Consider the following 72,089-nt stretch of genomic DNA (forward strand, 5'->3'; position numbering starts at 1 on the left):
GCCAGCTAACACACCGCGAAATGAAAACACGTATACAAATGTGCTCAAATTTCGCACTAGGGAGTATCGTAATCGCCGGTGAACTTTTTGAACTTCGTAATGTGCATAGAATAAAGCGCAAAAGCCTCATAATATACCAACTGCAATTTTAAGCAATAAGTAGACGGAACCTAATAACAGCCGACTTACGTAAACTCAAGTTTTTTTAAGTTTTTTATTCTCTCTCTTTTTTTCAATTTCATACACAGCATCCCAACATACATCGCCACATCAGGAGGGAGGCTAAAGGCTGTGTATGCCTGACGAAGCCTACCCTCCTGCTGGAGACAAACAGTGCGTTTGAGATGACAAGCTTTTTTCTGAGGTATACCATTAAAATCGCACAAGAAAGGAACATCCACAATTCTGTACAGTATATAAATGTTTCGACATAGTAATTTTTGAAATTACAGCTGTGAAAAGAAACAAGAGAGCACACAAAAATCAATACATGAGTAAACCACCGTTATCTAGCAATGTTGTAAATAATCTGCCACGTTAAGACTACAGTAGGTCGAAGTTTGTGCTATACATATGACTTAATAGATCTGTGGTGGTCTTACGGTCGCACAGCAGCAGCCAGACACCCTTTGCCCTTTTTGACTCGGTAATATCTTATCGCGGAGTGTGCGGGAAAGCGAAGTGGTGCGAGGGTGCGCAACCGGGCCGTATAGAGGCTGGACGAACACAAAAATAAAGTCAGTTGTTGCTTGTTCTTCAGGGACGCATTACTCGCTTCTTTCTGCTGATTCCCAGCCGCGCTCGCGTCCCGCACAACAGTTCAATAACTCTTTTTTTGTAAAGTATCTTACTTGGGATCTCGTGTGCTAACGTTTCGATATCTTTGTTGTCATTCAAGAAAGTTATAAGGGTATGTTCAAAAGTATGAAGCCCATAGTTAGTTCTAACCTCAGGAGTTTTGCGATGGATATATCGGAGTTCATTAACAACATCAGGCCGTCAAATTGAACAAAGCTAAGGTTAGGTTTGCTGTGGATCAAGCAATCAGCCTATATTGCCTGTCGAAGTGTTTACATATATATGTCAAGAAGGCCCAGTGGTCGCCGGTATTCTCGTGTACTCGAAGTGTAGGGAACATTAACGATTGCTCTAATTGTTTTGTTCCTATAAGATAAATAAGGAGTTCAGGTTTGTATGTGTTGTTCTACCCCATACAAATAAGCAGTAATGGAGAAGTGACCGGGTAAGGGTAAAATATAGTTTTTTTTTTTGCCATGTTGGTAGAGAAAGCCATAATGAGTCTGACTGAGCGCGATATTTTGGAACGCAAGTAATTAATATGCTCAATCCAGGTTAACTGCTCACTGAAGACCACACCAAGAAAACGTGTAGACCTCACACGTTCAATGTTTTCCCCTCTGAAACTGAGGACAGGCCCGAAGGTTAGAATTTTATTTTAGGTTTAAACACTATATTTTTTCGCATTTAGCTGAAGCTCATTGGCATGTATCCATAATGATAGTTCAGACAAATATTTGTTTGCATTTGCTATAGTGCTCAAGAAGTCATTACCGGAAAAAAAAGTATGTTAGTGTCATCTGCATACATAACTATATCAGCTGAACTAGTTACATTGATAATATTATTAATCTAAAGTATGAAAAGTAAAGACCCTAAAATGGAGCCCTGTGGAAGACCTCTACATATTTGCCGAAAGCAGATGGAACACCGTTTACAGCTGTACACTGTATTCTCGACGACGAACAGCTATTAATAAGCTCGAGAGCAATACCTCTTATTCCAAAAAACGATAATTTATGTAATAATATTTCATGTTTAATAGAATTGAACGCTGTTTTGAAGTCTAGCAATAACCCAAGTGCAATAAACTTATTTTCAATATTATTAATAATTTTGTCTCTTATTTTGATAAGTGCCATTTAAGTGCATTCTCCTTTCTAGAAACCATATACTGATCAATTATTATTGCTGATGTTTTATTGAGGTAACATGTTAATCGGCTCTTGAAAACATATTCTGCAATTTTTGAAAAAGAAACAGATAAAACTGAGATTGGGCGGTAATTATTAAGATCATTATGACTGCCGCCTTTGTGAATGACACACACACTTGCCGTTTTTAACTGCTGCCGAAATATTCCTTTTTCACACATTACGTTACATATGTGGACCAGGACGGGTGTAACTACGTTAGTTATAGTTTTCACTGCTTCCGCTTTAATATTGTCAGTTCCAATAGAAGAATTATTCTTTAGTTGTGACATGTACTTCTGTATCTCATATGGCGTCGTCCGCTCGAGCTAGAGTGAACTTACCGAACAATTGAGCCGATAGTGAGTAGGGTCTGGACCGGTGGAGGTGGCATTGTTATTAGTACATACAGTTAGAAAGTAATCATTCAATTTATTTGACAAAGAGGCGCCGCTATAAACCATTCCGTCGATCGTGATCTCGTTTGGTATTGATGGATTGGCTTTCGAACGTAATTTATTGAAAACTTTCCATATTTGCTCCGTGGTATGTTTCTTGAAAACATCGTGGTATAATATCCTTGCTTAACTTTCTTCAAGTCAGAACTTAGTTTATTTCTCGTTATTTTGAAAGTATGAAGTAAGTTTAAATCTCTACTTTGTAAAAACTTGGCGAAAAGTTTGCTTTTGCGATCAGTTCTTTTGTATAGTTCCTTATTTATCCAAGGCTTTCTCGTCCTTTTGTGTTTCGTACGATGAGTCAGTGGGAAAGCAATTTCGTATATCGCTAGAATTTTTTTCAGTAATCTATCGTAACAAAGGATGGGATTTGTTTCCTTGTATACTTCAGACCAGTTCAACTGAAGGGCTAATTCGTAAAAATGGCTCAATGTTTTCTGATTATATTTTCTGTAACAAGAATGCTGTATTGAATTATTTAACTCATGTTTATGAATAGGTAGGATAACAAAAGAAGGAAGATGGTCACTGAGATCAGAAGCTAGTAACCAGTTATAACACCAGACCATAGAAAATCCGTGAAACACAAGTCAATACTATTTTCGCTATTTTCGGTTATTCTTGTCGGTGCCGTAATTACACTCTCACAATTATAACTTGACGACAAAATATCAGATAGGTCTCTAGACGCCACATTATCTGATTTCATGTCAATTTTAAAATCACCGAGTACAACAAGCGACTTGTTAGTGTTAGCAATGCACTGGAGTGTATCCCCTATATACGACAAAATATTGATCTTTCCGGAGGGAGGCCTGTAAATCAAAACTACAATTATACGATTTGATTTAACACCCAAAACTTCATAGTCAACGTGCACCGTAGAGAACTCTTCAGTAACTCTTTAAAGAAGTTTTATGCATAGAAGCACAAAAGCAAGTGGAACCCCTATGCATTTCGACGGACACTTTGAAAATTAATATCCCGGAACTGGTGCTGTCCAGAGAATTCGTTCCAGGTGGATGCGCCTTGCGAACTCAGCGGCTATAATTTGTAGATTGAAATACGTGGCGTAAAGTAATTCCGAGAGGAAGTTCGGGTTCATTTCTGTGAGATCGAGCCAGCAGGCAATAGCTCGCCGTCGCACCACACCTGACGCAATTAGCGGGTCCCCAGAGGAACACATTATAACCATACGGCCAGTGGAAGGTGCAAATTTCGAGAAAGGTTACCGGCTCTCTCTCTCTCTCTCTCTCTTGTGCGCGTTTCTTCGCGTAGCGCCATATCGGGGAGTCACTCGAAAAAACAATGCCCATAGCCGTGCGCTGCGAGACTTCGTTATCGTGGAAGCCGTTGGTACCAACCCGACCTACACTTATGCACGTCCAATGACAAGTCCATTCATAAGCTTACGCCTGCCTGTGCATACATACGGCGCAGACGCTTTTAATAAATAGAAACGGCCTACAGCGATGAAATTATCACTGGGAACGCCAAACCTGTCTATCGAAATGCGTTCCTACGTCAAGGAATGTCACGGAACTTCCAATTTCACCATAACCATAAGCCCTGTTACGTATAAGTCTTAAAGCATTATTACATATGAGAAGGATTAATGATAATTACACGTTTTACTTTGTTGATTCGCATGATAAACGAAAATACTTTTTGTCCAATATGAGCCAATTTAAGAACACTCTAGACGGCAGCGAGAAAAATGCTTCTGCCACATCGCGAGATGGCGATGCGGCACAAGCCGGGCGAAGGCAGTTTTAGTGCGAACACCGACGGGAGTGTTCTTTGGCTCCAGCTTCACTGTGTAGCCAAGTGCACGGTCGTGTGATGCCGGCGTCAACTCTGCTTCTTGGCTGCCACCTGTGCTGTTTCTGAGCATGCAGTTTTCTCTATAACTCAAATGCGCGATTCTCAAGCGCTGTGAATAGGCTGGCTGCTGCCCGCTTCCACCGGAACACTGCAGTGGTTTCTCACAGCCGCGGCACTGGTCAGGCTTGACTGAACGGCATCCGCAATCGGCCATGACAGCAGGTCCAGCTGGTGTCGCTGTTAGCTCGGAGACCACAAAGTCCAACAGGAAGGTGGCGCGAGCAGCGGCGCTGTCTTGTCGTACACGAGTGCTGTGCGCCATGCCATGTCTGAGAGTAAGGCAGCCTTGAAAAATTTTGTCATCACAAACCAGCGCAGCAGCAGTGAGCCTGGAGGAATTCCTTCGAGCTTACATTCTGCCGACACTTTCGACCTAGATGTTGTGGTCGTGTTGTTCTTGCTTTTCCGCCTGGTGTCACGCAGGAGTAGCAGCCCTCGAGACGGCACGCCGTGCCTGCTTTTCCCCGACGAAAAACGCGTAGGTGGCAATTGCGTCACGGGTAGCAGGTGGTCGAGGACCAGCGGCGTCTGCTGCACCGCGGATGGTGCTGGATGGCGAGTCCAGCAGGCTGGATATTGCCCGGCCGCGCTCTCGCACTGGATGCTCTCTTCCCGTACCAGGCGGCTTGCCAGAAAGGAGAATCATCGCCCCTCCCGCTGATTGTCCCGAAAGGCTCCGTCGCACACCTGACTGGACGAAGAGCACGCGATGGGCAGCGCGACTGTTGCCAACAGCGCGAAGCTTCAGTCGGAATCCGCAACATCTCGCTCCCCTTGAAGCCGATTGCGTGGCTGCGCGATGGGCGACGGCCGTTGCAAAACATCGTGAGAGCGTCTGTACGTCTTGTACGATGTCCCCACCTGGACAACTCGAAAAGGCGCTGGGCGTGCACCGGTGACGGAAACATTCCTCAGTTCTCAGGAAACTCAGTTCGACCTGCCAGCTTTGTCGAACTGAGCCCGGCATCACGCCTCGCAGAAGGCGCGTTCTTGTCGCGGCCCGGGGTAATTCCGGAGGCACCAACTTGGCGGCATCAGCGCCAGCGTAGTCACAGGCCCGGCAGCACCTCGGCTTTGACAACAGGTTGCCTACAAGCACTCGAGATGCAGGGTCGCGTTGTCGTGGCTCGCTGCGAAGCTGGTAAGAATGATGTTCCACTGCGTCGTGGTTGTCAGAAGCGCGGCTCTCGGGAAACGCGCTATGTTTGGCACGGCTGAGGGCGACGTCGCAGTGGCGGAGGTCGGCTGGTGTGAGGTTGCCCCGCCGCCTACCGCGAACTCGACAGGCGCTGGCGCGGCCGGCACCCGTCAGCTGAATCGCTTGCCTCGGTAGTCGGACACGTCGCCACCGAAGCTCGCGCATCCATTGGCGTGGCATTGGTTGGCGCTCTGGATGCGTTGCGAGGCGATGAACAGCCAGGTAGAGGTGGGCAGGATCGTCGGACGTTGTCTTCGGGAGCAGCACCAAGGCGTAGAGCACGTCGGGTACGATGGGTTTCTGCGTGGGCTCTCGTTCGAAAACTACGGGTCCTTGCGGAGAGACCCGTGGAAGCTTCCCGCAGGCACGAGTGCTGACGTGACAAATGGTTGTTGGCTGGCTTACTCGATCCTTAAAGCGGGCAGTGGAACACGAGGCACGCGGAGGAAACGTCATCGCCCCTCCTCGCGCACAGCGCCACGTATATCAGCTGACGTAGAGTTATCACAGTTGGACACCAGAAGAAAGTGGATTAGAAAAGGTACGGGGAACTCGCATTTGATATCACTTTCGGAAATAAGAAAAATATTCACTTGTGAACAGAATAGGCGCCTGGATTTGGGACGAAAGAAAACATTTCCGATAAAGCAAATCGGAGAGGCAAAGACAAGAGCGACGAAAAAAGAGCGGCTATTTATGATGATGATAACGATCCCTTTTAATGGCTCGTACCTACTGAGAGGGATGGGCCCCGAATCGGGCGGCAGGAGATAGCTTAAGAGAATTCTAGTTTGAAGAGAAGAAGAAGAAGGGAGAAGAGAAGGGAAAACAAAAGGGGATGCTGGAATAACTTTACAAGTACGGGAGCGAGCTGTCCGACAAATTAAAGGGAAATTTTTAAAAGACGTTAAAATCAAGGAGAGAATAGAGAAAGTGGTGACAAACGATTCGGGGAAACCAATTTCAGCGATATTAATGCTTATCAGACAGGTAGGATAAAGCTACAATAATTCGGGAGGTTATTGTCTCGTTTCAGGTAAAAAAGCACTGCGCAGCAAACGCATTTGTGACTATAGCCTAGTATCGAGGCTCCAAATGATAATATTACCGGTACTCTTAATCCTAACCAATTTTTGCAAAGTGGAGCTTCGGATAACATAGTTCCATGGTTTGAATACTGTCGGCATGATAGAAAGAAGTAGTCTACTGATTGAATTTCCTTACAATTGTGGCAAAGAGGGGACATCATCAGACCAGCTCTATGTAAATAAAAATTCAATTGCGGGGTGCGATAGCGTAATCTGGTGTATGTAACTTCCAAATACGAAGAAGGACTTTACGAAGAAGGTTCATTTAAGGAAACACCGAGAGGTTGAAAGATTGGAGATGTTATCAGCGATGATTTGTTTAAATCATATTGCAGTAAGAAGATTCTGCATCTCCATGCTGAAGATATATCCAGTAAAATATAATAAATCTGCCATTTCATTTAAGTATAACCCTCGGTGGCTTGCAACCCAAAGTAAATTATATTTTTTTAAAGTGGTAGTTCCTAAATTTTGGCACACACTTCAGATAGCCGTATTCGTTGCGCGCAAAGCGATGAACATACCGACAGAGAACCTGTAACAAGGACAGCTGACGATTGATTCGCAGGAAGTTTGCGCAGCGCTAGAACAATCGCCTATAATTCTGCTATGAAAATAGGCGTCTCCCTCCCATGGTCGCACCCGAAATGAGGCGCGCTAAAGAAGGGTTCAGGATATGGCAGTGGAATTGTAGAAGTTACGAAAACAAAAAGTCAGTTTTGCAGCAGTATTTGAAAGACAAGGATACACCGGACGTCATAATTCTGCAGGAAACACACGGGATTGCGAAGCTAGCAGGATACAGATCTTTTGGCTATGCCGAAGGGGACACCAGGGCATTAACTACGCTGGTAAAAAGAAACATAACTTGCATGCAGCACAACACAGGAATAACGCACATTGAAAATATTCTATTGGAACTCATCCCACAAAAAAAGACAGGACATAGCTTATTTATTCTCAACATTTATAGTAACCCCATGCTACATAAACACAAATTCAAGAATCTATTCCAGAAAACACTCAGACTTGCTGGAGAAAATCCAATGCCTCACACACCACGTGGGGATACTTATATACCAGAGCAAAAGGAAGGGACTTATGGAACGACTCGCAAGAATTAGGCCTCACGCTCGTCACAGACCCCGCCACTCCAACCAGAGTAGGCACGGCGCTAAACAGGGACACAACCCCAGACCTAACCTTTACCAAGAATATTGAAAAGGCGACGTGGCACAACACACTGGAAGATTTGGGTAGTGACCACCGCATATTAGAGTTTCACGTCAGAGAAGCGCCGAATAGACCCAAGGAACGACAGATCAAATTAGTAGACTGGGAACTGTTTCGTAGAACGCGAGAGAAGACACAGCAACGATCAATCGCAGACATAGAACAATGGACTAAGGAGCTCAGTGATGACGTCAAAGCTGCCACAAAAATAGCACCACCTGAATCTAACTTGGATAAATGCGACAGCAGACTTCTCCACATGTGGGAAGCTAAGCAGTCGCTTCAGAATAGACTTAGCGGTCAGAAGCATAACAGAAAGTTAAGAAAGCGCATAGCACTCCTCAACAAAAAAATAGAAGAACATGCTAAGCAATTGACCAAACAACAATGGGACGAGATATGTAATTCCATGGACGGACAATTAAGCACCGGCAAAACGTGGCACATGCTCAGGTTCCTGCTTGACCATGACAATAACAAGAAAAATCACATGCAAGCCATTAATAAGTTAATACACGCATATGAGGGTACAGAAGAGGAATTTCTCAATGAATTACAGCAGAAATACTTAAAACAGGCACCCCCTTGCATCTATCCTATCTACAGCGGGAATACAAACGCAAAATTAGACGAGGAACTCACGGAGGCAGAAATCCGCGCGGCCCTACAAAAGTTAAACACCAAATCCGCCCCAGGCCCGGACGGTATAACCAACAAGACTCTCAGGAACCTGGATGATGAATCGATAGCCAAACTAACAGAATACATAAACGAGTGTTGGGTAAAGGGAGAAGTGCCAGCTCAATGGAAGAAAGCGACGATAACGCTTATTCCAAAACCTGGTAAGAAGCTTGAGATAGACAACCTCAGACCAATCTCCCTAACATCCTGCGTCGGAAAATTAATGGAACATGTCATTTTAAACATAGTAGACAACTTCTTAGAGGATAATAACATATACCCAGATACAATGATAGGATTTCGCAGAAATCTTTCGACACAAGATGCGATGCTCCAACTTAAGCATCAGATAATCGATTATAACACGCGCTCGACAAGGGCCATCTTGGGCCTTGATCTTAAAAAAGCTTTCGATAATGCCAACCACGCAACCATATTGGAAAACATCGAACGAATAGGACTAGGGCAACGGACGTATAACTACGTCAAGAGCTTCCTATCAGACAGGAAAGCAGTCATCTCCGTCGGAGGGCTCAAGTCGGCCGAGAAGGACATAGGGGGGGGGGGGGGGGGGGCCGGCACGCCGCAAGGCGCTGTCATTTCGCCGATGCTGTTTAATCTCGTCTTGATGGGACTCCCCGAAAAATTAAATCACATAGAGTCCCTGAATCACACAATTTACGCGGACGATATTACTATCTGGACCTGTGATGGCAGCGACGGATCAATAGAACAACGACTCCAGACTGCAATTAACACAGTAGAGGAACACCTCATAGGAACAGGCCTCACATGCTCTGCAGAGAAATCTGAACTTCTATTGTACCGCCCCACACTTAGAGGCAGGCCTCCCAAAGGATACGACAGAAACAAGGCTCGTGAGGAAATCAAGCTACACACCAAGAACGGGCGGACTATCCCAATAGTCAAACAGCTCAAAGTGCTGGGTCTGGTAATCGAGAACAAAGGCACAAATAAGGAAACCGTAAAGAAGTTAGACACAAAGGTAACAAACACCATGAGATTAATCAAACGAATTACTAACAAGCACCAAGGTATGAAGGAAGAAAGTATCATACGGCTTATACAATCATTCGTAATCAGTCAGATCACATACATAGCAGCCTTCCACAATTGGTTTGCAGTTGAAAAGCGTAAAATTAACAACATGATAAAAAAGCATACAAACTAGCTCTAGGGATTCCCATCAGTACGAGCACGGATCTCTTGCTAAAGTTAGGACTCCACAACACACTGTACGAACTCATAGAAGCACAACAAACATCTCAAACAGAGAGACTAACCAAAACCAAAACGGGACGGCATATACTAAGCAAACTAGGAATGAATTATCATAATCTATACGGGGAAAAGAGGACGATAATGAGAGAAATTCGTGACAAACTCCTGGTACCAAATATACCCAAGAACATGCATCCAGGTTACAACGACGGCAGACGCAAGAGTAGAGCAGAGAAAATTATCCGAAGCTTTGGGTCAGACGACAGAGCAATCTTCATAGACGCGGCTGAATACCCAGACAGAAATAGCTATGTAGCAGTAATCGTAGATCACACCCAAAAACCCCTTACAAGCGTATCAGTTAATACCAAACATTCCGAGACCGCAGAGGAGGTAGCCATTGCACTAGCATTGGTCTCCACGAATGCTCAGTACATCATAAGCGATTCTCAAGCGGCCATTAGAAATTATGCAAAAGGTAGGATCTCCCCTGAGGCATGGCACATCATCAGAGTCAATGAAGCAAAGTTCTCCGATGCAGAGAAGAACGGCAGGCAATTGCTCTGGTTCCCAGCGCATACGACTCCAGACATTCCCGCAGTCAACCTCAACGAGGTAGCACACCGCGAAGCTCGAGGTCTTACTCGCCGAGCTGAGCAAAGAGTGACTTCCATCGGTCAGGAGAACGCGGAGGAGGAAATCTGGAGAGAAAAAGATATATTAACAAGATTTAGTGATATTACCAAATTCTATCAAAATCGGAGGCGAGTATTACCACCGCCTCACACTAAACTGAACAGAGCTGAGTCCGTTACTTGGAGGCGACTACAAACAGAAACTTATACGAGTCCCGTGCAACTAAAAACTTTCTACACCGATATATACGAGAGCGATATGTGCAAGCTATGCAAGTCTGTTAGAGCCACCCTTCAACACATGTTGTGGGGATGTGAAATATACCAAAATAAAATGGCAGTCTCCCCAGAAAATCTACGGGCGCGGTGGTCGGCCGTGCTGCTCAGCTCAGAACTCCAAGACCAACTTTGGGCCGTCCAGCGAGCCCAGGAAGCCGCACGGTAGCAGCAGCTCCCAGTGGCCATCTAGGCGGCCCCAGGCCCGGGCCTCCCAATCGCCGGATTCCAAATAAAGTTATCACATCACACTTCAGATAGCCGTATTCGTTGCGCGTAAAGCGACGAACATACCGACAGAGAACCTGTAACAACGACAGCTGACGATTGATTCGCAGGAAGTTTGCGCAGCGCTAGAACAATCGCCTATAATTCTGCTATGAAAATAGGCGTGTAGTCCGGAAGGCGAATTGAAAACGGAGCAACTAAGAACAGGAGAGAAGATGCCTACGCCAGCCTTCTCGTCTGACAGTAAGGCATCAGTGGCAAATATATTGCCTGTTTCCGCGTGAGAAATGTAACCTTGTAATTGGCCATTCAAATATATGAATGGCATTAGCGTTCGGGCGAAAAATGTCATAAAATTCAATCCGAAGGCTTATCCTGAATTCACTTGTTGGGTGAGTACCTTGAATTTGCCCATTCATTTGTGTTACCTGTGCCTGTACGAATACGATCGGAAGGCTGTGTAGTCACGACCAATGATTACTAAAAAGAAGCATTTGGTTCTTTAATGAAACATCCACGGATCTTTGAGGATATTCGTAAATTTTTAGCTCCGTTTGGACTGTACAAATCCGAAATCTACTTTTTAAACAACGTATTCGCAATTTTATATAATACAGAGCGATGTTTGCAGCAAATGTAGGCACTCCAAGGCACAACCGCAACGCTCAGAGGTTGATTCAGCGGTTGAGTATTGGAGGTTAATTTTTATAAGTTTGGCTGCCGGAAAGCAAGACGCATCCAAATTCCATGATGGGATGGACATACATTTTATATATCATAATTAATGTATGTTTTCGCAATCAATGTCGTTGGTTGCTGATCTTGTGTAACCATCCCGCGGCACGAGTTGTATTACATGCGACTTTTTCAATGTGGCTTCTCCAGTTTAGCGTCCCATGATACGTGATTCCCACGTATTTGGGAGAATACACCGAGGGGCGGGGGGAGGGGTGAAATCGACGGTACATCAGTGAAATGTAAACATGAAGATCTAGACGAAAGAAAAGAAGTGCACTTTTACTGACATTCGAGGACATAATTATATTCTCAATCCAAGTTTCAAGATACACAAGTAATTTTGTAACTATTGATAAACTGAAGTAAACCATTATTCGATGAGAAAAAAGCGATGCCGCATAAACGCATACACGAATGTCCTGGAGAGGAGGAATGGAGCTTAAATATATATTAAATAAAACAGGAGAGCACACTGTTCCTTGTGGTTCTTCACGTTTCTGCTTACACCTAGACGGTGAGCATCCGCTTTGAAAACAATAGAATTCTTTCTCTTAAAAACTCTGAAACTCATGCCGTGGTGTACTTCGAAACCCTGTAATTCTGTAGTTGCTTTATCAGCATGCCATGCTCCACAGAATCATACGCTTTAGCTAGATGTAGGGTCACTAGTGCTGAATATTCTCTTCGGCAACGAGCATGTTGTGTGCGACTGTCTATGCCTGCGTGGCAACACTATGTCGAGGACCCAGATCTAAAGCCAATTTGACTGTGGCTAAGTATTGAATTTACAGAAAAATAGGTCGTCGTGCGGCAATTTTAAATTATTTCAATTAGTTTAACCAGATTGGATGCGAGAGAAATTGGTGTAACATTATCAAAACTATGCCCCCCTCCCTGTTTTCTAGGGATCGGAATTACTTTAGCAAGCTTCCATTCTGAAGGTATCCATCTATTTTTTGAAGAGTAATTGATCATATTTAGAATTTTTTGCGGGGTAAAATTTATACAGAAGTTTTATCACGGCTGCGGAAACTCCAGCTGCACCTGGTGCTGAGAGAGAGAGAGAGAGATGCAAATGAAAGGAAGGCAGGGAGGTTAACCAGACTTAAAACGTCCGGTTTGCTACCCTGCACTAGGGGAAGGGAAAGGGGAAGTAAAGACGGAAAGAAGAGCGTGACAAAAATGAAAGCATGAGAAAAAAAATATGAGAAGGGACGAAATGGGGTCATTATAGTCTTTCTAATAGGCCACTGTCACGTAGAAAAGTCAACAGAGCCTTGACCGACTTTTGCTGCGACGACGCTTCACGTCGGCATTCCAAAACGGACTGTTCTGAAGGTGGCCTGTCGTCAAGGCGCGCCAACGCGGTCGCTAGTGACAGCCGCTGCGTGCTGTATCGAGGACAGTGGCAAAGCACGTGTTCGATAGTCTCTTCGCCGCCGCAGTGTCTGCAAGCCGCGCTGTCATCCATACCGACTCGGAAGGCGAAGGATCTTGTATAGGCGACACCAAGCCACAGTCGGCAAAGTACTGCTGTTTCGAGTCGAGAGAGTCCAGGTGGGGGTCGAAGTCGAAGGGATGGGTCCAGTCGGTGTAGACGTGTATGCTTTAAGCTGGGTGTGTTCCATAAAGTTTTGATGGCTTCATTTGCAAGCACACGAATTTTCGTTGCAGCGTCTGTTCATGAGAATGGAATGGAGTCTTGCAAGCCCGCCTCGTGTGCAGATCGTGCTGCTGCGTCAGCAAGTTCATTGCCCATTATGCCACAGTGGCTTCGAATCCACTACAACGTGATGTCGTGTCCTTGCTCGACGAGGTGGTGAAGCAGCAGTCTGATTTCCATAACATAACCTGGTGCTGAAAAAGGCAGAGAGCTAACAAAGTACGCCAGTTCTGGCAATGTGACTTCCCTAAATTCCTCAAGCAGTAACGGATTCAGTAGGTACGGTGGAACGATTGAAGTGAACCTGCTTTCTAGTATCTTTACAACATTTATCAATAATTTGGACAATTCACGTTACGAAAGGGCAAATACAAAAACATTTGCTAGAACCCGAATCATCTTTCGGGAGCGCAAAAATCTAAAAAGGGCTCGTTTGTGTTTAGATATAGGACAGATAATTGAACTTGTTCATATACCTTTACATACCGCACGCTTCAAAGATACACTAACAAATTTGTTATAACTCTAATTTTTCGGACATTGATTACAAAGAAGTTGCTTCCAGGCAGCTGTTTTCAACGAGCCGGCGTGCTGTCCAAATTCCACCGCGAACTGAAAGATTCGCCTGTATAGGAGGCTAAATTAAACGCTGGATTCTTCAAGCAACGTTTTGAAACTGCACACACGCTCAAAGCCCCAATATCCTCTTGCATATTCGTGCGCGAAAGAATTGTCGATTTCATGTATCTTTGAAATTTGTCATAATGTACAAATGCGTCAATTTTGCTTCTTTAAAGAAATCAAACAGAAATCAACCTCAAAAATGATAGGAATGCGGTCGCTGTTTGCAGCACAGTATACAGCATTCCATAAGCATATGTTTAAAGACAAGCTGGAAAATGTAAGCTGTATCACTGGTTCAGACTAGCCGCGAACAAATGAACAAACGCACACACACACACAAAAAAAAAACAAAGTGAGGGAAGTAACGCTCAGCAGCAAGAAACCGCCTTCTCTTCTGTGGGCGCAATGTTTTCAACTGTCTTATTGGATAGTGACGTCAGAGTGCATTTTTTGTCCGAGAGGAAGTTCGGGTTCATTTATGTGAGATCGAGACACCATGGGTGCTTTGTCCCTCCGATTAGCCAGTAGGCAAAAGAGAAGTGGCAAAAAATGTAACTGAAGACAGTGGAGTGCGCCACTTGCCACTACAGCTTCATTTGACAAATATAAAGTTCGCTGATGTACAAGCAGTTTGACACGGTAGCTAATTTGAGATTGAATTGAGTTTGGTTCCCCACACTTTTCCTTTCCTTTTTTTTTTTTCAGGCGCCTCCTGGGAGTGCGTCGCCGTTTCCTTTTGGTGCGTGTGCTGTGCACATGCGTGCGTGCGTGCGTGTGTCTAATGAAAATCTGCGTTCTATATTTTTTTGCAGGGATTGGTAGCTCTATACGAATATGTATATATAGCTTATGTATACAATAATTTTGACCTCTTCAATGCGTCGAACAGTACTTTGGGTGCTATGTACGTTAGCATGGAGGTTCTGTTTTCTTTTTTGGGAGTATTGTATAAATATTGTATAATCTTGTTTTGTTTCCTTTTGTACTTGCTCATTATTGTATACCTGTTATTACCATGTGCAATTGTATTTGTTTTAAAAGTCTCGCTGTACAGGCTCTGCCAAGCGAAAGGGGGCTGCGGCTTTGTCAATCTGTATCTGACAGCATTTTCTGCGCCTCCGCGATCTGTACCTTTACAAGGCAGAAATGAATAATTTGAATTTTAATAAATATTTATCGTCAAAGCATCACGTCTATATGTGCACGAAGTTCGATAGGTGCGTGCATGCACACACAGTCAATACGCTTTCCAGGGAGCTTCGCACGGAAATGTCAGATATGCTTCACAGGAGACGGCGCTTGAAAAAACACTCATGATATACCATGAAGTTATTAATTCTTGACTGCTATGATTGTTGAATGCCATTAGTTCATTGAGCAAAAATTTGAAGAATTTGATCTAACTCTAGTTCTTCCCAATCAAATGCACGTCGACAGCGGAAATGCTCCATTTTATGATTTACATTAACTGGCATGCAGCCTTAATCATTCTTAGACGAATCGACAATAGCTACAAAAATTGCAGATTTTGACATCTCTTCACAATTCGGCTTCGTATAATCGCTTCTTCCACCCTCCCCAGTGAAAACATCCAACTGAAATGTTTTCCTAGAACTGTACACTCCACGAATCGCCTGCGCTTAGATCGTTTGACGATTGTTGCTGTGCTGCGATAGGGCCGTTTACAATAACAAGGCGTTCGCGAACAATTTTGCTTTACCCTTTCCGCAGTTCAGATGACTATTACGAGAACTGTCTAATGCAATATCCACTTGAGTAAATTTTGTTCCCAGTTCAATAGTTATTTTCTCGATAGTATACACTTAGACAAAAATTAAAGAAAGCAATAATGAACGATGTAATAGTGTTAGAAACATATCCGTTTTCGAAGTATTGAAATCTCGCGATTTTTCGTAAAGGAAATGTAATACTTCCGCCACGTGTATTCTTCCTATTACTTCCACATTCTCCACTAACTCTTATTCTCATAATAGTGGGCCGACTGTTTTCGGAAGTCGGGTGGCCAAGCTGCCGACTATTTCCTAACAATCGGCCAATCATCGGCAGTCGCCTAGGGTTGCTTGGGTATACGGCCGGGCATGCGGTTTCCGCTACGCTCCCAAGCACTGGCGCTGCTTCGTACACCGCGTACTGCGAACAAGCGGTAGGTCATCGGACGCATTCGATCTTATTACAATAAATTATGGGGTTAAAACCACGATCTCGTCATGAGGCACGCCGCAGTGGAGGACTCCGGAATAATTTGGGCCACCCGGAGTTCTTTAACGTTACGGGTGCTTTCGCATTTCGCCCCCGTCGAAATGCGGCCGCCGTGATCGGGATTCGATCCCGCGAACTCGTGCTCAGCAGCCCAACACCATATGGCCATTAAGCAACCACGGCGGGTAAAACATATAACATGTATCGGCGAGCGAAAGAGAAAGGTGCACTCCAACTCAAGCTAAGCTTTGCTTAATCCTTCACACGAGAACTGACCAGCCTACAAAACAGTTTTTAGCCTCACTTTATATAAGTGAAGGATATGCCGGCTTAGCTTCTGAAACGACAACAGACATCACTACGCAATTTACTGCAACACGAACCGCAGCGCACACTTGTCGCAAAAGCAGTCAGCAGTGTAGCAACGCCGCGCACCTTTCAGAGAAGCCTGCAAGATTTGCCTTGAACTTCCGACACGCTTGAGAGGCACTCTCTCAGATGCGGCTCGCCGAACGGACACGCATAGTGGAACGCCGCGGTTTCATGCTTGAACGCGGCAGAAAGCGAAAGTGCCGCGATGGTAGCCATGTTTTTGTTTGTTTGAAGAGCTTCAAATGGTTTCGAATGTGTATCGAAAAACAACAAAAGTCAACCAGGAGTACTAAAACCTACCGCGCGCTCTGACGCTTTTACACGTGTTGGGCCGCCATAAGGATTCAATCGCGTTGCTGGCGTTGCGGTGTGCTCCCTCCTATTATTTTCATCCTCCATGATAGCAGGTATATTCTAGGCCTTCAAGGCACTCTACTCTAGTGGTGTCGAAGTACACGCTCCCATAACAAAAAAAAATAATAATCTATGGAGGCTCCATAGCGATACGCTTTGAATTTAATATGCCGATCCTAAAGGCTCTACTTGTGGCGAAAGTGATAATGACAGCCGTAAACACGTCACAGACATTAAGTATTTCGTTGTCCAGCAGCGCTGTCATCAGTTCATTATCATCATCATCATCATCATCATCACCGTATTTCATGTGATGTTTCTGTCAGCTCACGTAGCGCCATGGCAGCGCTAGTTACTCCCGTTCGTTGATTGGCAGTCCGGCCAGGCTGGCGGAGTGGCAGCAGTTGTTCGTTATTCTATGGTCACTATGGTGTCAGCATAGAGCAAGTAACTTCTTTCTCTATGGTACAGCGAAGGGCGAGCCACATCCGTCTCGCGTGCTCGTCTTTATTTAGACAGGGGTTCTCGGATGTGGTGCTACGGACAACTCGGGAGAACGCGCCGCACGTGAGTCGAGCGCTCTCGTGATCGCGTTCTAATAATTCCACGTGAGGCTTTCAATGCAGGCTGTTCTGTCTTGCACCGAGTTGGCGGCAGCAGCGCGTCGAAAGGTAAGCTTGGCCTACCCACGTTCGCCGAGTTGTGAAGGTTTGGCCAGCTTGCAGTTTCGTGCCTTGTCGCAGTGTCCATTATCTACAGTGGTTTGTTCTTCCTATTCTAACTCGGGTTTTATTCCCCGTGCCCCGTTTTAGCCTAGGCACTGGCCATTAAATTTTTGTCGCGCATGGCTAGCGCACGGCAAAACTGTAAAGACACGGAAAAAGACGGGAGAAGCGCTGTCCTCTTTTCGTGTATGCATCTTGTCATGCCGTGCACTGCTGTGATAGATATGTACCAACTCGCCCGAGCCGCCATCCTTGTACAATTCAGTCGAGGCCGACTGGTTCCGTACGTGCTGTCGGCAAAAAGAACGATTTTGCATATTTTGCACAGCGCTGGCACTTGAAACATATTGCCGTAACGCACATTCTTTGCGAGAGTTGACAAATTTCGTCTCCGTTGTGGGCTATCGAATGCTCACCATACATGGTGCGTGAGCGCGTGCAGACGGCAGGGTGCAGGCCTCCGCGTGCGTCGTCTGCTGCTGAGCGTTCTAGTGGCCTGGCTGCGCATATACCAAATTTTTCAAATGACAAGTGAAACATCGTGTTATTCGTATCGGATTGAGTCAGAACTTTAAATTAACTACGAATAAACCGAGTCGACTTGTGGCAGAAACTAAAAAAAAAATGAACGAATAGCGATGGAGTTACTGGTGTTAATCACGTACGACGCGTACCCCGCATGGCATTCCCTGAAACATTGCTGAGAAACTGTAGCAGGTCGTCGCACTGCACGCTATAGGCTGGCAAACGCGAGGGCCGCCCGTACGCAGCAGCGTACTCGCATATGCATGCTTGCTGTGAATTGTTCGTTTGTTTTCCGTATCACCGTGGCGAGGAGGCGAATATAGCTGCCCCCAAAACATGTAGGCTGTGAAATCAGCGTTGCGGATCGAGCTCGGGGCCGAACAAGCAATCAGAGTTGTCACGTATACGTGACCACTCACATGACCCGAGTTTGTCGGAGCACGGTCGCGCTCCCAGGTAGAAGGTAGCGGCGCCTCCGAGCGTAGAGTTTCGTACTCTGTGCCTCCGAGTGCTCCGAATAACCCATTCGAATGTGTTCCGAGCGCTCGATTTAAAGCGCACCGCAAGAATTAACGCACTCGAAAGCGTCTTGTCGAACGTATACCTGATGACGCTTTCGCTTGGAGACTTCTAATTGCGTGCGATTAATAAAGAAATCGTTTTTCTCGGCAGCTGCTACGCCGAACTTGAAGTTTTTGTTACATGCAAAAGAAATAAATTCAAGTCTAGTTAGTGACTGTGGGCAACATATCTTCTGTGTAGGCCGCCGATTTTTAAAAATAAAATTAGTTGAAAATCGCAACATTTTGAAAAGGGAATATAATTGTTACAACTCTAACTCGGCAATGAAAAACGATATCAAGTCTGTAAACTACACCCATGAATACATCCAAAGCAGATAGCATTAATGTATTATACTGTACTCAGAAACACTACTAATGTGCGAGTGGGACTTCTGCAGAGCCCTTGTAAACGTATATTGTAATAAATTCACGTAAGCTGTAAATTCATATATAATAAGAGTTGTCCATTTTAGATATTCTAATGGATGCAGTTTACAAAACAGCGATGCTTGTTTTTAATGCAGACTAGCAGATTTGTAAACATTGTTTGTGCGTAGTGTGTGTGTAATACTGATTTCTGGCAATTTCTGTATGATTCAGGCTCTAAACCAAAATTCTGCTTAATGTCATTCGAGTTTAATGTCCTTTCATAAGCAACAAATTTCATTCAGATTGGTCCAGGGGTTTCATAAAAGCGTTTTTGTGTTTTACGTGTATTTGATTAGGCGGCATCCAAGTTGGACAGGAGCTAAAAGTTCCTCTTAAAATTTTTATTTGTCTTTAATTCGACAAACATTTGCTCAGTTTATTCAGTTTGTAAAGAAAACCATGACTCAAATATTAGTGGCTATATTTGAAATCGTATAAAGCGAATCACACCTGTCAGCGGCAGGCGGCAGTTATGCTTTTTCATTATGAATACACAACCCACCATTTCTTGACCCCCTATTTGTTTGGGCTTTTATTTCTTCCCAAATTTCTTTGTCTTGTCCCCATAAGTTCTGTTTCTAACTGGTTCATAAAAAAACCACGCCCACACCCTGCTCTTCTATCATATAGTTTTATCTTTGCATTTGTGTAATATATTACACAAACTGCTCAGCCTTCTTGTTTTCTAAAGGTATATGTGGCTTGCTTAGCAATTGTGTAGATATTGATAAATACTCTAAATTGTTCGTTAAGTTTCTGAAACCTGTATTCAACTTGTATTTAAGAAAGTTGGAAGGAACTCCAAACTGCGGGTAAACGCATTGGTGTGAATATAACTTTCAGTGACATCCTACCGTGGGTGTTACCTAATGTTACTGATAAGCATGGACAGGATTTTCGCACAGGAGACTATAGTTATCCAGGTAAATCTTTGCAAAATGTGAGAAAACCCGGTGCCAATATCGGTAAGATACTGCCTGGCAAAATAGTAAAGCCAGCGAGTAATGACCATATGTTTTGCAATTTTGTTGTAAAGCATTAACTTAAGGACGAGGCTTTACGTAAGGGAAAGGTGTAATGAAATTTCAGGCTACATGGAAAGCCTAGTTTCAGATAGCATAGATGCATACCAGCCTTCATGCAAAATTTTGTTGACATGAGTGGATGTTCCTTGAAACGCTAATAAAAATAATTTCTGATTCAAAAACTGGACAAAATACTACCGTTATCCCTCAGTGGAAGTCACGCAGAATCTGAAATGTTAAGAATTAGTGTGGGTCCTCGCCATGATTTTCAGATGAATTGGCCTGTTACCCCATGACACTTGAGAGATCCTGAATGAACCAGAACTAACAACTGAGCGAATGCAATGCATTCACCGTGGTTGCTTAGTGGTCACATTCCGCTGCAGAGCATAAAATCGGACATTCGGCTGCCCACAGTCAAACTTTGGCGAAGAGCGGAATGCAAAAAGGCTGATCTTGTGTGCTTTGGATGCGTGTTAACGAACCACGGCTGGTCGAAATTCACTAAGAGTGCCCCCGTCTGCTATGGCGTCCCTCATAATTCATTGTGCAGCTTTGCAGCAATGAATTCCATAATTCAATTTCCTAAATACTATGCAGCATGCCCGCCACGTGCCACCAGCTGAAGCTTCAAGTATGGTGGATCCTGTCTGACCGCAGAGAAAGCCACGACAGGTACCTTGACGAGTACCGAGTCTTCTTCAGCGAGCAGGCCCTGTTGCTGGACGTCGACGCAACATTTTCGTTCAGCGAGGTATACCACGAGCCCAGCAGGAACTTCTATGAAGAGCCAATCTACCAGCTGGACTGTACCATCGAGTGGCCCGGCATCACCTGGTTTGGCCCATCTGCGAAGCACCTGCAGGTGAGAGTTCACAGCCTGGAGAGATCAATGGCGATCATCTTTGTGACACAGTTTGTGTGCGACACCATCTAACAGCTGTGCTGAGCATTGTCGTTAAATGTAGTATAGGAAGTCCGTAACGCAAATTGCTGTTTCTGGAACACTGGAATCTTGAGACATAGACGTCGTAAACAGCAAAATTGGTGGTGCCATGTTGGGGCACAAAGCAGTGGCGTAGCCAGAAATTCGTGCGAGGGGGTGGGGGGGGGGTTATCGAGGGATCAAATACATGAATAATAACTGCATTTCTGTTGCCAAAGTTGCTGCAAACAAATTCTTAAACGCTACGCACTTGTCAAGGCAAGTAAAATGTATTTTTTCATAAAAGAATACACTCATATGTGCCAAAAATTGTGTCCGAAATAACTGATATCAATGCTTCCACGCTATTTCAAAATATCGGTAAAAATTGATAGTCTCTCTAAGTTTAGCAAATTTTGTGAGTACGGGCCCCTGACGATAGAAAAAAAAAAAAGTAAACAACATCATTCCGGTAAAAATGACGGCCTTTGCTTTCTTTGGGGCTGGTGAATTCGAATGTTTCCACTGGAAGCTTTGCCATCGTGTTTCAGGCTCGCAGTAGTGGCGCCATGTTTCTTTCCCAGTCACAATTCCAGACACGAAGTCCCATGGAAGTCGTCACCCTTATTGTAATATCGGATCAGATGAGTCAAGGCAGCGCCGAACTTCTCCATCTTTGGGGTGGTTGAAAATATTGGGCATCCGTTGCGCACACAAGAGCCGATAACCGAGATGTTAAGGAATTATGGTGTGAACTGAACCGTGACTGATGTTCACACGCTCTGCGAGCTCAACGATGCTTATCCCCCGTTATTGTACAATCAGCTCATCAACCTGTGCAATTGTGTTGGGGGTGATTGCACGGTGGCTTGGACCCGATTTTGAATCGTCTTTGCAACTTTCACGCTCTTCTTTGAACCGTTTGTTCCAACGCGTCACAGTGGCCAATGAAATGCAATGTTCAACGTACCCGGCAGCCATACGGCATCTAAATTCTTTTTAGGAAAGACCTGCACCTGTCAAAAACGTGACGACACCACGTTGTTCAATTTTCGGAGTGTCCATTATGTCACGCAATTATGTTCAACCCATTGTATGAGAGCATTAAAGAATCTTTATCCTCACAACTGCGTGCCACCTTTGTAAAAGCAAGATGTCTGTGTGCCACGCGCATGCTTCATAGATAATGAACAGAACCATTACTGCCCAGGGTTGGTTGGCTGGCTTTCATTTGACTCGTTCTCGTACATTAGAAATGCAAAGGTACAATGGAATGTACAAATGCGAAGAAACAGCTTGATAAAGCCCAAAAAAGTGTCACCGGCAACAAAATTCACTGCACGTATACACAAAACCTCGCAATTAGATATTGAAATATAATATAAGTCTCCAATAAATCTACCTATTTAAGAAAAAGTCATGGTATGTAATGTATCAAACAAGACAAATAAACATGTTGCGCAATCGCCAATTCACAGATGACAGAATCCAAAGTTCCCCCACTCTCCATCCACTCCACCTGATGTATCGCGTTTGATGGAAGGTATCGTGCTTCCTTCGCGCCTTTCTCCCTTGCGCACACAAGACTGAGCCACCATCGTCGGCTCACCCATGCCACACCCCCACCCTCTTTCACTCGCACTTACAGCATGCGGCATGCAGTCATGTTGTTATTGCCCTTAGACTTTATACGAAACATGAGGACGATGGCGACAGCAGGAATGCACCTGGAGTGTTCGTATAATTGCTATCGCAATAAAATTGTTACGCGAACAAAGGGTTAAGAGGGGAGACTATTTACAAGGTATATTTACAAAAGTTACCTGCAACGCTGGCCAGTTCAGCCGACAGCTCGAAAGCCAGAGAGCGTTCATCGTCTTCATCCGGGCGCCCACGTGCATCGGCCACAAGAAACACTCAATATGCATGTATCATTACCCCCTGCTGCAGAAGCACCATCCCGGGGTGTCTAAATATCGGTGATAACATGAGTAATATGAATTGAGACGTGCGACATGCACGACGTCAGTGGAATTTCGGGCATATGAGGCACTGGTACTGACTGGGGTGATTTCGTAGGTAACTGGAGTCACGGCCCGCAGCACGCAATATGGGCCTGTGTACCGAGACAGGAGTTTTTCTATCAGGCCAACGTGACGAGTCGGGGACCATAGGAGTACCAGAGATCTAGGTGAAAAGTGGACGTCTCTGTGTTGGCGATGGTACAGGTGCGTTGCTTGTCTTGAGAGATCAGGAGGTGAGCGTGGGCAATTTCGCGTGCTTGGGCGTTCCCTGGTGATGGCGTCGAGTGCATACACGCTGGTCTCTGCTATGGCGCATGGAAGGGATGCATCCAGTGCCAATGTGGGTTCTCGTCCGAACAGCAGAAAGAACGAGGAATAGCCGGCCATGTTGTGACGCGAAGAATTATGTGCAAAAGTTACATAAGGTAGGGCAAGGTCCCAATCAGTATGTTCGGACGAGACATACTTTGCAAGCATGTCTGTTAAGGTGCGATTCAGATGCTCAGTGAGACCATTAGTCTGTGGATGGTAAGACGTAGTCGGCTTGTGCTTGGTGGAGCGGGACTTCAGGATGTCGGCTATGACTGGAGAAAGAAATGTCCAACCACGGTCTGTGAGCAGTTGGCGTCCAGCACCATGCTACAGAATCGAGTCGTGTGAAAGAAAATTGGTGACATCTGTGGCACAGCTTGTTGGAAGCGCTCTGGTGATAGCGTAGCGCGTGGTGTAATCTGTTGCCACATCGACACATTTGTTGCCAAACAGGGATAGTGCGAAAGGGCCAAGTAAGTCCTAGCCAACACAAAAGAACGGCTCCGAAGGAATATCGAGCGGTTGAAGGCACCCAGCAGGGAGCATCGATGGTGTTTTTCGGCGGTGGCATTTTTCGCACGCCGCACTGTATTTCCGGATGGAGCGGGCAAGGTGCTGGCCAAAAGAAGCGTCGGCGGATCAGGTCGTAGGTGTGGGAAACGTCAAGGTGACCTGCCGTTGGTATATCGTGAAGTTCTTCGAGAAGAGCTGACCGGAGGTGCTTAGGAATGACGAGGAGTAGGGCAGGACCGTCGAGGCGTACATTGTGGCGGTATAATACACCATCCCGGAGTACAAACAGGTGAAGGGACGAATCAGAAGGCAAAGATTCCAAGCCATCAGTGATGGCGCACAAAATGGCATCACGGTGTTGCTCGTCGGCAACGTGTAACAGCTGAGAAACGGAGAAAACGCAAGCATCGGGCTCAGGGTCGCCGGGTTGTTCATCCACTGGATAGTGTGATAAATAGTCTGCGTCTTGATGTAATAGGCCTGACTTGTACACTACTGTATAGGAATATTCTTGCAGCCGCAGAGCCCAGCGAACCAAGTAGGCCGATAGGATCCTTGAGTGAGAAAAGCTAGCAGAGCGCGTGGTGTTCTCTTATTACGGAGAAGTGCGTGCCATACAAGTACGGGCGGAATTTTGAAACTGCCCAAACGCGAGCCAGGCATTCACGATGTGTAATCGAATAGTTGTGCTCCGCTGCTGTGAGGCGGCTAGCGTATGCGATAATGAAATTTTGACCCTGTTGGTGCTGGGCTAAGACAGCTCCGATACAGTGACCACTGGCATCGGTACGCACCTCTGTAGTAGAGGATGGCTGAAAGTGGGCCAATACAGGTGGCGTGGTGGGAATGTTGGTGAGGTGGGTAAACGCGGCATTTTAAGCGGGGCCCTATATAAATGGCACATCCTTCCTCAGAAGATCAGTAAGAGGTCAGCCAATCACTGAACTTTGAATTGGTATAGACCATTTGGAGTGACGAACATGATCTTCTCTTGGTCTTTTTCATCCACAGAAATCTGCCAATAACCAGAACGCAGGTCTACTGATGAAAAGTAGTTGGCACCGTGGAGACAATCGAGGGCGTTGTCAATGCAAGGCAAGGGACAGACCTGTTTCTTGGTAATGTGGTTTAGATAACGATAAACTATGCAGAAACGCCATGTGCCATCTTTCTTTTTAACAAGCACCGCGGGCGAGTGAAGTGAATTGAGAGTAAGTGAAAGAGTGAGTGAATTGCGAGTGAAGTATGGCTTCAGCCGCGAAACATGCATGACGTCAATGGGCGTCAGACTAGCGGATACATCAAACTGTAGCGGCGAAATCTCGTAATTTACGTCGGTAACTTGACGTAGGACTTCATAAGGCCCTGTGTAGCGACAGAGAAGCTTCTGGGAGAGGCCAGCCCGACGACATGGTGACCAGAGGAGCACCCAAGCACCTGGCACGAACTTAACATCGCGATGGCACCGTTCATAATGCTGTTGTTGTGTATGCTGCGAGGCTAATAAACGAGATCGGCCGACTTGACGTGCCAATGTGAGCACGATTGATGACTTCACGAGTTTACTCACTTGCAACATATGTGGCACGAAGGGAGGATGGGAGAAGGGACAACAGGCAGCTGGCGTAAGCTATCACGCACTCGGTGCCATTCTGTTGTTGGACGAGAACAGCGCCGATGCCATGGCCGTTTGCGTCAGTGCGAACTTCATTTAGTGCAGGTAGATAGAAGTGGCCAAGTATGGGAGGAGTAGTCAGAAAACCGATGAGGGCGGTGAGCGCATGAGCCTGCTCCGGGTCCCATGAGAATGGCGTGTTCTTCTTTAGAAGTTCTGTCAAAGGCCGAGCAACGTCCGCCGCGAAGTTTTCGATGAAACGGCGAAAGTTAGAACACAGGAGTAGGAAGCAGCGCACGTCAGAAGCAGAATGTGGCACAGGCAAACTGCATACGGTGCGAACTTTTCCTGGGTCTGGTTGAACACTGGATGTGTCGACCAGGGGCGCTATAACATAAAACTATTCCAATTCTTCAATCAGTGCACCGCGATTGGTGAAAAACTTTTTTGGAACACCCCACCTTCACCTGTCTGTCACGCAACGTCACAAAAACTGGGATAGCTATTCATCTTATATGATGTGTACACACTGATTATGTATAATTTGACCGCACAAAGTAAAAATAGTTATTTCTGATTCGACGCATTTTTGCCATTAGCCCTCGGCTATTGGTCAAAAGTTTTTGGGCTGCACCCACTTCACCTGCCTGTTACGTGACGTCACAAAACCCCAAAAGCTTACCGCGTCAAAGTGAAGAGAAGCTTACCGCGTGAAGAGAAGCATTAATATGCCGAACAAAACTGAATTTTCTTCTGAATAGCCGCAGGCTGCCCCGTTCCTAAAAGAATGAAAGATGGCTGCCGCCGATCGCTCCGGCACTGGCTACTTGGTCCTGCCGGAGAGCATGGGTTTATTCGCATATAATAAAGCTCTTTGTGTTGCCAAGTAACCTTTTCGAGAACTTTCGGCACGTTTACGACCTCGGTTCTGCCAACTCTCCTTTGCTGAAGATCTGTTTTAGCGTCATTCTTAAGCTTCCGTTGCATGCTGCTGCGATTGTCGACGAGCCACTGCAAGCTAAGTAAGAGAAAGCGGACCAATCGCAGACGCCGGCATGACCCTCTTGATCTGGTTATCGCTATTCGGTGCAGTGGCTCGGCCCCATCGAATCCCTCTCCTCTTGAGCATGCTCCTCGCCTCTTGTGAGCCTATTAGATAAGAGAAGCTGCTCAGTGCAGGCAGTGTTATTTGTTTTTCAAGCAAGCAAAAGTTACCTCTTATGAACGAGGGGAGCATTTGATTGGTTTGTTCAGAAAACCCTGCGACCGCCCGATGCTTGCCTCGGCGGTTACGCAAATTTGACGTCAGGAGATTGGAATAAAAACATACGGGAATAGTTTTACGTTATGCTGCCCCAGGTGTCCCAACACGGTAACCTGACAGCGCCAGAATCGACACTTCGAGGAGTTCTGTTGGAGGCCAGCTTTTCGGAAGACTGCAAGAATGGTAGCGAGTCGGGCAATGTGGCTGCCGAACGTGGGAGAGAAAACAATAACGTTGTCAAGGTAACAAAGACAGGTGATCCATTTGTAGCCTCGCAGAAGAGAGTCCATCACACGTTCAAATGACGTAGGAGCATTGCATTGGTAAAAGGGCATGACTTTGAACTGATATAAACCAGCTGGCGTGATGAAGGCCACCTTCTTGCGGTCCATTTCATCAACTGAAATCTGCCAGTAGCCGGATCGAAGATGGATGGACGAGAAGTATTTAGCTCCGTGCAAGCAGTCCAAGTCGTCATCGATGCGTGGTAGTGGGTAGACGTCTTTGCACGTGATCTTGTTTAAGTGGCTATAAACGACGCAAGAATGCCCGGTACCATCTTTCTTTTTCACAAGGACGACAGGCGAGGACCAAGGGCTGGCTGATGGCTCGATGACCCCTTTGCAGAGCATTTTGTCCACTTCAGATTGGATGACTCGACGTCCAGCATGCGATACACGATAGGGACGCCGACGAATAGGATTCGTGTCTACAGTGTTTATACGGTGGTGAACGACAGATGTTTGGCCTGAAAGCTGGTCGCCGAAATCAAAGATGTCTTTGTGCAATTCAAGCAGGAGATGTATGTCCGTGGCCTGTGCTGAGGTGAGGTCAGGTGCAATCATTTTCGCGAGGTCATCCATTAAGGAACCAGAGCTGTGAGCTGCAATTGGTGCTAAGAAACCACTCTCGGCATTCAGACTCTCAATGCAAAATTCGGAACCACTAGAAACGCTGGCCAAGAATATGCTGGCCGGAATCACGTGAGGGCACAGGCTGAAATTCAGAAGCAGTAGAATGGTGTCGTTATTAGTAACCGTGACCAGGGTATGCGCTGCAACAACATTCCGGTTCAAAAGCACGTCAACGATGGGGCGAAGCACATATTCAGCATCAGGAACCTGTGGCTGAGCGGTCAAAGTGATGGAAGGAACTGCCTCGGATGCCAGACGCACATCGTAAAGCAAGCACAAGTGCGGTGGGGCGGTGCTCGGTGCATCGGCGAGTTGAGGCAGTTTTAATGAATGACGCTGGTTGCGCAGTCTATGAGAGCAGAATGAGTCGACAAAAAGTCCAATCCAAGGATAATGTCATGAGGGCAGTTGTCGATCACAGCAAACAGAACAGAAGTAGGGTGGCCGGCTATACTTAAACGCGCAGTACACATTCCAAGAACAACCAACACGCTGCCGTCGGCCATACAAAGTACTCTGGTAGCTGCTTGGGTGAGGACCTTCTTTAAACGTCTACGTAATCATGCACTCATCACAGAAACGTGCGCTCCAGTGTCGATGAGTGCTTGGATAGGTATGCTGTCTCTTTTAACGTCAATTACGCTTTTCCTTATGGGCACTGACAGAGGATTTGCTGCAATAGTAGGCAATGCAGCACCACCTCAGAGGGCTGCATTTCTTAGTTTTCCGAAAAGTTGCGGCCAAAAGCCGCAGGGGACGAAAGGCGATGTGGCTGCGGCAAACGGGAAGATGGGCGACATGTTTGCGGTGAGCGCGACTAGTGCCCACGCGGCGACGATGGCTTGTACAAGGGGAACCAAAAAAGTGGTAGCATCAGGGCTACGCGAACAGGAAGCTGTATGTGCCCTCGCATCCAGTTCACGTCGAACGATTCGCACCACCTCCTCTGATTGGGACGCTTGTTGCTGTGCGGGTTGATCTTCATAAGTGGAGGTTGCGGCAGTATTGGGAAGTCTGGTGAATAGTTGCGAGACGCATTGGCTTTTTGCCTGCTGAAATTGGCGGCACTCTTTAATGGTGGCATCAACTGTAGAACAGCTTTTGCATATGAGCAGATAAAGCCATCGTCAGCAATGCCCTTAAGCACATGCCTGAGCTTTTCAACTTCTGTCAAGTCGCAATCGGCTTTACGACAAAGTGCCAGCACGTCCTGGATGTACGATTCATAGATCTCCATGGGGTATTGGGCACGGGAGGCCAGTTCCTGCTTTGCGGCAATGTTACGGCCGGCTGGTTTGCCATTGGTTTGCTCTTTGCATTGGTCTCAGCTGGTGAGCTCCTGTTCGTGGTTTTCGTACCACACCTTTGCCCTACCTTGTAGGTGGAACAACAGGTTGGCTAGCATAGGTGTAGGGTCCCGTCTGTTCATTCCACTCACGCGTTCATACATAGCCACCCACTCTTCAGCATCGGCGCCATCGGTCCCGCAGAAAGTTCCAGGATCCTTGGGTTGCACAGCCTCAACCGAAGGCGACAGCGACGTAGGTGGCGACGGGGACGTTGGAGGCAGAAACGACATTGATAACGTGTGCTCACCGTCATTCATGATGCAAACGGTCATGCGACATCCACTGCGGAGCTCCGTTCTGTATTTACAATATATATACAGGATGAGTCGGCGTAGACAAGATGGCTGACCACCAACAACACGCAGCAGCCAGCGTCTCGCAATCTTCTTCGTCTGCATTTTTTCATCCTTCCAAAACAATATTGCACCTCAAAAGTGTTGTGGCGGGTGGCAGAGTGACGGAGACGATCCAAGAGCACGTACCGCACTCTTTATTTCAGTGACAGCAAACTAGATATATAGGCTGCTTGCCTATGATGTAACATAAAAAGAACTAATCATGTTTGACACGTGTGGCACAGCACTTCATATCAAAAAGGACATCAGGAACAGGTGTGGCGACGTAATCACCATCGGGCGCAGGAAAAGATTATAGCAAATCGACGAAAGTCAAGGATTTAGGCGGCACGGGGACGAAGGCGGCCGTACTAAAGTTAAGCAGTTCAGCACGAATATGCGCGATTAGAGAAAGTTGGAGGCAAAGGGTAGCGGCAGAACAGTCGATCAAAGCTGAATGCGCCATAAGAAAGTCGAGTCTGAGGATTAGGTCATGGGGAGAATTGGTCAGCACTGTAAAAGGAACAGGAATGTGGCAGCTGGCGATACTTATACGAGAAGTACACATTCCAGTAACGTCAACAGCGCTGCCATCGGCCACGCGTACGGCTCGAGGAGTAGGAGGCGTGAGAACTTTCCGCAGTCAACGACGGAGGTTACAACTCATTATGGACACCTGGGCTCCAATATCTATTAACACCGTCAAAGGGACACCGTCGACCTTAACATCAAGTAACTTCTGGTTCGTTGGGAGCGTCAATGGAGGATTTCGACACGACGAAGATAATGCAGCACTGCCTCCAGGAGCTGCATGGTCTAGTTTTCCGTCCGGGATGGTTCGTAATTGGTTGGCGATGAATAGTGGGGTGTCTAGGGCAACAGGGGTTGACGGTGCTGAGGTGGCGGCGAGCGAGCAGGATGACTGACATCATCGGATACATCTGAGGTAGGAGGCATGCGGCGAGGCGAGTAACGGCGCAGGTCAGCATATGGGGGCGAGGATACAGGGAAAAGGAGCTCAAATACGGCAACGTCCAGGAGGTGCGGCAGTGGCGAGCAACGTGGCCAATGCGGAGGCAACGGAAGCAAATGGGCTTGTCGTTCGGAGTTCTCCACTCGGTAGGGTTGTGGTATCTGGGAGGGGAATACAGATCGCCGTGAGGCGAAGCAGTCGGCACTGGTCGGGCTTCAGGTTGGGAGACAGAGCAGGCAGCAGGAAAACCTAGGTGTGCAAATTCTTGCCGTGCAACTGCCGGAATGAGAGAGATCGCTGGGGTTGGTTGGTCAATGGTGGGTTCAAGTGGGCGTGAATGGAACGGTGCGGGACTGGTAGCCTTGAGTTCGCGGCGAACAATACGTGTGATGTGCTCATTTAAGGGTGGTCAAGTGGCAAGGTCAACGCACGACGACGTCACAGCTGTGTTAAGAAGCCATGAGAACTGTGGAATGACGCGGCGGCTTTTGGCGAGTTCAAAGCGGCGGCATTCCTTGACAATGACGTCAGTGGTGGACACATTGTTGAAGACCAACAAGTTGAAGGCGTCTTCCGCGATTCCTTTGAGTACTGGGCCGATTTTGTCAACCTTGGCCATTTTCTTGTCGACTTTCCGGCAGAGAGCGAGCATGTCTTGTATGTATGAGACATACGATTCAGTAGAAGACTGAACTTGGGTAGCAAGCTCTTTTCTAGCAGCCAGCTGCCGACCGGTGGGATTGCCAAAGAGGTCGACAAGCTTCTCCTTGAAAGCATCCCAGCTAGAGATCTCGTCCTCGTGTGTCCGGAACCGCACACGAGGAGTTCCGCCTAAGTAGGATAGGACATTGGCTAGCATAATGGTAGGGTCCCAGCGGTTGTTTTGGGTAACACACTCATACAGGTTGAGCCAATTCTCAACATCTACATTATCTTGGCCTAGAGAATATGCCAGGAATGTGGAGATTGGTAGCGGTAACGTATGTTGTTGGGGTTGCAGGAGTAGGAGATGAGGTGTCGTCACCAGGAGCCATGGCGGAAAGCAGGATGGTTCGGTCGCTGCGGAGCTCTGTGGCGAGGACAGGGAATGGCACCCTCCACCAAAACGGTACACGAACAGAGGATTAAGACTCGAGACTATTTACAAGGTATTCTTACAAAAGGTAACTGCAGTACAGGCCAGTTCAGCCGACAACTGGAGAGCCAGAGAGCATTCGTCGTTTTTGTTGGGGCGCGCCCATGTGCATCAGCGACAAGAAACACGCAATATGCATGTATCAATATAATAAGAATATCTGGCAACTGAAACGTCCCGTTGCCCATTACTTTCCGCAAGAGAAGAAGTAACAAAATTGAACTTTCACCATGCGACAGTTTGTTGCGCCACAGCAATGTCTGTGTGTGTTTGGGGGGGGGGGGGCACTGAAAAGAAGAAATGCAAAGGAAAGCATGTTGGCGGCACATTGGCCAAAATCGAATGCCTACTTGGGGCACCTAATGTAGCTACGGAATGAATATCGAAGAAAACGTGAGACGGTTGGTCCAAAGAGAACCATACGCATACTGCTCGGTATCCTACACCGGTGAGACAAGACTTTCCGGAGAGGTTGCACTAAAGCGAATGCGTTGCAATACGTCAAGTCCCACAGAGATGGTGGCGAGCGACCTATGTTTCTTTTTCTCTTCTGCTAGCCAGAATGTGCCCAAAAACTGCCACGCCAGGATCTACTCGGCCAGAGAAAAACTAACGTGCACCGAAGTGCACCGTGCAGTAATTGGGGCAACACAAAAAAAAAAAATGTGCTCTCGCTGGCTCTGGCAGCCTGCAGGTAGCGAGAACAATAAAATTGAAGAGGCCCAATGTGTCCTCGTGAATAAAAGTCGAAGTGCAAAAATAAATAGAACGTAGTTACATTTGCTGGCTTTAGTGTCTTGTCATTGATGCTTCGGCACAGGTGAACAAATTTTATTTTTTTCTGTTATATGACGGCACAAATGAACCACCACAACACTTCGTCTCATCTGACCTCGTTGCATGCTTTGCCAACTTGTCTTGATAGTGTGTTGATTTGGCTTGTCTTGTTGTATGTTCCGTTGCATGACTTTAGAAAAATCAATGACCTTTTGAGTCAAATGTTTACACCAACATTAAGCCCACAAAATTCCGGAATTGAAAAACTAAAGCACGACCTTAGGAATGTCAATGCACCTTTCGCATGAAAAGTTTTGAGAACTTTATGTCCGTAAAGTTTCGGTATTGAAATCCATGCGCTCCATAGACACCGTGGCCTCAGCGAGATGACGCGACGAGCCTGCTCGCCATAAAAACGCCCTTGAAACTTTGTGCTCGGCTGGGGCTCCTTGCGTTATGCGGCTCCTGGTGCATGGGCGTTGCCGCGAAATCCAGGCAGAGTTTGCAATGTCTTTTCGAGCGGGAAAAAGACAGTCTTGTCAAAATCCAGAATGATTTCAGGCACCGGGGATTATTTTGGTCGCTGGTGCATGGACAGTACGAAAAAACGGGGTGGGCTGAAACTCCATAAGCCCCCCCTCCCTGCCTACGCCCCTGGCACAAAGTATAACCAGAGAAACCAGCCTTATTGCACGGACAAACTTTAATTTGTTGAGCGCGGCTGTAGAGCATCTGCAAAAACGGCCGTTAATGTGCGGCTCTCCTCTACAGTTTGCCTCATAATTCAATTTTAGTTTTGGCACGTAGAACCCCAGAATTTATTTTAGTGTATTCCTCACAGGATCTAGATGTTTTAAATTCTCTTTGCGCAGTCATAATATTGACGCCAGATAGACAAAACAGCAGGGGTAGGGTAGCCAAAAAATTGCTCTCATTTAATGTGAGATGTATGGCTGTCATTTTCTCCAGTAATAATTGATAATTGACCTCTTTATTCTTAACAAATGAAAATGAGCATATTAAGACTACCACTCTAAACTGATTATCTGGTGTGGCTGATTGGTGTCTCCCTTTGATGTACCTGCAGCTGTTTCTGTGAATGTACAGCAGATTTCAGTGGTCCGGTGTTGTACTGTGCAGCAGCTGAAAAAACAACAAAGGAGAGCTTTAAATCATCCATGCCTGTGTATTACCCTTCATGGTATACTGGGTTACCAAAGACATGGAGGGCAATAGCAACACTGGTGTAGCATTACCTTGTTGCACTTTGCCCAACCACAACACATACTCTAGAAATGGGATTGTCTTAACCATGTGTCCTTGTTAGAGTAAGATGAAACGAATGTGGACCATCACACTGGCTGCTGCTCAGAGCCAGCAGCAAAGTGAAACATGGTTGGTCACTATAATAATAGCTCTGTGGCCTGCACCATGTCATGGTACAGTTGAACGCACTTATAACGATATCGGATTTAACAATATATCGATTATAGCAATGAGAAGCTACTGCAAAGTCGACTTTTGTGTGTTTTCCATGGTGAAATAACCCACTTACTACAATGCCCCGATGCTGCATTATCGGTATATGGATGAAGTCTGGCTGCTGGGTGTCCAAATAAAAAGGTAGTGAAATGCGAAATACTTGAAAAGAAAAGAAAGAAAACGAGAAATCCAAGCCCCTGCACGACGGGCCGCTGTTCCAACAACCGCTGCGCACTCATTTTCTAACCATCTCCGCGCGGCTCTCTCCCGTCGCCCTTCCACCCCTCCGAACATGAATGGGCTGCGTCCATAGCTCTACGCCGCCTCACCCTCTGAAACACAAATGGACTGCGCCAACTGCGCTGCAAGCAGATTGCTCGCATGTTGCTCGCAGGCTCCTCATTCAGTGCAGTACTGCGAACAGGTTACCCGCCGTGGTTGCTGAGTGGCTATGGTGTTGGGATGCTGAGCACGAGGTCGCGGGATCGGATTCCGGCCACGGCGGCTGCATTTCGATGGGGGCGAAATGCGAAAACACGCAGTGTATTTAGATTTAGGCGCACGTTAAAGAACCTCAGGTGGTCAAAATTTCCGGAGTCCCCCACTACGGCGTGCCTCATAATGAGAAAGTGCTCTTGGCACCTAAAACCCAATAATTAAAAAAAAAGCTTAATCGCTTACGTTAGTTTTTATTGGTTGTGTCGAAGTTGTTCCTGGCCACGCTGTTTCTCAACTTTGCTTGACTTGCCACCAAAACACAACATGGCTGATCCACCTGCTGATCATTTCCAATGCACGTCGTTGCCGGTGAAAAGAAAGTGCACAGCTATACATTTGGAAACTAAGTGCTTCTAACTGATGAGCAATCGTCGCGAACGTACTCTCATCGGATAGCGACGGCGACAATGGCAGCGATGATGAGGTAGGGCAGGCTGCCTCAACGTTGTCCTCACAGAAGGCCCGGCATGATTCAGTCCCCTCCGGGACTTTGTTTTCACAAGGAACTTTCTGCTGCACTACGTGAAGCACTTGGATACCTTGGAGAAGGATGTCGGCAAGCTTCACCTAAAGCATGCATAGCCGACAGACATAAGCTTTTCTCTTGCAAGCCAGTGACAAGTACAGGGTGAGATGCTTGTGGCGATCTCTCCTCAGCATTTCTTCTGGATTTCTCAAGCTGATAGGCTGCTCTGTCAAAATTTTAAAAGGGTCCTTTTGGGGCCACTGAAGTGATGCCTCGGCAGTGCTCGCATATTGCTTGCCACCCTCCTGTGACACCTCTTTGCTGTTGTTAAAGCAGTGCCATTCTTTAACGGCGACAGCCGTGGCTTGTTACATGCGATCGGAGCGCCAAGGAAGCAGGCAAACAAGCGAACGCAATCAGCAGCCTGTCGGAGGAAGGTGTTGGTGAAGGGCACTGGCATCCCTGCCTATATAGTTTTCTCATATCAGCTCTGCCATCGCCCTATTTTGATTTTTTCATGCAACCCGGTTGTAACAATTACCGGTTATAACAATCCAAAATCAAAAAAGGGGCTGACAGATGGAATAGCACACTGTGGTATAAAGTTTATAAACAGGGATAAGGTGCCTCAGACAGGCTGGCCAACGTTTCGATAGGAGGACGAAGATAGGTCCTCCTATCGAAACGTTGGCCAGCCTGTCTGAGGCACCTTATGCCTGTTTACAAACTTTATACCACGGTTATAACAATGTAATTTTCGTGGCACTTGAATATTGTTATAACTGGGTTCGACTGTATTACCATCACCGCTGTTTACATCTGTGGCTGAGTCCCAATACTCATAATTTACAGCTAAATGAACAGCAAAGCAGATAAGAGCCATTTTTTAAGTCTTGATCAGCTTCAGGCTGTAGTGGGCCTTCTGCTAGCCGGACCGCCGACGCAGACAGTTCGGAAGCCGTTGGCATGTGAAGTGTCGTCAGCGTGGCTTACTTCTAGCCTATTAAATATTAGCCCTGGACCTTGTGTTCGTACAAGACGAAGCCGACAAAGCAGACAACTCTGTGAGGGCAGTGTCGCAGCTGATAACAATGCTGGCTATTTTGCCATCCATATGAGATGGCAACTTAGCAGCCTCCCGAGAAGCTTGGCCTACGCAGAAGAAACTATAGTCAGGCTTATTTTTTGCAATTAAAGTAAGCCACTTTGTGTGTTTCTTTTTTGCGCACACAAAGTATTAAAATACAGTATTGACATTTCTATTTATTACGTATTTTGTTGACACGAAGTGGCATCAAAGCACAAAGATGCGTTCGGCTACTTCGGATTGAAACATTCATTCTGGCCATCAATGCCAAAACACCATCAACAGGCTTCATTGCTGGCCAGAAGTAGAGCACGGCCCATGTGCCCAGTAATACAGTATTCCATAAATGCTAATGCATGTACTGACATGCTGCCAAAGGCTTCTCTTGGAAGCATTATCGTTTTCCTTCCTCCCTATGAAGGTTTATGGTTAGCTACGACAAACAGACCGTACAATATCCACTGCCTGCAACATTGATTAAATATTGTGCCTCCCATAATGCTTATACTTTGCCTCCAACTTCTGTTAAATACTTTACCAGGGGAATCCATTATGATGCTGTTTTTTTAATGTTCAGTTTGTTTACATTCTTATCGTGTGCAATCTTGTCATAGATCTTTCATCTCCATACATTTCATATGGTGTCTTGTGCCCTTAATGGCTTAGATGCTATTTTTTTCTTGCATGCTGGCATACAGTGCGTGTAGGCTGCCCCTGTATGATGTGCATTTTCTGTGTCCCGCATGTCCTCAAGTGACCATTTTGTAGTTTTTTTTTGGTCCTGGATTCCTACCCTAAGACTAATAAAAAGCACTGATTCATCTGCCGTGGTGCCTTAATGGTTGAACATTGCTCTCCTGGAAACGAGGTCATGGTCTTGATTCATAGTTGCAGTGGCCAACATTTGAATGGTGGCAGAAAGAAAAAGAAAAAAAGAGGTTCTGTACCTAAATTTACATGCAGCTGGTAAAAAAAAATTACTCCAAAATGCAGTTTTGTCACATGGAATCCCAGAATTATAATCAATTTTCAATATGTAATTCTGTTCATTCGTTCAAGGTTGGTCGCGCGTGGTGCAATGCCAGCCGGGACGAGGGGTGGGACAAGGCACTGTTCCAGTGGCTGGTGCCAAGCCCCCTCGAGGCCTTTCAGTTGGCCACACATCCTGTGGATCGGGACTTGAGGCTCTTGTCACTCTCCATTGGCACGCTGGTGAAGCTTGCGGCGTACATTCAGCACCATACGTTCTTCGCGTCTGTCCTTCATGGCCACCGCAACTATTGGGTGCGCGCAACCTTTCAGCACGACCAGCGCACCCTACACGTTGATCTGCACCTCAACCACCATAGTGGCTGCGAAGATCGAATCACCGAGTATCGATTTGTCGTGCCCTATCTCAACATCCTCAAGGTGCGTACTTTCAGCCTAGTGTATTGGTGGTCACGGCATCATGCTACTGAGAGGGCTAGGCTGTGGGCTCGATTGGCGGCCACAGCCCCTGCATCCTAATGAGGGCAAAATTCAGAACTTGGGTACACTCGAGCTTAAATTTAACAAGCGTGGAATGTAAGAAATAATCACATACATAAAGAAATAAATGTACAGTGTACAAATCAGCAAGTGCACCTGCTAGCTCTCTCTAATATTTCATGAAGGTTACAAATTTGGGTGCATTTTAAAATTTTAGAAGCGAAGAATTTTTGCTGGTAGGTCCTCGAGCCTTTCGCTGGGAGTTTGTGATGGTGAAGAAATGCAAGTGTGGAATACTATTTTCAAACTGATTCAGGGCGATGAGTTCCCAAAGCAGGAAAAATTTGCAACACCAGAGTCATCGAAAAGGCCACGGTGATCCTAAAACAATGCTTTGCTGTCAGTCAGTATTTCCTGCGAAAAAAGTTTTTTGGCTTGTGAGCTATGCCTAAAAGTAAATAATCTTGTAAAGTGCTTATGCGTGCTGGAAGAGGTGTGTTCTTAGGGCAAGCTCTTTCAAAAATATATAGTGCTCTCTCTTCCTGACTGTTGTCTGCAAAAATTCCTAAAATTCAGTTTTATGTAATTAATTAAAATTAATTTATTAAGCAGGCATGCACATATTTTGCTTGCAAGAGGAGCAACAGTTTGATCTTGCTGTAATGTTGTAGATAAGAAAATGTATGCCATAAGGTGTACAAGCTGTCGCATAATGTAACAAAATCAACATAAACGTTTCGACAGGAAGTACATCAACAAGCAGAGAGATGCTCCTGTCGCGAGGAAAATCAACTGAAACTTTCGCGTTGAAGAGAAATAATGTTACACATTTCAGTGAATTCAACAAAGAACAAATTCTATCTGTTCTGGCATCAACACAATGACAGCAAAGTAAAACTATAGGAAAGCTTACCTTGGCAAGTTATATCCTACTGGATCAACGGCCATTCAAAAAGAAGCAATGTATAAAGAGGCCCTAAAACAATTCCTGGACATACTAAGAAAACGTTGCTGACCTGTACAGGAGGCTCCTGTACACGTTGGCCATATACTGTCGCACTGCATGCAGCAGGGAATTCACAATGTCTTGTGAAAAACAGTGTAAAATCACTTGCTTTTGCTGCCACAATGTCTTCGTGCACAGTCACTGCAAGCAGCTGGACCCACCTACAGCTGTTGGCCCGATTTCGTGATTGTGAGAACATTCTCAATAATACATAATCACTAATTTGGAGCTTAATACATGGAAACATATATGTCTGAAATTGCAGAGAGACAGAAAATAAATTTCATCTTTGCAGTGCCAATCTACACACAACAGCTGTACGCAGCTGCATCTGCTGTGTGTGGATTTCAAGAGAGCTGCGGCATGCTGTGTAGTGCAGACTACTGGAGCTGCCACGGAACGTTGCGACAAGCCCTTATGCTGCTGAGACACTCAACTTTTGGACAGGACTTCCCCCCTCCCCCCTTGGCTTCTCCCATATGTAGCTTCCAGCATGCTAGCAGACACTGAAAAACAAAGCCACATATCAGTTGGATAACGCGGCATGAGATTCTTGAGACGTCTTTTAATACTGAAGCCGTACTATGATTATTTTGATAAGTGTTTCAGTGCCCCTTTGCAGTAGGAATGACGCATATTTGTGAAGTTGTAGGAATGCAGACCTTATTATTTAATTAGCTTTGAGACAGTTTGTTTGCTTTTCTCGGTGTTGGATTTTTTTTGCTAAACAATGACTTCTGCAGGAATTATTGGACCAGAAATGGTTAGCAAGAGGAGAGGCAGTTCATTGACACGGCATTTTACGATGTAACTCGCTGGCATGTCTCGGGAGTGGTGTTACCCCTGTACATGACATTTCAGGTGCCGATCAACGAGAGGAACCGCTTTGTCGAGCTCTACCTTCACCTCAAGATACCGGGGATGCTGATGAGCGAAGTCGTGAACGACATTCCATCGAGGCCCGGCAGCGCAGGGGCTCTGCTCCGCTGGGAGCGCTACCTTGCCGTTGGGTGCAACTGCATCGGCGGTGCCGTGTATACGGCCTCCCTCTGCAGAGGCCTCTTCCTCAAGCTGGTCATACGGGACCGATCCCTCGCGAGGTGCGTGGTTCGGAGGCTCTCGCAGTGGTGCTCCCATGGGGCCCTCATCTGCTACGCACCCATTCGAACCTACTGCCCCGACAGTGCAGCGGTCCGGTGGACCCACAAGGTTCAGGTATGGGTGCTGCAGTGTTCCTAATGTAGGTAACAATACTATCGCTGCAAACATGGTTGTGAACGTGGTTGCAGCCTCTTCGGGTTGAGACAGCTTAGGTGTAATGGCTTCTCTAGTCGGTTCTTATTACGAACCGTTGTCGCATTATGAATACACAGCTTTAGAATAGTATTGGCCACCTTGCATACATTAAACGCAACCTGGACATGCTGTACATTTCAGTCAACCATGCCCACGAAAAATTTTTGTTCTGAAAACCTGGTACCATTCCCTGGTGCAGCATTCTCATCAAAATAATCAAGTGGCTACTAAAACAACTCTGTGGCAGTCGATTGATCAAAGGAAATCGCTGGACTAGTGAGACTCATCGTTGGCACGGAATTTATTGGAGCAATTGTGGGAGTGCAGCTATCTTGACAAATCACATTGAAGGGAGAGTAACGGGTGCTGATATATTTTTAACAATGCTATTTCTTAGCGTGAGTAAACACAATGTACGGTGAATGTGCAATATAATGTGTGTTAACATAATGCGTGTAAGCCACAGAAACTCAGTAGTGTAAAAAGCATGCGCAGTGAGGAGAAAGCAATTTTATGTATGTATGGTGCATGTTTGCTTGCAAACAAGGAAAGCCAGAATTTGGGAGCACCAGTTCGGCCTTCTTCCGCTGCCTGCCTAAAGTATGCTGCAGGTTGATGGAACAGTGCGTGTGTGTGTGTGTGGGTGTACGCTTGCATTCAACACTGTTCAACAAGACGTCAACACTATTATTGCAGCTAGAGTGTCTGTATCATTGCTTTTGCAATAAAAGAAACGGGTGGTCCTGCTGTTCACAATCTTCTAGGAGCGGGTCGAGACGATGGAGAGGACTCTGCCATTTCCCTGTGCCTACGCATTCAAGGCGGCCCTCCACATCACCTTTGATGCCCTTTACCAGATGGTCCTCATGTCCGAGTCGGAATTTGACAAGCTGGTGAGGGAGATCGACAGGCGATCTGAAAAGGAGCCGTTAGTGGTGGAGCGGGCGCTCAGCCCGAGCTGCATCCAGCATCGATGCAGGCCATTGCGTGGTGTTTTCACGCGCCTTCTATCCCGCCTGCAGCCTGTTCCACGACGAGAAGCCCCCACAGCTGGCCCGTGGCACCAGCCTCCTACGCAGCGTGTTTGTCACACCAGGCCGGCTCATTTTACGTCCCGCACAGGTGTGTAGATTCAGCGCCGCGGAGTCCTTTCTAGCAGCAGGCACGGCACCAGCTGTGTATACGTTCACATTTACATGATTTAAACAGTAAGCGCATGGGAGGTACTATTGTTAGAACTTACTGCCAGCCATGTCTCGTGACTATGCAATAAGAAATGCGAGAGCATTTTTAGTGTTAGATTTCGATGGACAGAATATGTAAGGTGTAAGTTTAATGAAAAAAATTGCTATCATTCTGCATGAAATTCGGCTGAATAGACAGTCCTCTCAAGGGTGTCCTAAAGTGTCTCAAAACAAGTGAAATATAGTTCATACACAAAATGTCTAAAAATTCAGATTGCTTACTGACTTAATTGTTGACTGGTGATGGTAATAAATTTACTTGGCTGACAACAAGCAGATTTTGAGGTGTTTTTGCGGTTCGCACAGATTCACGTGACGTAGCTGTTGAGCAGGCTTAAGATAACTCTTGGCATCAATCTCTTGTGCCATCTCATAGATGGAAATCAAAACACTTTCACAGCAATGGGAGGCACCCTTCATTATGCCTAAGACATACTCGCCAATTCATCCAATCGTACCGGCAGGGCCATGAATCTCCCATAAAACCGTCCCAACCCCAACGCAGAAGAATAAAGGGAAAAAAATGTATACTTGCACAATTGCATGTTAATAGCCATTACGCGCTATGTAACTATCCAGAGTCTGATTCACATCCACACCATTTGTGTGTAGGCAGTATAGGCTTAGGGGAGATGCTACTTGAACAATTTTATTATTTGTGCTAGAGGCTTGAAAATTTTGCCGATTAGAGAGTTTTTCGAGAAGATTTAGAATATGCCATTAGTTTTCGTCTAGCTGCTACATTTTTTATGTCCTACACGACGTCAAACTATAGTGATCTTTGTGGGCACTTTGTTGAATGTTAATCTTTCACAAAAAGCATCCTGCTGTAGTTTATTTACCTCTTGGTAGACTGCAAAGTGCCAATATCTATCCAAACAGCATGTACAATTACTAGTGGAACTATGCAAAAAAAGGTCAGTACACTTCAACTAAATTTTTTCACAGTCCCATGAAGTATAACCTTGTTCTTTCAGGACTAATGTTGAGAGATATTGCACTTTCAAAGAGATATCGGTATTCTACATATCTTGAAGTGTATATATGCCAAATTTCGTTGGTATAGAAAATTAAGTGCACAAGGTTATTCTTGTGCAGAGAATAAGGATGTTCCCAAGTTTCCAAGCTCGTATTTTGCCAGAGCTATGCCTACAGTGTCACAAGGAATAGCCAATCTCAAAAACAATGCAAGATTACTAATATTTTGTCCTTAAAGTCAGTAATTAAAGCTAAGCAAAAGTCGATTTTATCATTTGTTTCTGGCTGTCACGAAGCGCAAGTAGGAAAGGCAAGTTCTTATTGAAGTGGCTGGCCTGGGTGCAGTTATGTTGTTACACTGGCTACGCAAGACACCCAAGGTAGTTAGTGTGCGTACGTAATGCACAAAGCCCTTCTCTGCAGTTTTCTTGCAGCTGCTTTGGGCCTGCTCCATTACAGCATTGCACATGTGCTTCAAATATACTGCAGTAAAACTCTGAATTGCATTCTGCCGCTCCACATGTTTACTTCGAGAACAGGATCCTGCGACAGTTCAACACCAAATTCGCCATTCATGCTTCCTTCAGGGGCGACAACCTGGACAAGCTGTCGTACACGCTGAATCTGCATTCGGCTCGGGACACTATGCTGAACGCCCTTGTCGGAACCTTCCTGCATCAGGGAGTGTGTGTGTGCACCCAAAAAATCAAGTTCCTGCCGTCTTGCACGAGCCAGCTCCCTGACCACGGCTGCATAATGAGAAGAGCCGTTTATGCTTGTTAGTTGTGTGGGACAATATAGCGAATGTTTTTGGATATTATAACAAATTCTTTTTTGTGTAAGAAATTTATTTATATGAAATTTTAAACGTGAAGAATAATAAAGTGCGACTTACCTTACGAATTTTTATGTACAGTACCAGTTTTTAAGTGTGGTGAAGTAATAAGTGTGGTGTAAATAAAAGTGATGTTCTAATTGGTGCATGCAACTAAATTCAAATAAATGCAAGGCCATGCGTATATCTCATCACACTACCACGCACACATACTTTATTAATGATGCACCTGTGACGTCAGTTACCTCTTACAAGTATCTCGGCCTTCACATATCAAATAACCTTTCTTGGCACTCCCATATTGACTATGTTACTAAAAACGCTAACCGCATGCTCGGTTACTTGCGCCGTAATTTTAGCTCTGCCCCTTTTTCCCTCAAGCTAACTCTTTACAAAACTTTAGTTTGCTCCAAATTGGAGTATGCTTCAACCATTTGGGATCCAACTCAGCCTTCATTAGTTTCTACTCTTGAAAGTATTCAAAACCGCAGTGCGCGCTTTGTCTTATCCAATTATTCTCGCTATGCAAGTATCTCTTCTATGAAACGAACTCTTAACTTACCTGATCTTTTGTCACGCCGCAAATCTTCCCGTCTCTCCCTTCTTCGCAAAGTTTTTCACTTGAACCCCCTTTTAAACAAAACCCTTCCTGCCCCTCCATCTTATATTTCGGCCCGCACTGACCGCAGCCTTAAAATCGGCGTGGCATTGTGCATTTGAATGCACACAGTAGTTTGTGGGGTGATTCACGCTGTGATGCGTGAGGTCGCGTCATTGAACAGGTGCTTTTTTCCTCTGGAACATGTCTCTTGAAGACGAAGGAGCCCACATATTTTAGCCTGGCCAACAAGTCATACTCTGCCATAGATCTTAGCATTTTATCGCCAATCGCCAACCAGTATGGGAGTGACCACTTCCCAATAATCCTAACTACGCCGAAACAAGATCAACTTCCCCCGCAGGTCCCTCGGTGGAAGGTTGACTCAGCCGATTGGGAACAGTACCGAACTCTTACACACATGACCTGGTCTAAGATGTCCGGTATAACCATAGATGACGCTGTTGCATATTTTACAGCTTTTATACTTGATGCCGCATGTAAATGTATTACTCAAGCAAGCGGCATGGGTTCCAAACGGCGTGTTCCCTGGTGGAACGATGCATGTAGGCAAACACGGAGGGACCAGAACAAAGCGTCAGCGATGCTTCGCGATTCTCCAACAGCAGAAAACCTGGAAAACATTAAACATGTCAAATCCCAGGCGAGGAGAACGCACCGGCAAGCAAGACGAGAGAGTTGGGCGAAGTATATATCAAGCATCAACTCGTACGCAGATGAGAGGAAAGTATGGAATAGAGTGAAAAAAGTCAATGGGCAACAAACATATTCCCTGCCTTTAGTAAATAGCCACGGAGAAAGCCTGGAAGATCAAGCCAACTTTCTTGGTACACACTTTGAACACACATCCAGCTCCTCGCACTACTCCAAAACATTCCTAAATTACAAAACACGAATAGAGAAGCAAAAGTTAGAAAGAAAATGTGCAAAAAGTGCGGCGTACAACGAACCATTCTGCATAGCAGAACTGCAGGCAGCTCTGAACTGTTGTAATACATCCGCCCCAGGTTCAGACCGCAAAATATATGAGATGTTAAAACAACTACCATCCGAAACACAGAAAACCCTCCTTTCCCTTTACAACATTACTGTACGGTTTTCCGGCGAGATCCCCTCTGCTTGGAAGGAGGCTATAATCATTCCAATTCTGAAGCACGGAAAGTATCCTTCCTCTGTAACAAGTTACAGACCTATAGCACTAAAAAGTTGTCTCTGCAAAGTACTCGAAAAAATGATTAACTGTCACCTACTACACTTCCTAGAATCAAATTGCTCCACCCATACCAGTGCGGGTTTCGGGAGGGTCGATCCGCCACTGACCATCTCATATGTATCGAGGCACGTATCCATGAAGCTTTTGTCCATAAGCAGTTTTTCTACACGGAAATATGTTCAATGTTATTGAAAGTTATCTGTCGAATCGGACATTCCGTGTTCGAGTGGGCAATGTTCTGTCACGGAAATTTGTACAGAAAACTGAAGTGCCGCAGGGTGGGGTGCTTAGCTGCACGCTCTTTATTGTAAAAATGAATTCTCTTCGTCTACACATACCACATAACATCTTCTATTCAACACATGTTGACGACGTGCAGATAGGATTTCAATCAAGTTCTCTTGCAATCTGTCAGCGACAGGTCCAGCTAGCTCTTAACAAGGTCTCCAAATGCGCTGATGAGAACGGGTTCAGATTGAACCCACAAAAAAGCACTTGTGTGATTTTCTCTAGAAAAAGAGGCCTGCAACCTGATCCTGAAATTGTGTTGCATGGTGAGCGTCTACCTGTAAACAGGGAACATAAATTTTTAGGCATACTTTTAGACGCGAAATTAACCTTTGTACAGCACATAAAGTATCTTAAAAACAAATGTATGAAAACAATGAATATCTCAAAGGTGCTCTCACGCACAACCTGCGGCAGTGATAGAAAATGTCTCATGAACCTGTATAAAAGCCTAATACGCACACGACTAGACTATGGAGCCATAGTCTACCAGTCGGCTACTTCAACTGCTCACCACTTAGGAATTCGCCTGTCCACAGGTGCCTTTAGAACAAGCCCAGTGGAAAGTCTGTACGCTGAATCGGATGAATGGTCACTTCAACTGCAGAGAACACATTCATCCTTCATGTATTTTCTTAGAGGGAACGGAAACAGTCAGCACCCCGTGTATTACACCATAAACGATTTGTCCAGTTGTCAACTTTTTCGCAACTGGCCCAAGTGGCAAAGCCTTTCTCACTGCATGTTAGAGACAGCTGAAGAAACAAAGGTTCCCCTGCTTGAATACCACCTTATGTCCCCTGCTATTGGCGGCGAGGAGTTACGGAGTCGCCATCTATCGGAAGCGCCTCGCTGGCGTAGTATGAGGGATCACGTGGCGCGCTCCTCATAGGTTTTGCTGTCAGCGCTTACTGAAAACACCACGCGCGAGCTCTCCCGGACATTTCTGTAAGTACTTTCGAAACGAGAGAAGTTTCTTAGTGTCTAAATAATAATCTTGGGCAAACTGAAAGCACACAATCGTTTACAGACGCTATCTCTTTACCGAAAACGTACAGTGAACGCCACTGTGCGCGGTCGCCGTGATGGAGTCTCCCGAACCGGCTTCTTCCGTGAAAGGTAGGTAAACGCTGAGAGCAAACTATGTGAAATACGTTCTTATAGTGTTTGTATAACTAAATGGAGTGTACTAGAACGAAGCCTCAATGCAGCGATCGCGCAGATTCGCAGCGACCGACTGCGCGTCTGCATGCTTGTCCGCGCACTGTTTCGCTTTCTCCGCGCGCGCGTTTTCGCACCGTGCCATGAGCTACAGGCCGCAGAATATGAGCATTTAACAGTATACAAGCAACCATTGTTGCGTGGGCGCTATCAGCGCTGTTCAAAAATAATGTCTTGTAGGGACTTCGATGCCAGGGACTTCGATGCCATTGTAGGGACTCTGATGTGCCATCGCGACGATTCAATCTTTTTTTTTTCTTCTAAATTCTTTGACCTTTCAATATTATTTCTCGAGTTGCGTCGCACTGTATGTTTATCGGTGTTCTCAGCGTGCAATTTCCCGCTGCTCCTCTTTGTAATCCAGTGCATTAATTCATAACACAAACATGACCATATGCCATGCTTCTTTAAAATGTGCTTCTTACCGCTCCCTTTCCATTCCACTGAACTTGCCAGTATCTATAGCATCGACAAGTTCATAGACCAAACCGTCATGACATTAGTCGGGCAGCTGACTCGGGCGAGCGTCTCAGTGCGCGTTTTCAGAACATCGCAGACCGGGCGCCGTAGCAGAAATCTTCCTCGCGTCTGTGCTTGCTGCATACCCGAGTTGTAGCCGATGACTGTTTGCCGGTTTTATGTTTCGCGAACCAAGGTTCACGCAGCTTCTTGTCCTGCGGCTACGTGTGAATAAGGCTGACACCGGCCTCCGTTACGAGCGTCCGGCCCTGCGGCACCGAGCAGTAGCCTGCCATGGTGCGCGCCTTCAAGGGCAGCCACTACCTATTGTAGTGCTTTCAAGCGTTGTAAAGGAGACACTCGAAGCGGGAAAATTTCGCCACTAAATGAGGACCGCAGTGTACGAGGGAATTTATACTCGTTTTCAACTCGCTTCGGCGCGCCCGAAGCAGCCGACGCGGCCGCTATGTCCACGTGATCCCTCCTAGCACGTCACGCCGACGGTGGCGCCAGCTTTTCCAGTGGTGGAGCTCGAGGCCAATATGGCCCCCACCGTGGCAGTGGCAACCAAAAGAGTGTGGTACATCCTTCGTAGCTGTTACAAAGCGCGCCTCTCGCGCATATACGAATGTACTTCCTGGAATTACAGCACAAATACTCCTGTCCTGAATTCATTACAGACGCATCAAAGTGTAATTCTGGCTATCTTACGCAGTAGTCGGTCCATCCTTTTCAGACACCAGTGTTCTGCACACCAGCACAAGTATCTTTACAGCAGAGGCCTACGCTATATTCGCTGCCGTTAAACACATTAAAGAATTGAGTATCTCAAAGGCAGTTATATATACAGACTCTTTGAGCGTCGTAAACGCATTGAAAACTGTGAAGAAATATCAAAATCCTATAATTGTATCTCTCTATTTAGCATTATGCGCCACCTATGCGTCCAAGTAGCGTATCGTAGTATGCTGGGTGCTGGGACACCGCGAGATTGAAGGAAACGTGTTGGCTGACCAGCTAGCCACATCCGTCCACACGAACGGTGCAGACACTTCCACGACTGTCCCTGTAGTGGACCTTAAGCCCTCCCTAAGGAAAACGCTCAGGGCTTACTGGCAGCGGTTGGGGGATAAAGAAACAGAAAATAAACTGCATGTTATCAAGCCATATCTTGGCAACTGGCCGCCGGTATCAAAGAACCGCCGCACGGAAGTAACACTTTGCAGACTTAGAATAAGACACACATACAGTACACACGCATACCTCTTTTCAGGTGGTGATCCACCCATGTGTGATAAATGTGGTGAGCCACTTACCGTGCTTCACATCCTGATCCAATGCAGGGAATTAGATGCAAATAGGAAAAAGCATTTTCCATTACCTCACCGGCAACAAATTCCACTTCATCCTCAAATGATTATAGGTATGGAACCTCTCTTTTAACATCAATCACTGTTTCAATTTTTAAAAGCTGTACATAGTTTTCATATTATAGCCCCAGGAAATCCGTAGCACAGCCTCTTAACAGAGGTTTCTGCTGCGGTAGCTGTATTAAAAGAAAGCACCTGCCTCCCAGCCTTTGGGCTCAAAGGCTTTAAGGAGACATATGTGCTATTTCCATACTTATGCATTTTAGCCCCATGATCACTTGTCACTCGTGCTGTACCCAGAGACCACTCCACGTATCACTGTCATAATTTTATACCTATATATTGTCACGTGGTAGTGACGTTAAAGAACACAGTAGCAGTACTGTGAAAGACAAGACTAGCTTTTATTGGGCGAACCTGTGCCCACAAAACAGGCTACACTTAAAGCGCAACGATAGCGGCGAACACAGTCGGCGATCGTTGAAAATCTGAACAGCGGGTCAAGCGCGTCGGCTTTTATACAGCAGTCATCGAATGTTCCAGTCTAATCGTTCGGACCCGCGTACCTTCCACAAAGTTCTACACTATTCGCGTCACGCGATGAAATCAGATAATACAAGGTTCGGCGACAACAGACAGCGGATAGTAAATTAAATTAAATTATGGGGTTTTACGTGCCAAAACCACTTTCTGATTATGAGGCACGCCGTAGTGGAGGGCTCCGGAAATTTCGACCACCTGGGGTTCTTTAACGTGCACCTAAATCTAAGTACACGGGTGTTTTCGCATTTCGCCCCCATCGAAATGCGGCCGCCGTGGCCGGGATTCGATCCCGCGACCTCGTGCTCAGCACCCGACACCATAGCCACTGAGCAACCACGGCGGGTTTGACAGCGGATAGAAGCATCGATAACTTTCCAGAAACATCGGATACATGCAGGCGCGTCCCGCGCTGTGCGAGAATACACACTATGAATAGTAAGACAGCTACTTGCGTCAAGGTACACTGGATTCAAGGCCATTCAGCGAACCCTCACAACATTGCTGCTGACCAGCAGGCACACTGCCCTCCTAATCCTGATCCTCCCTCTATTCCCCTCCCACCCCAACCCCGTAACTCGCTGCGAGCCCGTAAAAATGTTCTCCGGCAGGACACACGCGCTCTTATCCCAGCGTGTGTCTGCTCCCTCCCCCTTCACCTTAATAGGGCGGAAGAAGTTGTGCTTAGGAGGCTTCGGGCCGGGGTGGCCCTTACACCGGCTGTTGTCTCAAGGTGGAACTGGTCGCATTTACCACTGGGTGCTACGTGTCCATACTGCTCCGTTCCTGTGGTGGAATCAGATGCATACCACCTAATATGGACATGTACGGGTTTACATTCGGAACGCTCGCGTCTCCTACTGCAAGCCGGCCTCCGCTACAGTGTGACAACCAGCTATGACCGCTGGATACATAACAGATTTCACAAAACACTGCTTCAATTCATACACAACACAGGCCTCACAGCACACATATAATACACATATAATATACATATACGCTACAACAATTATGCCTTAAGGGCAAGCCTTCATCGCAATAAAAAAAAAAGATAACATTTGTTCGGCGGCGAAACGTGGTCACCCGATAAATACACGTGTCAATACCCCCCTCTTAAAAAGCATCGACCCGATGCTACATACAAACGAAATAAAAACACCCGTAGCAAAGAAAACAACAAAAGTAAGGAATTTCGTCAGCGTCCGTAAAAGGGTTTAAGGCGGACCACGTGGACCACTTCAGATCGTGCGCGGCGCCGCTTTGAATGCGAAATGCCGTCTGGCACGACCTCATAGTCCAGAGCGCCAATACGTCGGATGACCTTGGAGGGTCCGAAATAGCGTCGGAGTAGTTTCTCACTGAGTCCTCGTCGGCGTATCGGGGTCCCTACCCAAACACGGTCGCCGGGCTGGTACTCGACGAAGCGTTGTCGGAGGTTGTAGTGTCGGCTGTCGGTCCTCTGCTGGTTCTTGATCCGCAGGCGGGCGAGCTGTCGGGCTTCTTCGGCGCGCTGGAGATAGGTAGCGACGTCGAGCGTCGTCGTCGGGTTTCTGCCGTAGACCAGCTTGAACGGCGTGATCTGCACTGTTGTTTCTTGCACCGCCGTGTTGTAAGCGAATGTTACGTTCGGCAGGACGGCATCCCAGGTCTTGTGTTCGACGTCGACGTACATCGCTAGCATGTCGGCGAGGGACTTATTCAGCCGCTCCGTAAGACCATTCGTCTGCGGATGGTAGGCCGCGGTTGTCCTCATGTGCCTTGTTTGACTGTATTTCAGAATACCCGCCGTAGTTGCTCAGTGGCTATGGTGTTGGGCTGCTGAGCACGAGGTCGTGGGATCGAATCCCGGCCACGGCGGCCGCATTTTCGATGGGGGCGAAATGCGAAAAACACCCGTGTACGTGCTCAAAATTTCCGGAGTCCTCCACTACGGCATGCCTCATAATCAGAAAGTGGTTTTGGCACGTAAAACCCCAAATCTTATCTGTATTTCAGGATGGCTTGGGTGAGCTCCGCTGTAAAGGCCGTTCCTCTGTCGGTGATGAGGACTTCTGGGGCGCCATGTCGCAGCAGGATGTTTTCGACAAAGAATTTCGCCACTTCGGCTGCGCTACCTTTCGGCAGTGCTTTAGTTTCAGCGAAGCGGGTGAGGTAGTCCGTCGCCACGACGATCCACTTATTTCCGGTTGTTGACGTCGGAAAGGGTCCCAGCAAGTCCATCCCGATCTGCTAGAATGGTCGGCAAGGAGGCTCGATTGGCTGTAGTAATCCGGCTGGCCTTGTCGGCGGTGTCTTGCGTCGCTGACAGTCTCGGCATGTTCTGACATAACGGGCGACGTCAGCGGTCAGGCGCGGCTAATAATACTTTTCTTGTATCCTCGATAGTGTCCGGGAAAATCCGAGGTGTCCAGCGGTCGGATCGTCATGTAGGGCGTGCAATACTTCTGGACGAAGTCCTGAAGGGACAACAAGAAGGTAGTTGGCGCGGACTGGGGAGAAGTTCTTCACGAGTAGATTGTTTTGAAGCGTGAAGGAAGATAATCCGCGCCTAAATGCCCGGGGTCAACGTCGGTGTGCCCTTCCAAATATTCGACGAGGCCTTTTAGCTCCGGGTCTGCCCGTTGCTGTGCAGCGAAGTCTTCCGCGCTTATCATTCCAAGGAAGGCGTCGTCATTCTCGTCGTCTTGCGGCGGCGGGTCAATGGGGGTGCGTGACAGGCAATCGGCTTCGGAGTGTTTTCGTCCGGACTTGTAGGTTACAGTGATGTCGTATTCTTGTAGTCTGAGGCTCCACCGCGCCAGCCGTCCTGAAGGATCCTTTATATTCGCTAGCCAACACAACGCGTGATGGTCACTGACGACTTTGAATGGCCTGCCATAAAGATAAGGGCGAAATTTAGCTGTAGCCCAAACGATGGCGAGGCATTCCTTTTCGGTCGTAGAATAGTTGCCTTCCGCTTTTGACAGCGACCGGCTAGCGTAAGCTATCACCTGTTCAACTCCGTTTTTCCTCTGGACTAGAACGGCACCGAGGCCTAGGTTACTGGCGTCAGTATGGATTTCTGTATCGGCGTACTCGTCGAAGTGCGCAAGTACCGGCGGCGACTGCATGCGTCGTTTGAGTTCTTCAAATGCGTCGGCCTGCGGCGTTTCCCACTTGAACTCAACATAACATTTATTTAGACGTGTCAACGGCTCGGCGATGCGTGAAAAGTCCTTGACAAAGCGCCTGTAGTAGGCACACATGCCAAGGAATCTACGCACTGCCTTCTTGTCGGTGGGCTGCGGGAACTTTGCGATGGCAGCTGTTTTCTGGGGGTCGGGGCGTACTCCGGATTTACTGATGACGTGGCCTAGGAACAAAAGCTCATCGTAAGCGAAGCGGCATTTTTCTGGCTTCAGAGTGAGCCCTGATGACTTGATGGCCTCTAGTACTGTGGCAAGCCGCCTAAGGTGATCGTCAAAATTTCCGGCGAATACAACGACGTCATCCAAGTAAACGATACAGGTCTGCCACTTCAATCCCGCTAGAACCGTGTACATCACGCGCTGGAACGTTGCAGGTGCCGAGCACAGTCCAAATGGCATAACCTTGATCTCGTAGAGGCCGTCTGGGGTGATGAAGGCGGTCTTTTCGCGATCTCTTTCGTCGACTTCTATTTGCCAATAGCCAGACTTGAGGTCCATCGAGGAGAAGTACTTAGCGTTGCAGAGCCGATCCAATGCGTCGTCTATCCGTGGGAGGGGGTATACGTCCTTCTTCGTGATCTTGTTGAGACGACGATAATCTACGCAGAAACGTAGGGTTCCGTCCTTTTTTTTTACCAGGACAACAGGGGATGCCCACGGGCTTTTCGATGGCTGGATGATGTCGTCGCGCAGCATTTCGTCGACTTGTACTCTTATAGCTTCAGGTTCTCGCGGCGAAACTCGGTAAGGGCTTTGGCGGAGTGGTCGAGCGTACTCCTCGGTGATTATGCGATGCTTGGCGACTGGTGTTTGTCGAATCCTCGATGACGTCGAAAAGCAGGCCTTTGTATCGTCGGAGCAGACTTCTGAGCTGCTGTTGCTTAATCACGGGGAGACTTGGATTAATGTCGTAGTCTGGTTCGGGAACTGTGGCCGTCGGGGTAGATGTGGTGGAATCCGAGAGGACAAACGCATCACTGGTTTCCAGAATTTCCTCGATGTACGCGATCGTCGTGCCCTTGTTGATGTGCTTGAACTCCTGGCTGAAGTTTGTCAGCAACACTTCAGTTTTCCCTCCATGCAGTCGAGCGATCCCTCTTGCGACGCAAATTTCACGGTCTAGCACTAGACGTTGGTCGCCTTCGATGACACCTTCTACGTCAGCGGGTATTTCGGCGCCGACCGAAATAACAATGCTGGAGCGAGGCGGGAGGCTCACTTGATCTTCGAGCACACTCAAGGCATGGTGACTACGAGGGCTCTCCGGCGGTATCGCTTTATCTTCCGACAGCGTTATTGACTTCGACTTCAGGTTGATGATTGCGCCGTGTTGGTTCAGGAAGTCCATACCGAGAATGACGTCTCGTGAACACTGTTGGAGGATAACGAAGGTGGCAGGGTAAGTCCGGTCATGAATGGTTATTCTTGCCATGCAAATTCCAGTCGGCGTAATCAGGTGTTCTCCAGCGGTGCGAATTTGAGGGCCTTCCCATGCAGTCTTAACCTTCTTCAACTGGGCGGCGATGTGTCCACTCATGACGGAGTAATCAGCCCCTGTGTCCACTAAGGCGGTAACTGCGTGGCCGTCAAGAAGCACGTCGAGGTCGGCGGTTCTTTGTCTGGCGTTGCAATTAGGTCTTGGCGTCGGATCACGGCTGCGTCGTGTTGAACTGAAGCTGGAACGTCGCCTCGTCAAGTCGTCTTTCGTCGGTGTAGTCTTGGCTTCCTGACTTCATCGGGACGGCGGTGGGTCGTTATTATGTCGTCGAGATGGTCTCTTCGTTGTCTTCGGCGGCGGCAGAGGATCTTCGTCAGTTCGACGAACAGCAACCGCACCTCCATCGGTTGCTGCTTTTAGTTTTCCGGATATGGGCTCGCTGACCGGCCCCGGCCTGGGCCAGTGTATGGTGGGCGCTGCGGCGAGAGGTAGCGACCTGGTGAAGGCGAACGCGACGATCGTCGAGAGCTCCACTGAGCAGCGGCGAGGTAGTCGGCGATATCGCGAAGGCGTTCACCTTGTTGCGGGCGCGGAGCGTTGACGGCGAAACCTCGCAGTCCCACCTCCCGGTATGGGCATCGGCGATACACATGGCCGGCTTCTCCGCAGTGACAGCAGAGCGGGCGGTGGTCGGGGGCTCGCCAAATGTCCGTCTTCCTCGCGTAGGTGCGCTGGGCGACGGGTGGGCGTGCTGGCGGCGGCGGCGGCGGACGACGGAATTGCGGCGTCACAGGGCCCTGGCGCGGTCGCGGAGGGGGTCATCGTAGGTTATCGCTTCCGGCTGGGGCTTTGGTGATTCTGGTTGCACCTCAGGAACTCCAAGCGATCGGTGCACCTCTTCTTTCACGATGTCGGCGATCGATGCCACTTGAGGCTGCGACGGAGGCAAGACTTTGCGCAGTTCTTCGCGCACTATGGCCCTGATGGTCTCGCGCAGATCGTCCGTGGCCAGTGATTGAATACCTACGTAGTGGGTAGAGCTTGTACGGCGGTTGAATTGCCGGTCCGCATTTCGAGTGTCTTCTCGGTGCTGGTGGCCTCGCCAAGGAACTCTTCTACGGTCTTCGGTGGGCTTCGAATCATTGCGCCGAAAAGTTCTTCCTTCACACCACGCATGAGAAGGCGGACTTTCTTGTCCTCGGGCATATCCGGGTCGGCATGGCGGAACAGATGGTTCATTTCTTCCGTGAATATGGCAACGTTCTCGTTAGGCAGCTGCACTCGGGCGTCCAGCATGGCTTCGGCCCTTTCCTTGCGCACGACGCTCGTAAAGGTGCGCAGTAAGCCGGTACGGAAGAGGTCCCATGTCGTCAAGGTCGACTCCCGGTTCTCAAACCACGTTCTGGCGGCATCTTCTAAGGCAAAGTATACATGCCGCAGCTTGTCGTCGGAGTCCCAGTTGTTAAAAGTCGCGATTCGTTCGTAGGTCTCCAGCCAGGATTCTGGGTCTTCAGTCGCTGCTCCATGGAAGGTCGGTGGGTCCCGAGGTTGTTGTAGGATAACGGGGGACGCTGGGGCAGCCATTGGGGTTGTTTGACCACGATCTTCTTTGTCGACTCAGGTAGAAGTCCGTGCTCTGCGGGCAGTCCTTGCAGTCTGCGGGTAGCACGCTGGTCTTGGGCGATGTTAGTTTTGTCCTCGGGCTTCGGGCTTGGATCGCGGCTTTGCGGGGACGTTCGGTGCATGAACGCACTAGCACCTCCACCAGATGTCACGTGGTAGTGACGTTAAAGAACACAGTAGCAGTACTGTGAAAGACAAGACTAGCTTTTATTGGGCGAACCTGTGCCCACAAAACAGGCTACACTTAAAGCGCAACGATAGCGGCGAACACAGTCGGCGATCGTCGAAAATCTGAACAGCGGGTCAAGCATAGAGAAAGGGTCAAGCGCGTCGGCCTTTATACAGCAGTCGTCGAATGTTCCAGTCTAACCGTTCGGACCCGCGTACCTTCCACAAAGTTCTACACCATTCGCGTCACGCGATGAAATCAGATAATACACAAGGTTCGGCGACAACAGACAGCGGATAGAAGCATCGATAACTTTCCAGAAACTTCGGATACATGCAGGCGCGTCCCGTGCTGTGTGATAACATTTGTTCGGCGGCGAAACGTGGTCACCCGATAAAGATAAATACACGTGTCAATATCGTTTTATGCTTCTACGATAGCAATTAATTTTAGGCCGCTTTACAGCCATGTTACACCAGATCATCGTAACTCACCAATCAGCGCTTAACACATCATTATCAGTCATGGCGCTCTTTGGCCACACCTGGCCCTTGCGCCACTAAACAACACACATCCATCCATTGTGCCATACAAACCGGTACAGTGACTCATTCATCCCTAGGACAAGCAGGAACTGGAATCGCCTTCCCGCATCAATCGCACTCATCACCGACTCCACCAACTTCAAGACCACTGTTCAGAATGCCTTTTGTTAATATTTTTTGTTAATACTTTCTGTTTGTATTATTACTGCATTACTTCTTGTTTTGACTCCACTCCTTTCTGTAATGCCTTCAGGCCTTGAAAGTACGTGAAATAAATAAATAATAAATATGACAAATTTTTGGATATAACAAACGGTCCGATATAACGAAGGTATCTTGATGTTAATATTTAGGCAGTAAAAATGTGAGGTGTAGACACCTAGAACAGGCATGAAAAGCCTCACTTTGGGTACGACAAGGACCAATATAAGTACTATGAATTGTTTGCAAACCACGACTGGTATTCAATGCGTGGAGCCCATGTTGTTGAGGAAATTGACGTAGCGTTCACTTCCAAGGTCTGGAAGGCACCAACCACATTGCACAAGCCCTCACTTCACAGAATTTTGCTGGGGGCATGAGATATGCTTTTTTTTGTCAGTCCGCATATTTTGGCCAATATGTTTAATATGTTTGTTCTGACACAATGGGCAGGTAGTGTACATTTAATAGCGATACTTTCACAAATCCTATCGCGATAGCCCAGTGGCTATGGCATTGTGCTACGGAGCTTGGTATTGCACAAAGCATGATCAGAGAAGTACGATGGGAAGAGCATTTTTTTTGTGCATAGTCGTGACCCGTACCTTTCAGCGAACAGCATGTACGTGGTATGGAGAGAATGCCTGTGCAAAGGGTGGCGAACACAAGCGAGGAGCCATGATGGTCACAGTCATTTATCCAACACCTCTAACTTCGCTGTTACGGCTTCGCTTCAAAATAAATTTCGAGAAGCTAAGATCTGAGCCTCTCGACTCGTCTTTACAAAGGAGAGTGATTAGCCACTTTCGTTGAGACGCTGACAGAGGCCATTCAGTGAGTGGCCCGTTCACCAGTGATGTGAACGGCTTCCCTAACAATGTATGGAGAGAATGCCTGTGTAAAGGGTGGCGAACACAAGCGAGGAGCCATGATGGTCACAGTCATTTATCCAACACCTGTAACTTCGCTGTTACGGCTTCGCTTCAAAATAAATTTCGAGGAGCTAAGATCTGAGCCTCTCGACTCGTCTTTACAAAGAAGAGTGATTAGCCCCTTTCGTTGAGACGCTGACAGAGGCCATTCAGTGAGTGGCCCGTTCACCAGTGATGTGAACGGCTTCCCTAACAATGTATGGAGAGAATGCCTGTGTAAAGGGCGGCGAACACAAGCGAGGAGCCATGATGGTCACAGTCATTTATCCAACACCTGTAACTTCGCTATTACGGCTTCGCTTCAAAATAAATTTCGAGAAGCTAAGATATTAGCCTCTCGACTCGTCTTTACAAAGGAGAGTGATTAGCCCCTTTCGTTGAGATGCTGACAGAGGACAATCAGTGAGTGGCCCGTTCACCAGTGATGTCAACGGCTTCCCTAACAATGTATGGAGAGAATGCCTGTGTAAAGGGTGGCGAACACAAGCGAGGAGCCATGATGGTCACAGTCATTTACCCAACACCTGTAACTTCGCTGTTACGGCTTCGCTTCAAAATAAATTTCGAGGAGCTAAGATCTGAGCCTCTCGACTCGTCTTTACAAAGAAGAGTGATTAGCCCCTTTCGTTGAGACGCTGACAGAGGCCATTCAGGGAGTGGCCCGTTCACCAGTGATGTGAACGGCTTCCCAAACAATGTCCAAAACTTGACATAAAATTCGGCTGTCAGACCATCGGGCCTGGACTGCGATTACGCTTCATAGACTTCAACGCAGAAAATAGCTCGTCCTCATCTATGGCTCGGTCATACTTGCAGCGGCTCAGCTGGTGAAGCAAATGGAAAGACAGCTGGAGAAGCAACTCGTTCGGCATACAAGTTCACGTAAAACTGCCTCGCCAGTGCAAGAACTCCGTCTGGTGAATCGACTATGCTTCCATCACGTGGATCGGCTAGGGAAGAGAGAGTTGTGCTCTTCCTTGAAAGATGCCTACGTAGGACATGTCTGCTGCACACTGCTACCGTTTCCCACTGCTCTGCTCGGGTTGTGGCCCTCAAGCCATCCCAGCGTCTCTGCAGGAGAATCCGAAGTTGCCTTCGGAGTGAGGCTAGCGCCGGGGCAACGCCAGGCCCACCGGACAGTGGCCTCGAGAGCACGCCACGAGCTGTTCGCGTTCAGAAGTGGTCGTCGTGTCTGAGCGGCGGCGCGTCGACGCCGTCGGGATGGCGGTTGTCGGCTGCCTGTCGTGCTGCGGCGCGCAGGAACCTCTGTTGAGAGCGGCGACGTTCGACAACGCCGGAGCGAGTGCCTCGTCTGAAACTTCAGCGAGCTCAAGTTTCAGAGGTGAACTGCTCGTGGGGGATCGTTTGTCGCGACGCATGCGGGCCCTTTGTGTTCTACGTAGCGTACTCGGCGTTTTCTTTTGGGGGGGGGGGGGGGGGGGGTAGTAATCGGTCTGTTTAATGGCAAGTGTCGATTTGTCTGTTTCAGAGGGTGACGGGCCCCGAGCATAGTCGCGTGCGCGAAAAACAAAGGAAAAGAACAGAAAAACAACGGCGTTCTCTCTGTTACAAAAAATTAAATAAAAAGAAGCTGCACCCTCGACAGTGCGCTTATGGCAATCCTGAATTTTGGGCGGCACATAGTACAGAACATGTTGCGGAAAATTCCGTTCGGATTCGGTGTACAACAGCGCGCTCGACGCTTGCAAGGGCGGTTCCAATTGAATGAGCGATTCAGCTCAGTTAGCCGGTAAACATTTCAATTGTCGAAAATTCAGTGCGGACGAAGAATTCAGCGAAGGCGGTTATTTTACAATATGATGCGAAGGAATTCGAGCGCGTGCCAGTCCACCATGGGTAGAGCTTCGTCGAAGCGAACGATATGCAGGTTGATGCTCGGGCGTTTACTCTTGTGTGCGTCTTTCGCGGAAGAGCGTGCGCTGAGCGCGGCCAGAAAACTCGCTGCTGCGTGATCACGTGTCGGGCCGACTTTCTCTCGCTTTAGTTTTGTCCCTTGACGCCCCCTTCTAAGCTTCTAAGCTGCGCGTGGTTTCGCGCGCTGAGCGCGCGCGCTCGCGCAACATCCGGCGGAGCACGGTGCAGGTAACACAGCGCAACAAGACACGGTGACTAACGCAAACCCGCCCACACAGCGCATTTGCCACGGCATGAAATCTACCAGAGCAACACGTGTGAGCGCTCAAAACCATAACAACGTCGCCATTGTGGCCCAAAAGGCGTGGCCATACAGCAAAAACAAATAAAAAAGCAGCAAGAAAATTAGAACCTACTACGTCAATCCGCCACACTTCTTTCCTAGCGCGCGGAGTGGGTAGGGCCTCTCCTTAGTTTCCTTCCTCCGCGCCTAAAGCCCCTTAAACTTCGTAAAGTAGCGACACTCTCCTCCCCCGCCTTCACTTCTCGTTTCTGCTTTCTTTCACGCTCCCTCCTCGACCGTGGCGCCGCCTACACTGCTCGAGCGTAGCAATGGCGCCAACATGCGCTCCTCGCCACTCGATGGTTCTAGCCACCATAGCCACTCCGTAGACGCTTCTTGAGCAAAAATGGCGCTGATGCATGCATGGCGCGAGCGACGCGGCGTCGGCCTAGGCCATCGTGATCATCGTGATGTTCGGTATAATGTCCAAGTGCGATAACATTGTGGCCGTATGCTGTGGGTGCGAGTGAAAGCGTGCAAGGGGAAGCGGAAGCCGACGATGGTGGCTGGATCTCACGCGTAGACGAAGGTGGGGAGGAAGCGTGCCGTCCTCATTTGTGCGCAAAGCATCATGGGGAGGGCTGGCGGCGTTCTGCTCTGGCGGCGCCTGAACACGCCCCTGCGGGCACTGTATTTGAGATTTTTAGAATAAGGGCCCCAATAGTTTGGGGCCCCAAAGAGCGTTGCGGGTGTTACCGTTGGGGCACGCACGAGTGAAGAGTTTTGCGTTTGCGGATAGGGTCCTGCGCTGACAGCGTCACTACGGCGTCAAAGAAAAGCTATTAGAAATGATTAATTAAAATATACCATTTTATGATAATGATAGTAATTTTTCCTTTTGTGTTTTCGCGTTTAATTACAATTTAGAGGTTATTCTGTAAGCAGCAAACAATTAGTTGCGCTTAGTTTTGAGTAACCAACTTAAATACGTGCCTTCACCTGCCAAGCTAAGCCGTGTTATAGGCCTACGAGCCATAATATCCACAATCGAATTCGGAATCAGCGGCGTCTAATGAATCAATCTTCATAACACAAGCTAGTTGAGAGAAAGCGATAACCGCAGTCACTTTTCCTAGCTTGCGAACTTCACGCGTTACCACGAATGGAACCCAGTTTGGTGCTAGGTTAGAGGCGCCGCTTCGATTGGTGCCGCCATGTTTGCTTACGCAAATCTTTTGGGGCAACTTTTAGGGCTCCCTCTAAACCAGTGAAATAGCGTGCTCGACGCAAAACCCAAACGCAGTTTGCGTCTCGCGCATGCGCAGTGGCTTCAACGCTATTTCTTTGGGGCCCCAGATCGTTTGGGGCACCTATTTTAAAACTCTATTGAAAGCGATCTGCCATAGGTACATAGTCTAGGTGCGGCGGGGGCTGATAGCTTCATGTGTGCTATGTTCTCGCCGCTTAGTTAACGTTGAAACGAGAGGTAGGCATAAGAAGGGTTTAAGGTCTGTGGATGTTATGGGTATATTTATGTCTATATCAGTGAAGGCTGCTGACGTTGCATTTTAGTCAGCAGCTACATTGCCTTTTATACCTCTTTGGCAAGGTATTGCTGGTAACGAAAAATTTGATGTCCTTGCATACGCAGTGCTCTGTCATGCTCTCAAAGTGAAGGGCTCAAAAGTAATCAAGTTAAGAAATCTGACATGAGAAATCACTGGTTCACTTTGAGTTCCACCACATATGCCATGCGTACCCAAGATATTTCGCCGAGAGGAAGCCTCACTTCTACATCGAATAAGGACAAGATCTGCTAGTACACCAGCATGGTTATTTAAGATGGGAGATATCAATTCTCCGAAATGTACGACATGCGGCAAGACAGGAGACATTCAACGCCTTCTGTGGTCGTGCCCGAAATTGCAAGATGAAAGGACGCTCTCTTGGAAAATCTGCAACATAAGGACCTTCCACATAACGTGCCTGCAGCACCTTGTGTTCCCCGAAGGACCAGCTATAGCACGCAAAGAAACTTCACGTGTCATTATCACATTCTTAGGAGAGACTGGTCTGATAAACGTGGTGAAACACCACAGTGATTCTATAAAAGGCGCTCATGCGGGGAAGTTTCTGGCCTTCATCGCCAGGGTTAACCTGCCTGTTGCTACAACTCACCACCACCAACCAACAAGTGAACCCGCTGTGGTGGCTTAGTGGCTGTGGTATTGCGCTGCTAAGCACGACGTCGCGGGATGAAATCCCGGCCGCAACGGATGCATTTTGATGGGGGCGAAATGCAACATCACCTGTACCCTGTGCATTGGGGGCACGTTAAAAATTACCGAGTGGTCAAAATTAATCCATACTCCCCATCGGCATGCCTCATAATGATATCGTTGTTTTGGCATGTAAAACCCGAGATTTCGATTAAAATTTTACCCATAAAATGAGAATGGCTTGGTTGCACATGTACGCTGCGCATACCAATGTGTGCCGTTGATGAAAAACAGTTTTTATATTTTTGTAAGCTCATTAGGGCTCTAACGACGCTCAATGACTCCGTGATTACAGTAGCTTCAGTGATATTTGTCTGCTTTATTTGTTTCATGGCTGTGAGTATCGTGCATATTTTCGTAGTGAATAAACTGCTGTGTGGATTTAATGCACCGGATGTTGAAAAGGACGCGCCCAGAGCGGCATTAGGCACACCAGCGGGAGACTTGGAAGCACCTGCATAAAATTCCGCACAACAGTACTTCGCTTGAAGTTCAAGGAAGTGAGAGCACATATGCATTTCAGGTGCATGTTTTGATATTTCTACAAAAGTTATATTACACTCTATAGTTTTCCATTCCCAAGGGGGTGGAAAGCGAGTAGGAGCCATTAGAACACTTTCTCGAAGTGGGACGCGTGTTTCTTCTGGCAATGCTTCCAAACACAAAGACAAAGCAGTCATCATAGCTGGGCGGTTACGATAAAGTCAGGCAATGGATATGTCACAGATAATAGAGTGACATGAATGTTCGACATTTGCTTTTGCCTTCAGGAAGTAAAAGGAAGCTAACAAAAGCCCGGGATACATGGGAGCGCACTTTCATGGCGAACTTCGCCCGGCACACATAGACGCGACAGGACGCCGCCGATGGTATGCTGGCATCGCTTACATTCAGCGAAAGACCGGCGGGCACCGCCACACACTCGCTGCGTATTTGTCAGTGTTGCCAGACTCTAGGAATGTGTTTTTGGATAAGAAATAAATAGTAAATAAGCTTTTATTGTGATATTTGTTGTTAATGACTAAACAACTTTAAAAAAGTTTCATAGAGGCGCTTGCAAACTATTTCCGCACATTTTAGCGGGCTGGATTTGCACCGTCCGGCTATGTGAGCGGTGGAGCGACGCCATTGCAGAAGGTTTTGCGCTCCTCCAAGAGGAACATTAGTCTACTTTGTGTAAAAACACAGTATGGTTATTCATGTTTACTTCAGTTTCAGTTCTTGTTTTAAAGCCTCCTCCAACAACAAGCGTTTAGCACTGTAGCCGGAGAGGATAGAATGCTTGATATTTGGAGTGAAATGGGCCATTCTCGATGCCCTAGGCAGTCCATGTGCCGCCTGGGCCTTCACATGGGCAAACAGCCAGAAGAACAGGCATGGTCGGCTTTTACCTATAATCTGTCGCCGCTCTTTTCCGTCAAGGAACTCAAGCAGAAGGGACTCATGGTTGTAGTGGAGCAGGGGTGATTTCTGACCGAAGAAGCACAAAACCAAGCTTGATGAGTACTCGTGCCGACAGAGAAAAACGAAAAATAAAAACAGCTTCGGGCACCGCGAAAGAGAAACCGTTTCGTCCCCTATACACGAATCCATATGGGTGCCACCACACAGAGAAGGCAATAATAAGAAAAGCAGTACAATGCACACACTATTTTGCGCCATGGAACCTTCGATCGGGGTGGTAAGAAAATTGCACTGCACTTATAATTATTATCTATTTTGTGAGCACTTGAGTTTGTAGACGAAAAGTAAGTTTACACAAACGTGTACTATTAACTCATGCTCTCAAACATTCAATATTAAGCTGTAATTATCAATGGTGACCCGTTCACGCCCAGACAACCCGAAAATGCGCGATCAAACTAGCCCAAACGCCCGCATTCCGTCGCTTCAGCGCGGGCGCGCGACGGACGCTCTGATGGAAAAGGAAAAACACAAAAACCAACCGGCTGCCGGAAGTCGGTGGGAGATCGATCGTCGCGACGCCTCGTGAGCGCGCGAGGCGCTCCTGCCACTTCCGACGGCGGTTTTTGCCGGGCAGAGGTTTTCCGATCGGACCGGGTAGCCGGCGGGAATAAAGTTTTTGTACGCCCAGGGGCGAGCGTTAGCCGCCAGCCCAATTTCGTTGCTTGAATGCTGGTTTTTCGCTCCATGTATGCCGGGCTTAAGGCATGTTGTTGGGCTAGTCGATTCCTGGATTCAGCAGAATTTTAAACTGCGCGAGGAAATCTGAATATATGAACTGACTAGCTCAACAACATGTCATGCAAGACGTGAAATGGGAAAAAGTGGCAGGTGAAGATGAAATAGCAGTCGATTTATTCAAGGATGGAGGAGACATCTTGCTTGAAAAGCTTGCGGCCCTTTATACGAAATGTCTCACGACTTCAAGGGTCCCAGAGAACTGGAAGAACGCCAACATTTTACTAATCTACAAAAAGGGAGACGTTAAAGAATTGAAAACTTATGGGCCTGTTAGCTTACTTCCAGCATTGTATAATATATTCACGAAGATAATTTCTGATAGAATAAGGGCAACACTTCACTTTAGTCAACCAAGGCTGGCTTCAGGAAGCGATACTGTACAATGGATCAGGTCCTTGTAATCAATCAGGTAATCGAGAAATCTACAGAGTACAATCAACCTCTCTACATGGTTTTCACAGATTACGAAAATGCATTTTATTCAGTAGAGATAGCAGCAGTCATAGAGGCGCTACATAATCAAGGAGTAGAGAAGGCTTACGTAAATATTTTGGAAAATATCTACAAAGATTCCACAGCTACCCTAATTCTCCACAAGAAAAGTAGGAAGATACCTCTAAAGAAAGGGGTCAGACAAGGAGACACAGTCTCTCCAGTGTTATTCACTGTGTGCTTGGAAGAAATATTCAAGCTATTAAATTGGGATCGCTTAGAGGTAAGGATCAACGGCGAATATCTCGGCAACTTTTGGTTTGCAGATGACATTATCCTATTCAGCAACACTGGGGAGAACTTACACCAAAGGATTGAGGACCTTAACAGAGAGAGTGTAAGAGTGGGGTTAAAGATTAAAATGCAGAAAGCAAAGATAATGATCCGCAGCCTGGCAGGAAACAAGAGTTCAGGACCACCAGGCAACTTCGAGAGTATGCGAAGGAATAAGTTTACCTAGGACAATTGCTCACAGGGGACCCTGATCAAGAGAATGAAATTTATAGAAGAAGAAGAAGTATTTTATTGACTGGAAAATGTAGAGAGGTCGGCCGGATAATGGAGCATCTGGCCTGCTACTCTACGTAAGGGAAGGGGAAGAGGGGAAGAAAAAATGGCTGTGGCTTAGCTAAGGTTAAGCCCAGGACGCGAAGCATACTAGTTTAACGCGACAGCGTTAAGGAGCTCGTGTCGCAGAAAAGCCGGTGTCGTCGGCATCGGCTCAGGCGTGCGGCGCTTGCTCAGGCGCACATTTCGTTGTCGCGCCGAACCAACACCACCTAGATAGCACAAGGCCTTTTCACTCCGATCCATGACGTCATGCTACCTGGCCCGACTGCCATAGAATCTAATGGGGATGCTCTCGAGTAGGCAACAGTGATTTTGACGTCACCGCTTTCATCACGCCAGCCTTGTCAATAGAAATTTCGGGCCAGGTAGCGTGTCGTCATGGATCGGAGTAAACAGGCCTTGTGCTATCTAGGTGGTGTTGGCCGAACGCTGCATTGCTCGACGCTCACCGCGTCCGATGCGGGGCGCGTAGTGGCTGTGCCGTAGCAAAGCCACCTAGAAACAGTCTCTGTAGCACGCCGCAACCTTCGCTTCTCATTCCAACGAGCAACTCTGTCTCCAGGAGGCATCTCACCTCGTGAGTGTCTAGCAGAGGCAAGCGCAGCTGCTCATATACCGCCGCGACGCCGCGACCGACGGCGAGAGTTGGAGCCCCGTGTCTCCTCTGTCGTGACGTCACGGTGTCACGTGGTCAGCCTTGAAGGCGACGCCGCGAGCGACGGCGCGAGTTGGAGCCCCGTTTCTCCTCTGTCGTGACGTCACGGTGTCACGTGGTATTGAAGGCGACACCGCCGCGCCTGAGGAGCTGGGTTGAGCTCTAGTAATATGCTTCGCATAAAAGGGTCACAATGGGGGATGATAATGGGAGGAACGAGGTGAAGGACACATTACACAACTGGTATCACAGGCGTGAGTGAATAATATTATGTTGGAGCGCAGACGGCAGACGTACTCGGATTCTTACTGGAAGCTTACCATTATCACTAAAAAGAAAGGTTTACAATCAATGCATTCTACCAGTCCTAACATATGGGGCACCAACTTGGAGACTGACAAAGAAGCCTGTCCTGCAATGCTCGTTACTCGCTCGTCCTGTGTGGCGATGTTCCTGTTTTTATTCTCAAAAACAAGTTAAGGACCGCACAAAGAGCGATGGAACGAAGAATGATAGGCATAACATTAAGAGACAGGATGACAGCAGTGTGGATCGGAGAGCAAACGGGCATAGCCGATATTCTAATTGACATTAAGAGAAAGAAATGGAGCTGGGCAGGTCATGTAATGCGTAGGTTAGACAACCGGCAGACCGTTAGGTTTACAGAATGGGTGCCAAGAGAAGGGAAATGCAGTTGAGGACGGCAAAAGACTAGGTGGGGCGATGAAATTAAGAAATTCGCAGGTGCAAGTTGGAATCGGTTGGCGCAGCACAGGGGCAATCAGAGACCGGAGGGAGGGGCCTTCGTCCTGCAGTGGACTTTAGCAACCCTTTTCTGCCGCAAGGCTTCGCCTATTAAATGCAGAAATAAAGACGTTAAAAAAAAGGGTTGTTGATGATGATGATGCTCAGGTGCTGGTTCGCCATTTTCGCAGCGTCTTTGCAGAGACAGCTTGTCAACGCTGTAGGTCTGTAGCTGCCGGCTAAAGACGGGTCCTTGCCCTCTTTGAGAATTTGAATTGCGATTGCTTGTTTCCAAACAGACAGAATGTAACCCGTAGACGATATTTCATTGAATAGTGACAGAAGTGTTATCTGAGTTTCAGGGTTTAAGTGTTTAATCATGTCGTAAACTATTCTGTCGGTTCCTGGAGCAGACTTGTTGCAGCAGTTCAGTGAAGCCTGAAATTTAGCCATGGTAAATAGGCGATTGGATGGTTCGTTTTGTATGCTTTTCCGATTCACGGGCCGTCGCTCTGCTTCTTCCTTGCATTTTAGGAATGTGTCAGAATAGTGGGATGAGATGGAAATGCGTTCAAAGTGTGCACCTAGAAAATTAGCTTGGTTTGCGAGAGCATCTCCCTGGGTACTTACTAGCGGTAGAGGATGAGATTGTCGGTATTTTGTTAACTCTGTTCGAGGCTTTCCTTTCGTCTGTATAAGAAATAATGCTACTGATGTATTTTTGCCAGATTTCCCGCTAAGTACGGTGGTGCGTTCGTCTAATTTGTGCATTAACCACCCTGAAGATAATGAGGTTCTCTGTGGTCAAGGAGTTAAGAAGGAGACTCCAAGCCTTGTTTTTCTTTTTCCAGGCTTCCTTAGACTCCTCATGCCACCATCAAATACGTTGTTTCGAAGGTGACTCATTTATTTGGGGAACACATACTGATGCAGCATGAGTTACAAATGCTGTTAAGTGCGCTACTGCATGATCAAAACTAAGTGCACAGACATAATCCCAGGTCAAACGTGTTAGTTCACGAAACTACGTCCAGTGGGCTGAATCGAAATTCCATCGAGGAACAAGTGTAGAGCATTCAATCTGTTTTGTAAGGTTTAAAACAATAAGAAAACTGTCACTTCTATAAGGGTTATTAATGACGTTCCACTCCAGATATGGCACGATTGTACCGGACGTTATGCTCAAGTCTATCAAGGAAAATGTATTGTATGTAAGGCTATAGAATGTTGGTTCCTTCTTGTAAAGCAAGTAGGCACTTGAGAATAGGAAATTTTCTATAAGACACCCTCTTTCATCACAGCGCGAGTCGTCCTACAGTGTACCATGCGCGTTCAGATCTCCAATGACAATGTAAGGGTGACGAAGTTCATCGATGGAGTTCTGAAACTCTGCTCTGGAGAGTTGATAACTCGGGTGGCTATGCATACACGACATGGTGACAAGCTTATCAAACAGCACCGCCTGGAAAGCAGCCGCTTCAAGGGCGCTTCGGAGTTGTAGTTGCCGGCAGGCAATACCTCTGTCAACTAGTGTATCTACACCACCGCACCACACGACAGTGTTGTCGTGGTCTTTCTGGAAAATGACATAATGGCCGGAGAAAGTATGTGCAGATTTGAGGTGTGTTTCCTGAATACACGGCACCCTGGGTCTAAATTTGTGAAGCAGTTCTTAAATGCCGACAAGATTGTGGACTGGACCTCTGAGGCTCCATTGAACTATTTTGCGTGCCCATAGTGAAAGTGGGGCTTGTTCTGTGTGTTTAGGTAACAAATATATGACATAGCCTTTCTCGGACCCCGTAATGCGTGGTTTCTCTTTTTTTTTCGAGCAGTCAAGAGAGTTCCGCTGCTCCCTAGGCTCTGGCGGCGCCATCTGGCTGGGAACAGTATCCATCGCTTCTTGCGAGGCGCTGGACACTCGCTTTTGGAAGCGGTGTGTTCGCCGCAAGGAGGCTAAAGAAATACTGCTGGAGTGGAAGCTCCCCTATCTTCTTACCAAGAAAGATGAAGGCAATGCTTGCCACTGCTTCACCTGAAATAGAGCCTTGACGGGTGATGTCCGCTTATAGATTAAGTGATGTGACTCTGTTATCTTAATGCTCGGCTAATCAGAAAATAAAAGCTGGTTGTTCCCAACAAAAACAGTAACTTTTGAATATTAATGACGTTCTCCCCAATGCCATGATATTTAGATTTCACGCTAAAACCAGTAATACAGAGATGCGCGTAGATAAGTATCTGTCAAATAAAATAGGCCGTGATTAACCAAGGAGGTTGATTAACTCGTGGGAAGTTTGTGAAAAGCGCTTCTTCACCATTCTTATTGTTTACTCATAGCTTTATCGTGCCTCCTCCTGTGCGGCCTCACCTTCGGGACATAGTTTACACTCCAGCAGTTTTTCTTTAACCTCCTTGGTTGGCCGTGATAGCCTCGCCTGTCGCCTCAAGAGATGAGAGCCCGGAACCCACCAGCGCGGTGACCGATGGGTTCTTTTCCGGGGATAATGAAGCAGCACTGGCTGCTAGCGCCTAGGGGGCAGGTGGCACGGCAGGGGTCACAGCGCTTGTGAGCCTGGCAGTGCCGGAGTCGGCTCCGGCGCTGCCTCCTTATGCTCAGCATCAGCATAGTGTTTGCTTTGAAGAAATGAATTGTGCTTGCACCCTTATTGGAAAGAAATGTTCTCTTTTGCTGTGATAGTGACCATAGGCGGAGAGTTCTCATTTTCTTTTTTCTTTTTTTTCGGGGGGGGGGGGGTGCGACCAGCTTTCCGAATCTCAAATATATATATATATATATATATATATATATATATATATATATATATATATATATATATATATATATATATATATATATATATATATATTTAAACTTAGTGTGAACTCGAAGAATTGAGCGCTGAAGTGATGGCGTTACATGACTATATAAAAGACCTCATGAGTCAGTTCAATTTCACAGCCTGAGTCCCCTCGGTGGTGTAATCTTCCTTCGTGTAATTGTCGCATACTTGACTATCACTAATGCTGCTTCGCCTTTCCGGGGAAACTGCAGCCTCTCTCTCACTTATTTTTTTCTGTGCGTCCGAGTATAAGCGCTGCTGCGTATGACTGCTGTTGATTCTGATTTCGAGTGAATTCAGCTTGGCTTCATTTCGGTTACCGAGTGAATTACACAGCGTTCTCCAACTATCATGAACCAAGACCTAAAAAAAGCAGTTGCGTTACTCGAAGAAAACCTAGTGCATATTGTTTCTGCTACAGTGGAGAAGCCGCCAGTAATTCTTTCATTACTAAGATTTAATTCAGTAATGGCAATTTATTATCCAACTCTAGAAGTGCTGTCCTCATTTTCAAAGGGTCGATGGGACATGTGTAGGTACCTCAAATTGGCACCTAAATGCGGTGTTCTCAACGACGTCTACTAATTGCGTACATTTTCTTTCCCGACTAGCAAAGGTTCCCCAAGAAACCTCACGAAGCATGAAAAATACCACGTGAATGCGCTCCCACCCGCATCACGAAGCAGTGCCCTCAAAAAAGCTGATTGAAAGCCACTGCATTGCCTGTCGCAAACCCGAAGAGACTGCGCATCATCTTGACAATGGTAGGGAAGGAGCGGCAACAGCAGGTTTCGCGGCTTCGCAGCTATTCCTTCCTCTTATTTCTACGTCACACTTATCCGTTTCTCAAGGCCGACTGATCGCATACACAACAAAAGCCCCTTGATTACGCGGCCGAAGCACCACTCTGGCCAAGCACGAAATGCGAAAAGCAATGTAATAGGCAAAGCATGTTTCAAAATCCCGGCTTTGCTGTCCGTTCAACACCATCTCCAGCAATCCGAACCGCTTGCCATTCTGCTCGAAATTATCCCACAGGCAACAAAGAAGAAGGGCCCCATGTTTGTTCTAAACGTCTACTGTCAGCCGAAAAGCGCGCCATCAGTCCTCAAACTGGTTTTGGAGCAAGTCACGCACGCAGCGGGCAACCATCCGCTTCCAATTGTGGGTGACTTTAATGCAGCCCACCCCCTCTGGGGTTATACGTACACCAACCCCAGGGGAAACATGCTTCACAAAGTTATTGAGGACATGGATCTCACACTCGTCAACGATCCAAGGAATAGCACGATCGAGGCTCGGCACAAGTGTTCAAAGAAACACGAACCCCGACTTAACCCTCACAAGAAGTATCCCCCAAGCTTGCTGGACCAATCTGGAGGAGTACCTACGCAGCGACCACGCGCTGCTAGCCACCACTCTCCATGGGCTCGAATACAAAGCCAGGATAGACACGGCTCGCCTCACGGATTGGATCAAGTTGCGGGAGATAGGAGAAGAAAGAGCTGCAAACGAACAAAGCCAACAGCTTCAGTCAATTAAGGACTGGATCACTCAGCTTCACAAGGATGTGAAGGCGCACACCAAAATGCTTGAAACATCCACCACCACTCCAAGCATCGACGCTCGCTTGCTCCACATGTGGGAAGCCCGGTGTAGCCTGCTGAAGCGTTGGAAAAGGCAAAGATTAAATCGCAAGCTCAAGAGGCGAATAGCACTACTCACACAAGAGGCTGCGGAATACGCTACCACGCTATGCCGAGAGAATTCGCTATCCCTCTGCGACAGCTTGAGAGGAAGACTGAATACTTCCAAGACGTGGAAGTCATTGAGGTGTTTAATCAACCCGGCCAGCAGCAAAACGGAATCCCACCACAATATGGCCCGAGTAATTCACCAATTTCCTGGAAACGAGGCGGACCTCCTTTTGGCTCTCAAAGCCTTGTACTTCCCCACACAGCCATCGGAGCCTCTGCCACCCTACACCGGCACCCCTAACGAGCTCCTAGATGAGGATATTCATCAACATGAGGTAACAGCGGCGATAATGGGCTCGAGACGCCACACAGCGCCGGGAATGGACCAAATTACCAATAAGGCACTTGTCAATCTTGACAGCCCCTCGCTAATAGAGCTTACCACTCATCTTAACGAAGTATGGAGGGAAGGAAACCTTCCCGAGGACTGGAAAATGGCCGAGGTTCGTCTGATACCAAAGCCAGGCAAACCACCAGCCATTGAGAACCTACGACCGATCTCCCTCCCTTCGTGTGTAAGAAAGTTCCTAGAGCACATCGTTCTCAACCGGTTACAACCATTCCTGGAGGACTCCGCGAAACTTCCAACAACGATGATAGGATTCCGTCCACACCTCTCAACTCAAGACATCCTACTTCAGCTGAAAGAGGAGGTGATTGTACCAGCGACACGCAACTCCCCCACGGCTATCCTCGCCTTAGATCTTAAAGGGGCGTTCGATAACGTCAAGCATACAGCAATCTTACAGAGGCTAAACGCGCTGGGCTGTAGGGCCAGGACGTACTCCTATATCAGAGATTTCCTCTCACATAGAAAAGCCATCCTATATGTCGGGGACAAAGCCACAAACCCCTTCTTACTGGGCGGGCGCGGCACACCACAGGTCTCAGTGTTATCCCCTCTCCTTTTCAATATCGCCCTAATAGGCCTACAGCCGCTCCTCGATAACATCCCAGGGATACGGCATGGCCTATATGCCGACGACATTACCATCTGGTCGTCCACAGGGTCCATTTGGAAATGGAGAACCGCTTGCAGGAAGCTGCAGACGTGGTGAGTGACTATGCTAAGTCATGCGGGCTCAGCTGCGCCTCCCAAAAGTCGGAGCTACTCCTGGTCTCATCGCGAAAGAAGCACACATCCGACTCGCCCACTATCACCATACAACTGGAGGGACACACCATCGTTCCGTCTAAGAGCGTAAGGACATTTGGAATGGCTTTCCAGTCCGATCGCACCAATACAATATTAATTCAAAAGCTTAAGAATACAACAGCCCAAGTTACCCCCATGATACGGCGAATAACAACCAAGACAAGAGGCAAGGGGGAGGCGGACACGCTTCGGCTTGTTCAAGCCTTTGTCGTGTCTCGAATAACTTACGCTATTTCATACGCACTACTCAACGCGACGGAACTCAAGAAAATCAACACAATGATCAGAAAGGCATATAAGCAGGCGATGGGCCTGCCGATCAGTACGTCCACAGAATGCCTACTGCGACTAGGTGTGCACAACACGGCCGAGGAGCTGATCGAGGCAAATTTATCCAGTCAGCGAACAAGGCTGGCGGTTACGGAAGCGGGGAGGTCCATTCTCTTACGCCTGGGGCTCTCTGCCCCTCTGAGCCATCCGCCGCCTCAGACTGTGACCTTACGCCATGCCATCCGGAGCATCATCACCGTACGTCCTCTACCTCGCAATATGCACCCAGTGCACCACGCAGAGCGAAGGGAGGCCCGCGCCCTGGCCATACACGAGCGATACGGGACTTTACCCTCTACAGCCTACAGGGACGTGGCTTCTTACCCCAGACGCGCAGCCACAACAGCCACCGTAGTCGTCAAAAAAGAACATCGGAGCAGCATTTCGCTCACACGAAACAATCCCCTCCAAGCCGAGGAAGCGGCCATAGCCCTCGCGCTCTCC

At 47.3% G+C, this 72,089-nt stretch overlaps 1 protein-coding gene across 6 annotated transcripts; it reads left to right on the forward strand.

Moving 5' to 3' along the window:
- Window positions 1-17,241: 17,241 nt before the first annotated feature.
- On the forward strand, window positions 17,242-42,712 carry LOC139051255 (uncharacterized). 6 transcript variants are annotated; one of them, XM_070528255.1, is made up of 8 exons: window positions 17,242-17,452; window positions 17,512-17,556; window positions 20,753-21,017; window positions 36,881-37,231; window positions 39,159-39,512; window positions 40,358-40,486; window positions 40,616-40,715; window positions 42,355-42,712. In XM_070528255.1, exons 1-8 carry the CDS (start codon window positions 17,415-17,417, stop codon window positions 42,435-42,437), a joined length of 1,365 nt encoding a protein of 454 aa, XP_070384356.1. In that variant the 5' UTR covers window positions 17,242-17,414; the 3' UTR covers window positions 42,438-42,712. The 6 variants fall into 6 exon arrangements, with proteins under 6 accessions (XP_070384356.1, XP_070384355.1, XP_070384352.1 ...); XM_070528254.1 differs by having other exon boundaries at window positions 17,242-17,456; window positions 40,358-40,715; XM_070528251.1 differs by having other exon boundaries at window positions 40,358-40,715.
- Window positions 42,713-72,089: the final 29,377 nt, after the last annotated feature.

This window comes from Dermacentor albipictus, unplaced genomic scaffold, assembly GCF_038994185.2.
Source record: "Dermacentor albipictus isolate Rhodes 1998 colony unplaced genomic scaffold, USDA_Dalb.pri_finalv2 scaffold_11, whole genome shotgun sequence".
NCBI lineage: Eukaryota > Metazoa > Arthropoda > Arachnida > Ixodida > Ixodidae > Dermacentor > Dermacentor albipictus.

What these genes read in the sequence shown, in the direction of transcription:
- LOC139051255 (XM_070528251.1), top strand. Translation starts at nt 17,415, where the DNA reads ATGTGGTGCTACGGACAACTCGGGAGAACGCGCCGCAC. An exon ending in CATCTGCGAAGCACCTGCAG is followed by an intron (nt 21,018 to 36,880) that starts GTGAGAGTTCAC and finishes CATTCGTTCAAG; the next exon opens with GTTGGTCGCGCGTGGTGCAA. An exon ending in GGTGGACCCACAAGGTTCAG is followed by an intron (nt 39,513 to 40,357) that starts GTATGGGTGCTG and finishes ACAATCTTCTAG; the next exon opens with GAGCGGGTCGAGACGATGGA.